At 37.3% G+C, this 72,089-nt stretch overlaps 3 protein-coding genes across 4 annotated transcripts; 2 read left to right on the top strand and 1 right to left on the bottom strand.

The window, feature by feature from the left end:
- Nucleotides 1-16,815: 16,815 nt before the first annotated feature.
- Nucleotides 16,816-28,785, top strand: LOC142637014 (protein RAE1). 2 transcript variants are annotated; one of them, XM_075811304.1, is made up of 12 exons: nt 16,816-17,013; nt 17,522-17,587; nt 18,189-18,275; nt 18,373-18,450; nt 18,551-18,741; nt 19,535-19,676; nt 22,109-22,189; nt 26,391-26,519; nt 26,714-26,791; nt 27,146-27,217; nt 28,265-28,345; nt 28,458-28,785. In XM_075811304.1, the coding sequence occupies exons 2-12, from the start codon at nt 17,531-17,533 to the stop codon at nt 28,503-28,505; spliced, it is 1,044 nt and encodes a 347-aa protein (XP_075667419.1). In that variant the 5' UTR covers nt 16,816-17,013; nt 17,522-17,530; the 3' UTR covers nt 28,506-28,785. The 2 variants fall into 2 exon arrangements, with proteins under 2 accessions (XP_075667419.1, XP_075667420.1); XM_075811305.1 differs by lacking the exon at nt 16,816-17,013 and adding an exon at nt 17,352-17,421.
- A 3,568-nt stretch (nt 28,786-32,353) lies between these two features.
- Nucleotides 32,354-33,116, top strand: LOC142635064 (uncharacterized). Its single transcript, XM_075809279.1, has 2 exons — nt 32,354-32,591; nt 32,688-33,116. The coding sequence occupies exons 1-2, from the start codon at nt 32,526-32,528 to the stop codon at nt 33,114-33,116; spliced, it is 495 nt and encodes a 164-aa protein (XP_075665394.1). The 5' UTR covers nt 32,354-32,525.
- Nucleotides 33,117-63,024: 29,908 nt separating this feature from the next.
- LOC142634118 (putative methyltransferase TCM_000331) lies at nt 63,025-65,896 on the bottom strand. Its single transcript, XM_075808396.1, is given in 4 exon segments — nt 63,025-63,366; nt 63,565-63,819; nt 65,234-65,645; nt 65,829-65,896. Coding segments are annotated over 4 exon segments (1,077 nt in total).
- Nucleotides 65,897-72,089: the final 6,193 nt, after the last annotated feature.

The following is a 72,089-nucleotide window of genomic DNA, read 5'->3' as shown; positions in this document are numbered from 1 at the left end:
TAATTTGAACCCGTCCACTATGGAGGGTCCATCTGTTTTCCTTTTTCTCCGTCAGGGGCATAAGCTGATCACTCACTTAATATTGTCGCCTACGGTTAGCCTTATTGAACGGATCTGTCTACCTCAATTTTTTCCTCTCCAAATTCTAAAAAAAAAAATACACCAAGTTTAAAATTTTGCTACAAAATTGGTTGTAACCTAAGACTACAACCTTACTCAATATCTTCTTATTGGAAGTGAATTTTGATAATTTCACTATTGGATTACATATTCTTCTTATATCTTTTATGCTTGCAAAATTTGTAGAAAATTAAAAATTAATAACTATGCTATCAATAAATTATTTAAATTGCTAGTTTTTGTAATTTAAAATTGAAAGTTCACCTAGTGTGTAAAATACTAGTGAATGTTTAGACCCTCAATTTCAAATTACCAACACAAGCTTATATTCAAACAATGTATGTGCAGAATAATAAATATAAGCTATACCTAAACTAGTAAACTACTCTAAGCCATAATTAAAGCACAACACAACAGTAATTAAAGGCAAAGAGTAAGAGTTAGAGAGATGCAAACACAAGATAACACTGACACGTGTTATCGAAGAGGAAACCGAAAAACTCGGCGAAAAACCTCTCCGCCGCCCTCCAAGCGATAAATGATCCACTAGAAAATCAGTTGGGATACATGAATAGCAATAGACCCTTCAAGCCTAATCTACCCGATGCACCTAAGCCCTCCAAGCTTCTTGCTCCAACAGGGTTAAGCCTAACCTTGTCTTCTCTAGTTTACTGGATCCTGCAATAAGCCTATATTGCATCCGCCATCCTTGGCATAGTCCAATGCTTCTCAAAGCTCCAAAACCACTCTCAATACTTTGAATGGGTGTGGGTAGTGTTTGGGTACAAATCTCCTCTCAATGAGTATAATAATGGGCGATGGAAGGAGAAGAGACTACAAAGATTTCTCTCTAAGATTGAGTAGCTCTCTCTCTAATAAGGTGGGTGTGTTGCAGAAACCTCTCTTAGGGTTTTTTCTCTCAATAGCCACACCTATATTTCGTGGGTATATAAGGGTATTTATAATAGAGTATGAGATGGAATGTGAAAAGTCATTTTTCTGCAAAACAGGGTGTCCTGGTAAGTCACTCGCGACTGGGATGAGTCGCAAGTTCCAGTCGCCAGAAAACAAAATGGCCAGATTGTATTTTTTGTCCTATAGTAATCCAGCTATCCTGACCCTTCAATTTCTTGCATGCTTCACATGTGTGCTTAATTTTGGTGGGTGGCCAGTTGCGAGTCAGTCTCGAGCTCCAGTGGTGAGTTGCCTCTTTCATGCACATTCTTGATCAATTCTTCACACTCTTTCAAACACAACTCTTACATAATTCCTACCTAAATGTTGAGTTACAAGCAAATTTGGCACGGAATAAAGCCAACACATGCTTGAATAAATTCAACCTTACAAAAATTATGCATAAAATATAAGCTTATAAATCATATAGTATATAATATCCAATTGACACAAAATTTGACATGTGTATTAAGAGCGTAAAAAACATGCAATTCAACAGTTAGATTTTCAAAATATGTAGTAATGATTATTTTATTAAGTAAGGTTATACCCTTAGGCTACAACCAATTTTGTAGCTAAACTTTGTCAAAAAACTAATCAACAATAAATAATCAATCGTTAATAACCATTAATAAGTTCCATGACTAACATCCTGCTTCATACAAATGGCCAACATTCACATCAAGGATGCTAAAAAATATAGTTTTTAGAAACTCAAAACACTCATTTATATATTTTAACACATCACTTTATAATACATTCAACATCAAATGTTTTATTTTAGTATTCAACACATTAAAATAATATAAACAACACAATAAAATAATATTCCCAACACAATATTTTAAAATAAAGAGGAGAGATAATGAAATATATAAATATATTTATATATAGGTTTGGAGCTACAGTAGAGTGTCAAAGATGACACTTTACTGTAGCTTGGTTGCTAAATTTTGTAGATTTAGCAACCTTGATGTAGTTTGTTTTTTTGTGTTTTAGTTGCTAAAATAAGTTTTAAGTCATTTTAGCATCTTTAATCTGAGTGATTAGGAAAACATGAGAAGGGAGGCTCTTGGTAAAAATATATGCAAGTTGGTCATTGGAAGAGATAGACTTGACTGACCAATCTTAGCAAATAATGCATTTGCAAATGAAGGTGAAAGTAAACTTTAATGTGCTTCGTGTGAGCATGAATAAAAAAAGGGTTTAAACGAATGGCTAGAGCAAAACCAATATCACACCAAAGTGTGGGAACGTCAAGAAAGATACCAATGTCCTTTAAAATAATTTGAAGCCAATATATTTCTACAACAAAAGAATCCGAAGATCGATACCTAGCCTTTATGGACAAGCAAGATACCATCGGTTGTTTCTTAGTAGATCAAGTAATATGGTTGTGACTAAGAAAAATCACAAAACCAAATGTGGAGAGGCCATTTGATGGATCCCCATGTCAATTTAGGCAAAGAGGAGGAATAACATTCCACAATCAAGAGTGCCCTATAAATAATGCAATTGTAAGGTTTAAAAGTTTATATAGCACAATATTATTAAGTCAACCAAAAGTCAAACTGATTCAATTTTATATATGTTATAGATTATAAATAAGATAAGATGTGAATGTGATAGGTCCTATTTGTGATTATTTCAAGATTTAATTTTTTTAATTTAAAATATTAATTGTTTTTATGGTGAATTCATATATATAGACTTTTGAAATTTCACTTTTTAATATATAGTTACCTCTTAAAATTTTGGATGTTTTAATCTATTCCGTTCCGTATATCCTCGGATTAGTATTTGGCTCAAACCTTATACATTGAAAGTTGTAGACATCTCTTCAAAAAAAAAAAAATTGTAGACATATATTTATATTTAAACAAATTATACTCTAAATAACTAATATATAAATCAAAGTAACAAATTAGGAAAGAAAATCATTTTAAACTAGGGCCGCCACAACATAAATCATGTAATTATAAAAGTAACAAATTAAACTTTAATGTTGTAAAAATAGTAAATTAAACCTTAGTCTATATTAAACTTTGTGGCTTTGGAGTTGAGACTACTGGACATGTCTTACGGGATTATGAGAAAGCACAGGAAGTTTGGATATTATCGGGTATTCCTTTTGACCAACCTAAGCACCTTTGCTCTAGATTTCATGGACTTCTTGTGGCATTTGAAATTTAGGCAGAAGATGGGGAACGAATGATTGGAACTATAGTGGTGGTGGTGGCATGGTGCATGTGGTTTAATTGCAATGAAGTGAGACAAGGTAAGGCTCGCTAATCTAGTTGTTCTATCCTAAGCAAAGTCCGTTACCTATTGGCTGAGTTCCAAACTACTAACCTGAAGTTATCCCGAGCTGTGTCAAACGATGAAGTTCATTGGACACCTATAGGTGATTTGCGGTACAAGGCTAATGTTGATGCCGCCATTTTTTCTAGCACAAAATCAATTGGAGTTGGAGCTCTCATCCATGACTAGGGGGAACGTGTTGAAGCTTTTATTATCAAGTCCCTCCCCTTCTTGTTGGGGTGCTTTGGAGGAAAGCATGATCTTTGCATGGGATGTGGTCTTTGAGTGTGACTCCAAGATTGTTTTTGGTGTAGTAAATGGCCCCAACGAGCCACCAATAGTTATAGGAAATATTATTGATGGAGTCAAGCAAAAGTTGCAGGACTTCCGTCTGACCAAGGGTTCTCATATTTGTCGACAGGGTAATTGCCCTGCCCATATTTTAGCCAGTTATACTTCTCATATTGTTGATGTGGGGAGTAAAAGGGCCCAAGTGGGCATATGGGCCTTTGGGCTGTAACATGGAGGGCCGACCTGCTCTAGGATTAAACTCTATAAGTTGGCCCATACGCCGAGAGTCCGAGGATACAGCCGAGGGAGAGTTTCACCTCGGACAGATCCTAGAGAATTCAAGATTTCATTATAAAGGTCAAGGCACAACTCTGGAAAGACTAATGGTTAAAAGGGGACATCCTGAATCTTCTAGATGCACTAGTATTAAAGAAAATATCAAGGGTAAAGGCTGCCACCTCCGCATTAAAGGCTCTGCACCTACCTCCCTGGCCGCATTAATGGGGAGGTGACCCCTGAACAGTGAGGTGGAAACTTCTAGTCACTGTTCAAAAAGTATCAGGGCAGGAAATATAAAATGGGGGTAAAGGCCAAAGAAAGAGGGGGCGGTAGCTAAGAAAGAAATTGAGAAAGTGTAATCTTTAAGGAAGAAGTAGAAATAATAAAGAAGTAGTCCTCGGCTCGAGTCCGAGGAGATCCATTGCAATTATTGTTCGTTGTTTACCTGTATTTGTTTATAAAAGCCTGTTATCGAGCTCCCAGTACTTCAAACCTAGGTTTCAAGCCCACACTCTACAAATTTTATTGTTTAAGCCTCATTGGGTCTGAGCCCGTGATTGTCTTTGGGTCCAGGTGCAATTGTACACTTACAATTGACGCCGTCTGTGGGAAATCTAGTCTAGAAGAGGTAGGGATACTATGGCAGGCTTAGGTGCTCACCATGCAGAGTCACAGGGATCACAACCGGAGGATCATTTCGAGCGTCTTGAACGTCAAGGGATCGTGAGGGAAGCGTCCACACAGTATCACCTGTGGGCTAGCCATGCTCATGGCGGGGGTAGCACTACCCACGAGGAGGGTTTCGAGTCCATGCGTAGGGAAATCAATCGTTTGAAGAGGAAGTCGCGCCGTGCTAAACGTAGGTTTTCACCGTCCTCGTCTAATTCTTCCCAGGAGGATAGGGGAGGTGGCTACGCTCAAGGTCGCGCTCCCCCACCAAGGCAACGTCCTCCGTGAGAGGACGACCACCAACCCAGACGTAAGAAGCTTCGTTCTAGGGGCTTAGGCAACGATGCTATGAGTAGGGCGTTGCACCAACTCTCCAAATCTCCGTTTACACGGAGGATTGAGAAAGGAAGGCTTCCCAGAAGGTTTACCCAGCCCACTTTTACCATCTACAATGGCCGGACTGATCCTGTGGAGCACGTGAGTTACTTTAACCAGAGGATGGCGGTGCACTCTCACAACGAGACCCTGATGTGTAAATTTTTCCCCTTTAGCTTGGGACCTGTTGCTATAAGGTGGTTCAACGGCCTTAAATCGGGGTCCATAGGTTCGTTTGGGGAGCTTACTAGAGCATTTGCTTCGCGGTTCATTACGTGTAGCAGAGTACCTCGGCCATTGGACTCGCTGTTATCCATGACCATAAGGGAAGGGGAGACGTTGAAAGCATACTCCGACCGTTACTGGGAGATGTTTAATGAAATAAATGGCAACTTTGATGAGGTGGCGCTTAATACCTTTAAGGTATGCCTTCCTACTAATCACGACCTGAGAAAGTCTTTGACTAAAAAGCCCGTCCGTAGTGTACGTCGCCTCATGGACCGTATTGACGAGTATAAGAGAGTGGAGGAAGACCAACAGCAAGGTAAGGGAAAGGAGAAGGTTATCCCGCAGGAGAGAAGGGATTTGTGTGCCTGGACAGTACCACAACAACAGCCGAGGAGAGATTACGTCGGGTAGTCCGGCTCGGCAAAGACTAAGCCGCGTGAGCACTATGTTCCGAGAACCAAGGCACCGCTGTTGGAGAAAGTTCGTAAGGAGCCCTTTTTCAAGTGGCCTATAAGATGTCGTGGGACCCCGCGAAGAGGAATCCGAACCTCTTTTGTCGCACCATCGGATGTGGGCCACACTACCGAGAACCGTTCGACCTTTGGAACCATTTGGAGAAACTTGTTAGTGAAGGAAAATTGAAGCAAGACTTGTGTCAACCTATCGGTCGGCAGGCAGCCATCCGACTCAAACAATCGAGGAACAATTCGTCTCGGCCGGCATTGGGAACAATCAATGTTATCTTCGCCGCACTCGGTAGGACCAACAGTCCCACTAGGGTGATGGCGGTTTCCCATTCTCAAAGCCGAGGATGGCACAGTGCCGAAGAGGATGAAGGGCACTTTGCCCGTCTTAGGATTCTCCGACGAGGATAAGGTAGGGACTATTCAGCCCCATGACGATGCCCTTGTAGTTACGCTTAGGATAGGGAATTATGATGTGAGGAGGGTGATGATAGATCAGGGCAGCGGTGCAGATATCATGTACCCTGATCTATTTAAGGGGTTAAGGTTGAAGTTGGAAGATCTCACTCCTTATGATTCGCCGCTTATAAGCTTTGAAGGGAGAGCCGTTGTACCGAAGGGACAGATCCGTTTGCCCGTTCAATCCGGCTCAGAAACGGTTGAGGTGGATTTCATTGTGGTTGACGCGTACTCTCCATATACAGCCATCCTCGCCAGTGCTCGTCGCACGCGCTTGGAGCCGTCTCCTCTACCTTGCATGTTAAAGTTCACTCGGGGAATGTGTCGAGGAAATCCTCGGCAGCCCAATCGGTGGCCACGCAGTGCATATCGGCAGCAGTACTGCATTAGACAGAAGCCGAGCCTTCGGCTTTAATCACCAAAGACTTATAGCAGTTAATAGCTCCTGATTCATCTGGAATGGTGACAGGAGAGGAGACACACTGTGAGGAGTTAGAAAAGTTTCCAGTAGCCGAAGACCCAGAGAGGTTCTTTCAAGTCGGTATACTTTTGCCGCACCAAGAGAAGATGAAATTGTTAGAATTTTTGAAGGACAATATTGATGTTTTTGCGTGGGATCCTTATGAAGCTCCAGGCGTTGATCCGAGCTTCATTTGTCATCATTTAAATGTCAACCCAGCTATTGTTCTAAGAAGGTAGCCACCTCGGCGATCTTCTAGAGAACATTCTGAGGTTGTGAAGGAAGAGGTTCTTAAACTCAAGAGGGCTGGGGCTATCAAAGAAGTTTTCTACCCCGAGTGGTTGGCCCATACTGTTGTTGTTAAAAAGAAGAATGGGACATGGAGGGTATGTGTGGACTTTACTGATCTGAACAAGGCCTGCCCCAAGGATTCGTTCCCAATGCCTCGTATTGATCAACTGGTGGATGCTACTGTCGGACATCCCAGGATGAGTTTTCTGGACGCCTTCCAGGGGTATCACCAGATTCCCTTGGCATTGGAGGATCAAGAGAAGACTGCTTTCATTACTCCAATGAGGAATTATCATTATAAGGTCATGCCATTTGGTTTGAAGAATGCTGGGGCTACCTACCAAAGGATGATGACTAGAATGTTTGAACAGCAACTGGGGAAGACCGTTGAAGTATATGTGGATGATATGGTGGTGAAGAGCAAAATAATACCCTCACACGTGAGAGACTCGCTCGACACCTTCGTGTGTTAAGAAAGTATAAAAGTTTCAGTGCGCCTTAACGCCTCAAAATGCTCTTTCGGCGTTGGGTCTGGAAAATTTTTGGGGTACATGATCACTTATAGAGGCATAGAGGTAAACCCAACACAGGTTAAGGCTATTCAGGACTTGCAGCCTCCTCGGAACCCAAAAGAAGTCCAGAGATTAACCGGAATGATTGCCGCCTTGAACAGATTTATATCTCGGTCGGCTGATCGATGTCATCCTTTCTTTCAGTTGTTGAACAAATGGAAAGGGTTCCAATGGACCGAGGACTGCGCGTTATCTTTCCAACGACTCAAGCAATATCTTTCTCGGCCGCCCATTTTGTCTCGTCCCGAGGCGGACGAGGTCTTATTTGCTTATCTGGCAGTGGCTGTCCATGCGGTCAGCCTGGTCCTTATAAGGAATGATGATGGGGTGCAAAGGCCGGTAAACTACGTTAGCAAATCTTTGAACGATGCCGAGGTGCGTTATCTACCCTTGGAGAAAGCACTTCTGGCCGTAGTTCATGCCACGCGAAAGCTTCCTCATTATTTCCAGTCCCACACCGTGGTTGTCCTGACCCAATTGCCCCTCAAGGTAGTGCTACGTAAAGGCCGACTACTCGTGTGATAGCAAAGTGGGGGACCATCCCGGGGGCTTTTGACGTTAAATACAAGCCTCGCACCTCGGTGAAGGGTCGTCCTCGCCGACTTGGTGGCAGAGTTTACCGAACCACCGCTAGAAGAAACTCTAAAAGAAGCACACATGGATGGAAAATCGGGGCTTGGAGTGATCACGGCCGCAAGGCTCCCTCGCTTGGAAAGTGTATGTGGATGGGGCTGCTAATCAGAGAGGGTTTGATGTTGGACTTGTTCTAATGTTCCCTGAAGGAATTGTCTTCGAAAAATCTTTAAGATTGGCCTTCTCGGCTACTAACAATGAGGCCGAGTATGAAGCAGTCTTGGTAGGCATGCAGATGGTACGTAGGATGGGTGGAAGGGAAATCCATGTGTTCTCAGACTCTCAGTTAGTGGTCGGCCAAGTCATGGGGACCATAGAGGCTAGAGACCCCAGGATGCAGGAATATTTGGCCCAGGTCAAACGTCAGCAAGCTGAATTTGACTCCTTTGCCTTAGCTCACATTCCTAGGAATGGAAACGCCCATGCAGACTCTTTAGCCACATTAGCAACATCTTCGGCTCAGGGTTTGCCCAGGATTATCCTCGTGGAGGATTTGCTAAAGCCAACTCTTACCCCCATCAATGTGGCTTGCATCCATCTAGTAAGGCTTGGACCTAGTTGGATTGACCCGGTCGTGTCTTTTCTTAAGAATGACATCCTTCCCGAGGACAAATTGGAAGCAGATAAGATACGTCGAAAGGCGCCACGCTTCTGGTTGTCCGAGGATCAGAAATTGTATAAAGATCCTTTTCAGGACCGTACTTGCTGTGTGTGCACCCTGACTCAACGGAAGCACTTCTGGAAGAACTGCATGAAGGGATTTGTGGCAGCCACACTGGGGGAAGGTCCTTGGCCCACAGAGCTCTGACTCAGGGTTATTGGTGGCCCAATATGCAAAGGGAGGCTCAAGACTACGCCAGGAAATATGATCAATGCCAGAGGTTCGCCCCTAACATCCATCAACCTGGAGGAGTTCTTAACCCCCTTTCCAGTCCTTGGCCCTTCGCACAGTGGGGATTGGACATAGTGGGGCCATTTCTGAGGGCAGCAGGTAACAAAAGATGGCTACTTGTAGGAACGGATTACTTTACTAAATGGGTCGAGGCGGAGCCCTTGGCAAACATTCGAGATGCTGATTCCAAGAAGTTTGTGTGGAAGAACATCGTCACTAGATTTGGAATATCACATACACTTATATCAGATAATGGTGTCCAATTTGACAGCAAAGCTTTCAGGAAGTATTGCGGTGACATGGGTATCATAAATAGGTACTCCACCCCAGCTTATCCTCAGGGAAATGGACAAGCCGAGGCCGTTAACAAGGTCATAGTCAACGGGCTCAAGAAGAGGTTGGACGATGCGAAAGGCAGGTAGGTAGAAGAGCTCCCTCATGTTCTGTGGACGTATCGGACCACACCGCGCAGGTCCACTGGAGAAACGCCATTCTCTATGACTTATGGAGCCGAGGCGGTGATACCTCTGGAATTTGGTTTTCCTACCCTAAAGTCGAGCTCTTTTAGCCTAGAGAATAACAAGGGACTCCTGGAGAAAGGTCTTGATTTACTTGAGGAACGGCGCGAGACAGCTATGGTCCAAATGGCTTATTATCAACAGAAGCTAAAACGAGGATATGATGCCCACGTGAAGCTAAGGCCACTTGCACCTAGTGATCTTGTGCTAAGAAAAGTTTGGCACCTCTAAGAACCCAGCTTGGGGTAAGCTAGGACCCAACTGGAAGGCCCCTATCGCATTGTTTCAGGCATAGGGTCATATCGGCTAGCTGACCTAGATGAAAGAATTGTACCACGCCCATGGAATGTAAATAATCTTAGAAGGTATTATTATTAATAAAATGTGCTTTTGTCAGTTAACATTTCAAAATTATGAGTACCTCTGACGCATGCAGTTACTACTTTTAAGAATCAAACAGAAACTTGGTTAAGTGTCGTCCTCGGACCACAAACCTTGTGGAAATTGATATCTTGTCACTTGTTAAACAGAACCTTAGTTATGTCGGGTCCTCGGACCTCCTACTTTGGAAAAATTAACATTTGAAGTTACAATCCTTAAGAATCAAACAGAAACTTGGTTAAGTGTAGTCCTCGGACCACAAACCTTGTGGAAATTGATGTCTTGTCATTTGTTAAACATAACCTTAGTTATGCCGGGTCCTCGGACCTCCTACTTTGGGAAAATTAACATTTGAAGTTACTATTCTTAAGAATCAAACAGAAACTTGGTAAAGTGTAGTCCTCGGATCACAAACCTTGTGGAAATTGATGTCTTGTCGTTTGTTAAACAGAACCTTAGTTATGCCGGGTCCTCGGACCTCCTACTTTGGGAAAATTAACATTTGAAGTTACTGATCTAAATAATCAAACAGCAACTTGGTTAAGTCTTGTTCTCGGACCGAAAACTTGATTAAAGTTAATTTCTTATTGCGTCTGGAAATTAGTGCCTTACTGTTTGTTAGATCGGATCTTAAAACTCTATATCTTTAAGTGTTAAGCAAATTTATGTAAGGAATGGTCCTTGGATCTTACATCCCACTAAAAGCAAAACCACACATTATAAGGGTTTAACCGTTATATGAGGTCTTTTTTTACCGAGGCATTGTTTAAAATATCTCAACCCTGTCATCTGCTGTTAAGTTTTTAATACTAAAACATGCGAATGACTGCGTGGAGGTTATGATTGTGTAATACTCGGAGTTAGATTTGTTTGTTTTGTCCCTTTTTGACTATGTACTAATGGCAATCTTTATGACAAATACAAAAAGAGTAAAGTAAAACGGATGCAACATAAGTGAGAGTCAAATGAAATTGTTCTTCATCAATCATTCAAATATACATTACATATTTAATTCAAATATGGAAAAAGAGAAGTCCTAAGCTAGGTCCTAAGCTTTTGGAGGGGGGTCTTGCTGAGAAGTGCTGGTGGCCTCCTGCCTTTTTCTCAACTCAGCCAAAGGGAGACAAGACTTGCTTTCCTTTGTCCGTCGCCTTCGTTGGAGGGACATTGGACTCCACATTCTCGTTCGGGGTCCTTCTCGCATCCCCGTCTCCTTCCTTTTCTTTATTGGAACCCGAAGGTTCTGTAGGATCCGGAATTAGCTTTGGGACCATGGAGGAAGAGCAGGAAGAGTTGTTTCAGGGGGTAGGAGTAGCAAGCAGAGCCTCTTCAATCTCCCCGTATCTCCGTGGGAAGCCGAACATTCTCGACTTCCTCGTATCCGAGGATAGAGGAACTCCTACTACGTTCGCAGCTTCCCCTAGACCTTTTGACAAGATTCCCAAGACAAGGCAAAGAAAGGCTTCTGCCGCCATTGCTCCTGGTGACCGCTACCCCTTCCTCATAACTCGCCTGCTTGGCGGCTTCTAGAGAACGATGGAATGCGCCGGCTTCCTCCTTCATTCGCGTAAGTTCCTTCTCCAAATCCGAGCGCTCCCTTTGGGCTTGGGAGAGCTCGTCATCTTTTTCACGAAGAAGCTTGCGCTGCCCTTCTATCTGGGTCTTCATGGTCTTCAGGTTCGCCTCGGCCCCATTTTTCTCTCTCTTTAGCTCAACCACCTCCGAGGTAAGCTTCTCATTTTCAGCAAGGGCTGTGCCCAAGGACTTCGTCTCCTGCACTCGATTTCAAGCTCAGTTCTGGCCTTCTTCCGAGTGTCTTCTATAAATTTCTAGGCTACGAAGACTTCTTGAATGGCCTGCAGTAAAGTGCAAGGAAGTCAGATATAGCAAGACACTTACGAATAATCTGATATTGTTAAAAGTGGAATCTTCCTAAAAGGGTTAAACTTACCAGCGCTAAATCCCTTTTTAAAGAGAGGAATAGTTGTGGCTGGCTCATTTTTTCCAAGGTTTCCATGTCCTTGGGCAGCAGAGGAGGGCGCTCCAACACTTCGGCCAAGTGGTGGGCATGGCTTTGTTGAACCGCCCTTATACTGGATTGGCAGGAGATGGGTGCACCGTCCAGCCTTAAGTCAGGGGACCAGGTGGCCGGTGCTCGGCGAACTTCGGCCACGTCCCTGATCTCCCCGCTTTCAACTGAGCGGGCCCTGCCTTTGCCTTTATCCAGCCTTCGCCGCTAAACGCCGCGTTGTTGTCGCGGTTTCTTTGGTTCCTTGCCGCCCCCGTCCCCTCGGCCTCCCTCTCTCTTCTTTTCTTTTGGGATCCGCCGGAAGTTTTGGCTCAGTTGGAGGAGGTGGAGGTGGCAAGGAAGAAAGAGATTGGGACCCCCCATCTTTCTCTCAACAACCTTCGCAGCTCTATTGGTTAGGAGACCCTTCATCCTGTCCATATCCTCTTCGGATTCTTCCTCTGGTTGGGCAACGACTAACCCCGCAATTCCTTAAGCCTCGTGGCTTCTTCTTCCTCGTCGAGAGTACGACGAATCGGTTCCCTCGAGGTCTTTCTGTCTTGAAGTTGGAACCGTTTTATCTCCTCGTCTAGCGTGTGTGAAGAAGACACCCGCTCTTCCGGAACAACGACCGCCCGAGAAAGTGCACGGCGAGGGGAATTGCCGCTATGGGGGTCGTGTGTACAAAATGGTGCGAGGGCGTCGTGAGATCGTGGTCGTCCAAAGTGGGGCCGGGCTACGTTTATCTTCCTTCGCCTTCTGGCCACCCGCGACTATGGCGTTTTCTATCTCCCGGAAGTCCGAAGAAATGTGAGTGTACCCCAATCCGACGAGCAGCCCCGAGTTGTAGGTCCTCGCCGACAAACACCTCGAGCGCAAGAGACTCGGTTGAGATCTGCAACGTTGCAGTGGCTTAAGCGTGGGCGCACGTGTTGCTTATCTATAAAAGAAGACACCAAATCAAACGAACATGGTCAGATTCACACAACATATAATAAACCTAAATAAACATGAATACATGTGAATACGCATTTTCATGAGTGTTAGAGGAGTTTGTGCGGGGGGGAGGTTAATCCTAAGGTGTCGCACCTGGATCTCCCCACTCAACTGGGCAGTGGAGGCCGTCGTGCTAGTTCCCAAAGACGATCAGGTAGTCATCCTTCATGCCTTTGTTGGATTTGGGCAGACAGGAGATTAGCTTAACGACGCTGGAGCGGGATTTAATGTAGTAACCTACTTTGGAGAGTTTATGGGCCTCGTATAGAAAGACGACGTCGTGCCAGGTGAGGTTTAGACCCATTTGCTCGTTTAGAGCATCGACGCTACCCAAAACTCTAAAAACGTTTAGGAGGCACTGATCGGGACACAACTGATGGTTGCGAAGGTACTCCCTAGTTACAGGCTTCATTGGGAGGGTCATCCCACCCTCTACAAAGGCTATCATTGGGATGATAACCTCTCCCTCCTTTCTAGAGCTGGCCACGGCTTCTGCCGGGCAATATTTTAAACCTACATCGCCGGGAATGTGATACTTGGTTCTGAAGCCTTCCATTCCAGCGGCGGTATCAACTAGACACTTGAATTTTCCCATCAAATATGAACGAAAGACTAAATTCTAAAAGGGGGAATGATTATAAGGAGAGCCGAGGACAGGGTCCGAGGAGAAAGGGTTAAGAGAGAAAAAGGAATAAGAACTTACATACTTGAAGTTGTGCGAGTTTCCACGGAGTTGTGTAGACAAAAGGTGATTACTGATGTTTTGATGGGATTAGTCTCTGGAGAAATAAATGAAGGCGCAGATTCCCAAAGCGTCACGACGTGCGAGAAGCGGCCTCGAAGTTATATTTGTCCCGCCCAAATTTTCATGGGATAATAAGGACCGTTGGATGCTCATCTCACCGTTGAACGTGGGGGACAAGGTATAACTTATGGTAATAAATGCGCGCATTTTTGAAAATAAAACTTCCAAGTGTCACCCTCCGGAACGCGAAACGGTTTTCACACGTGTGGTTATTTGCAAAAAGTGTGGAGGAAGTGTTCGTTGGATCAAAACCCTATTTTTCTCCTCGGATGATGAAAAAATAGAGTTTTGAGGGGCTATTGTGGGGAGTAAAAGGGCCCAAGTGGGCATATGGGCCTTTGGGCTGTAACATGGAGGGCCGACCTGCTCCAGGATTAAACTCTATGAGTTGGCCCATACGCCGAGGGTCCGAGGATACGCCGAGGAGAGTTTCACCTCGGACAGATCCTAGAGAATTCAAGATTTCATTATAAAGGTCAAGGCACAACTCTGGAAAGACTAGTGGTTAAAAGGGGACATCCTGAATCTTCTAGATGCACTAGTATTAAAGAAAATATCAAGGGTAAAGGCTGCCACCTCCGCATTAAAGGCTCTGCACCTATTTCCCTGGCCGCATTAATGGGGAGGTGACCCCTGAACAGTGAGGTGGAAACTTCTAGTCACTGTTCAAAAAGTATCAGGGCAGGAAGTATAAAATGGGGGTAAATGCCAAAGAAAGAGGGGGCGGTAGCTAAGAAAGAAATTGAGAAAGTGTAATCTTTAAGGAAGAAGTAGAAATAATAAAGAAGTAGTCCTCGGCTCGAGTCCGAGGAGATCCATTGCAATTATTGTTCGTTGTTTACCTGTATTTGTTTATAAAAGCTTGTTATCGAGCTCCCAGTACTTCAAACCTAGGTTTCAAGCCCACACTCTACAAATTTTATTGTTTAAGGCTCATTGGGCCTGAGCCCGTGATTGTCTTTGGGTCCAGGTGCAATTGTGCACTTACAGTTGATTATGTAACTTGGATAAAGGAAATACCTTATATGATTGAGTCTGTTATAACTCAAGATGTATTGTTTTTATCTTCTTCTTAATAAAAGTTACGGACTTTTTATCAAAAAAAAAAAAGGTTCATCCAATTGCTTTTGAAATCATAAGACTTAAATGGCTACTTTTAAAATTATAGGGTTTAATTTGTTACTTTTCTAAAATCTCAAGATTTAATATATTACTCCTAAAATTATAGGGTTTAATTTATTATTAATCCTATGATCTTTCTCATCTTCAAATTATTTAGTATGCTTAAATTACATTTTAAACCCGGTAATTAATACAACAAATTAAACCATATAGTTTTAAAAACAACAAATTAAACCTTAGAGCTTTATAAAGTAATGATTTTAAGCCATAAAATTCAAGAAGTAATAAATTAAATTTTAAAATTTTAAAAAATTAAAAATTAAACACTAAATCTATATTTAATGAGTTAAAATTTAATTTGTTATTTTTAAAAACTTAATGGTGTAATTTATTAATTTGTACTTTTTAAACTCTCACTATTTAATTTATTATTTTTGAGAAAGTATATAGAGACAAAAAAAGAAAAAAGAAAAAAAATTTAACACCAATTTTGAAAAAAATTTATGGACGATCTGACGATGGGTTTAGATGATAACCACTAAAAACTTGTTGATTTAATAGTGTGGAGCAAGAAATTAACCTGAACTTAATTACTTGCTTATAATCACAATTAATTTCTATTAAGGGTTCAATACAATCCGCAATGAGAAATTTGAATATGAACTAGATAACTCTCTACTCTCAAAATAGTGTCAAGGACTATATCCATATAACTTTACCGTTACATTCCTCACTATGTGTTTCACTCCTCTCTTTCTTTTCTTCTTACTCTAGGAAAGTTGTTCCAAAAACTCCCTTGTTTGTCTGTCTTCTTTCTTTTTATACTCTCCCTCCGTCTTCTTCTTTAGCTTTATTCTTTGATTGGTTCGTTTCATTTTCTTCTCCAGCAAGTGCCATAGCAATTGCTGTCCTGATATGGTTGGGCTGCCTTCTATCCCATCAAGCTCTTCTTTTCTCAAGGTTATAATGAATAAAGATTTTTGAGACCTTTTGTCTTATTTTAATAAGTTATTTGTTGCATTAAATGCAACTGTATCAAGTGGGTTGTTGTGGATTTACCAAGAAGATCTAAAGGGCATCCTCGGATAATTCGTACATACCTCGAAAAGATGCTTTGGTAGCTCGGAACACGGATTGGTGTGGGCAATATAGTCAATAAATTTATATCTCGAACAACTTTCGTAGTTTATTCATGCTTGAATTAAGGGTGATGAGTCCTGTTAGATCAGATTCCCGTGATTTGGGACATTTGGAGAGATCTCCAATGATTTTCTATTCGCCATTGGTCCTTACTTCCGGATATGTTTCCTTGTTAGGAGGATTCATATTTTGGAAGGACACGTTTTTGGGCCTGTTCTAATATGAGGCCCAATGCTTATTTGGATTATATGTGTCATCTCCTTACAAATTGATATAAAAAAAAATATGGTTAATTTTTTAAAAAAAATTTTATTTACGTGCAAGTACTACGTAGAGCATTAGTCGTTACTCCTCGAAGATTTAAGGTTATGTTTAATAACAGTTTTTGTTTTCTATTTTCAAAAACTTGTTTTTGGGAATATAAAGAAAAAAACAAATTCCTTGTATTTTTGAAATAAAAAACATGTTTGGTTAGTTGAAATTAAAAAAAAAGATAGTTTTTTGAAGAACAAAGTAGAAAATACTAAAATATATTGTTACTAGGATTTGAACTCTAATGCTAACTCATTAAATGAGACAAATTTATTAAATTAAATGCGTATTTTCATTGACTTTTGAAAATTAAAAACTGAAAACAACATTTTGTTGTTTTTAGTTTTCTTCACAAATTGAGTTTTGAGAATTGTTTTTATTTTTTGTCTATTTTGAGTTGCCAAACAAATTTTTTAGTCTAAAAAAAATAAAAAATAAGAAAAAAAAAAACAGTTACCAAACATATTACTAAGAAGAAGAATTTTACTTTGTTTTTTTAATTTTAAATTTTATATAAACAAAAATAAAAGGGAGAATTCAAACTCACTTAAACCCTGTATCAAATTAGGATTTAGTTTTTCTAGGGATAATCTCCCTAGGGTTTAGCCTTTTCTGGTTGAATAAAAAAAAAAAAAAAGCCTATATCGAATTAAACCCCGAACAAATTTGTCCACGGTCACTACTGGAAAGAGACAGAAAAGGAGAGATATCAAGGCCAAAGCCAAGGCCGCCGCCGCCCACCGGTAAGACTTGGGGTTGATTTAGGTTCTTTTTTTGCTCAGTTTTTAAAAGTAACAACTGTTGGTTTTGGTTTTGCCTTTGGCAAGTCATAGACATATTTCTGAAAGAAAGAGACTGACTATTAATTCCGAACTCGATCCCGCAAAAAAGAGACTGAGACTGAGAGGCCCCAACTCTATTGTAATTGAACTAACTAATGAATCTGTCTGTCACTTCAGTCCTTTGTTGCACAATTTGAAACTTTAGTGTTATTAAGGGTTTAATTTGTTAACACCCTTAAAATATAGGGATTAAACTGAAATTTTTCCTAAATATAAATACTCTCTCTCTCTCTGAGCCACCAGTCGTTTCAATTTTGTTTCCCTCTAATTTTGAAAGAGCTCTCTCTCTCTCTCTCTGAGTCTCTTGAGGTATCTCTCTGATACATTTTGATTTTTATCCATATTTTTCAAATTCTATTTTTCCTTTAACTAATAATTCTGATTCTAAATTTTGATTTTGATTTTGTAGTAATTTTAAATGGCTGCGTTTGGAGCCGCTGCGACCACGAATACAAATCCAAATAAATCCTTTGAGGTATGTATTTTTGATTATTCCAAGTATTAGTTTATTTATTTAGTTTTGCTCTTTTTATTTTTTAATGATTAAAATTTGAAATCATGTGCTTAATTGCTTGTTTGCTTAATGTTTCTTTAACTTTAATTGTGTATGAATTTATTTTCATAGACAAATTTGGAAGTTTACATTTTTTTTTTTTAATGATTCTTGTAGTGAAAAACATCAATATATATATATATATATATATATATATATATATATATATATATATAATATTAATCTGTGAATTAATTAATGCACTGAGTTAAATTAAATTTTTTATTATGCAAAGTTCAGTGACTTTTGGGACTATTACAGCGTTTTATTTAGCGTTCTGAGCCTTAGGTTTTGGACCTTTTTTTTTTTGTGTGAATATAAAGCCTTTATGTTATTATGAAGTGAAAAATTTGTAGTCAGATTAGTTTGTATGTGTTGGCTGAACATATAAAATATATCTGACTGGTTGAATTATACAAATATCACTCTTGCTGTGCTTCGTAAATTCTTAATTTAAACGTATTTGTTTCCAATTCTGTTAGGTTGGTAATATTCTTAACTGCTTCTGTATTTTCAAATTTAGGTGGCTCAACCTCCTAGTGATTCAGTTTCAAGCATTTGTTTTAGTCCCAAGGCCAATTACCTGGTTGCTACGTCCTGGGATAACCAGGTTTGTTCAGTTGGTTAATATGTTAACATCATTGTCATGTTGCTAATGTTTCGTCTCTTTAATCCTTTATTTGATTCTGATGGTTGTGATTTTGTAGGTAAGATGTTGGGAGATAATGCAAAATGGGGCTGCTTTAGGCAGTACACCCAAGGCCTCAATAGCTCACGACCAGCCGGTAAGACTAAAGTTCATAACATATACTATTAGCTTCTTGTTTTGTTTCTGAATCCAAAATGGCAATAATTATTTGCTTTGATTTTTTTTTTCTCCTTAAGGTGTTGTGCTCGGCTTGGAAGGATGATGGAACAACCGTCTTTTCTGGGGGCTGTGATAAGCAAGCGAAAATGTGGCCTTTGTCTGGTAATCAACCAGTGACGGTGGCCATGCATGATGAACCCATTAAGGAAATTGCATGGATTCCAGAGATGAACCTCTTAGTCACAGGAAGCTGGGACAAGACCCTCAAGTAAAATATCAATTCCTCTTTGCATTTACATTCCCGAGATTTCTTTATTAGGCAAGTTTGTTTAGTTTTTGGTCTAATGCTTACGTTTTTCTTTGATGAGTCTACTTTATATTATAAGCCATCATACTTTTACGCTAAGAGCCCCTTATTTATGTTGCTTTAGATAAAATTGTGCTGTCAACAATCATGGCCATTGACTAGAAGAATGATCATATCGTGGTTATGTAACTCATTTCCATGGTTGGCTTATATTTAAACCTAATGGTTGGTTCTGAGTAGGAACCTTGGATTGTGCTCCTTTTTTATTTAGTTTAGTATGAATAATCAATGGCTACTCAAAGGAAAGAAAATTTTTGAGGTTACGCATTTAATTTATGAGAAGATCTTTTGAGAAGTAACAACTAAGAATGATTTGATTCAGTATAGCGGGAAGATGGATGCCAGTTTCCTTTTCCTCTAGCTTTATTACATATCACTGTAGGGTAACATGTAAGAGATCATCTTTTCTTCATCAGTTTTCTGTTACATTGTGGACGAACACACAAAGTACAATGTTTTCTTTTGTTTTGGGTGATATAGGTGTGATTTTTACCGATTTTGTTGCTAATTGTGCAATTTTTTATTCTATATATTTGAACATATTTTGGAACTCACTAGTTATGACAATTATCCAGCATATGGTTTCTTTTGCACTATATATCGTTTTGCATGCTCTTGATCTATTATCTTTGCAACTTGATGCTTTTGTTCCCTTGACTGCTAATTGTTCTGTTGGTTTACTTCCAATTATTAGGTACTGGGATACAAGGCAATCAAATCCTGTTCATACTCAACAACTCCCTGATCGCTGTTATTCTTTTACAGTGCGGCATCCCCTAATGGTTGTTGGCACTGCAGATCGCAATCTGATAGTTTTCAACTTGCAGAACCCTCAGGTAACATTCTCATCTAATGAAATGAGCCAATAATGATTTTCTTGCATCTTTCTTTGACAATCAGATGCTTCATTATTACAAAAAAAACATTTTGTAAGTCTGGCAGTAATGTTTCGCACTTATAGTTTGATCAAGTTTGAGAACCTTTTTTGTCTACTTTTGATATGTAGATTTAGGCTTCTACAATGTGATCATGTAAGGGTATTTGCACAGTATTAGGGGATATCATTATATCAACTTCTAGCTTTTGCCGATTGGATAATCTTATTTTTGGTCTTTTTTGACCCTTAAAATTCAATTTGCTATTGCTTTTAAGTGTTCCAATGAATCATTGATTCTTCTCCACATCCCATTCCCCCAATGAATAATTGATTCTGTGTGCACGTGTTTGGATTTGATAGAAAACTTGATAGGGTGGAGGGTCCTGGCTTCAAATTTGTATTTCCAACTTGTTATTATTAAAAAATTATCAGCTGCTAATTGATTCACTGTATGTGACATTACATTTTGCTATTGTTAGCAAAAAGTTTTTATGTGATTAACTACTTCATTTATTTATTTTTCTGAATAGATTTAAGGCACTGATGATAGTCATTATTCAGTGCTTTCTTTAGCTTTTACTGCATTCCTTAGACTGCTGTGAAAGAAAATTTTGGGTTGAAAACACACGAAAAAACCTAGTGATCTGTAGCTACTAAGAGAGATGCTCACAAGTGCTAGAGCAAGAGAAATGGTTTCTATGTAATATAGAGCAGTGTAGTCGATACCGTACCAGTACCGGTATGTATACCGGTATCGAAACACCAACGTTTCGCACCGGTTTAAATACCGGCCGTACCGGTCATGTACTGGCTATACCGGCCGATTTCGGGCAATACCGGCCGATATAGAAAAAAACCTTTTTTTTTTTTTTTAGTTTTTAATTTTTGAATATTTGTAAAGACAGAATAATAACTTATTTACATTAATTTATTAGTATTATTTGTTTTCTTAGTATGCAATGAACAATTAAACTTTTTATTTTTTATATTGTGTTTTTTTTTCTTCTTCTAATTGATGCTAAAGTCCAAAACCATAAATAATTTGTTCTAAATTGAGGTAATGTTTTATGGTAAACTTTTATATTTATTATAATATATATATATATATATATATATCTATATACACACATGTGCGTATATATATATATATATATATTTATAAATATAAAAAATTACTGTAAACCCGAAACGGTATACCGGTATTGACCGGTACCGAAATATATCCTTCCACTGGTCAAACCGGTACAGCCTCCAGTACGAGATTGACTCCCTTGGTATAGAGACCTTTTTGTATCAACACCCTAAAAGGCTAGAGCATTTTTTTTCGTAACCCCGAGGAGTTGGATGCGGAATTATAATCTTATGACCAAGACTCCTTGCATATTATTTGCGGATGCTAGCAGCACGACTCACAAGTGCTTCCTCGTTTCTTGTTGCTAAGGATTCTTGTGAGTCCCACAGACAAAATATGATATATTATATTGGTTGGCATGTTTCTTTGTTTGCTTTTATGGTTCAACAAATGGGTGGCTTTATCGTCTAATCATTGCACAAGTGTGATTCTGGAAATATGTATATATTGTTGACATAAACATATATACCTGGTATTGGTTTACGTCTTTGATAAATATTTGGAAGCTTTGTGAACTGGGTATGACCAGTTTTTTTTCTTCTTCTTCTTCCCTTATGCGTGTACCTTTTAGGAATGGAATAGATTTCTTTGCCGTTTCTCGTTTCTATTAGTTTACTGTCTCTTTATACCAGAAACTAAACTACAAAGTATTTTGTGGTTTGCATAATGGTGATAGGAGTTGAGTAACTTCTTTGTTGTTTCAATAAGCACAAGTAGAACTCCGAGCTTCAGTATAAAAGGAGTTGAATTATACAATGGCCTTGTAATGCCTCTTCATGGGATTACAAATATCCTTGTTTTGTTCTTGTATTGTTATTAGAAAGTATATATGTCCATTGTTAAATTGCCGATTATCCCAAAAGCTTAAGTTATTGGGTTACGGTAAATTTAATCATTTAACCACACAATTCTAACACTCCCCTTCACATGTGGGCCGAAAATACCTTTTAATAGGTGAGGTCCAACACATGGGATTTTAAATGGGAGGTAAAGTGGAGGAGACAGGGATCGATCTCAGGACTTCTTGCTCTGATATCATGTTAAATTACCGATTGTTCCAAAAGTTTAAGCTATTGAGATATGGTAAACTTAATCATTTAACCACACAATTCTAACTACATAATAATGAGCAAATGGTTGAGATTCCGTGAAATTTCAAATGTAAATTGTGTTTGAGTCATTGAGAGTGCTCATTGTCTTATGTTCCCTTTATTTTGCTTTCAATTTTCAAGTCTAATCATGGGTCCAAATGCCAACAGACTGAGTTCAAGAGAATCACTTCACCTCTTAAGTACCAGACAAGATGTGTTGCTGCCTTTCCAGATCAGCAAGGTTTCTTGGTATGCAACTGCTTGTAATTACATTAAGTTAAATTGTCTATTTATGATTATTATTATTATTATTATTATTACCTTTTCTTAATGGTTGGCTTTTGACATTTCAGTCTTCTACTCCCTTATTTTGATAATTCTGTATTGTTGGATGTTCTCTACTATCCCAATATGGACAGTGTAATGTACTTGTTGAAAAATGAAAACTTTGTTCTTAGTATGCTCTATATAGATGCACAAATCATACTTTCTGAGTGGAGTTTGAATTTAGACATTGATAGGTTAGGGAACTGAGGCTGATTGTTTGTGGTTCAATTAGGGTCTTATCTAGGGTAGGAGCTTGAGAATTTTCTGGGATTGCCTATGTAGTCTTGTAATCTATTGAATACACAATCTTTTCTTCCTCATATGCAGTCTGTGATCTGGTATCTTTCTGTGCCAGGGGTATGTTTTTCCCATCAAGGTAGTGGATTTTATTCTAATTGTTCATTTGCATGAAAAGTGTGTTGGTGCTGTCTTCACCGTGTGCTTGATCGTGGCTTGTTTAACTGTTCCTTGATAGCCATGGAGACTTAAATATGCTACATGTTGTGATTATGCTTTAGTTGCTTGACTGTCCCTTGGTAACCTTGGATACTTAAATATGTCACATGTTGTGAAAGAGATTTTGCTACAAACTATACAAGAGTTATAAATAGATATGTGTCATGTCTTGTCTTTTTTTAGTGCAAAATTAATACCTGAGCATTTAGGGCATTTTTCATCTGGTTTATCTTATATTTAGTGTCACTTTGAAGGGTCTATTTGGGATTCGCTTATTTTGCTGAAACTAAAAACTTTTTGCTGAAAGTACTGTAGATAAAGGTAAAAGTTGGTTAAATAGTAATAAAAATAAGCTGAATAGTAAAATAAGTTAGCAAAAATAATTTTTGCCAAACGGACACGAAGTACTGCAAACATTGAAAAGGTTATCTTCCTGAAACTTGTCAGATCAGCTGACAGAATATCTTGGAATGAGGATCTAAAGATGTAGTGTCACAATACCTGAAAATTAGAAGTGAAAATGGAAATCCATTAGTTATGAAATTGTATATCAAATCAAGCAACAAAAAATCTTACGCAATATCAACGAGTTTTAAAGCTTTCAGCTGAAGAGGTGTCAGAACCACATACAAAGTCCTTGCCAAAATTAACCACCACAAACTGAGGCCATACCACTGGGTTTTAGTCTATTTTAGCTAAAGAGGTCGCACAACCATGTACAAGGTCCTAGCTAAAAAGTAACCACAAACTGAGGGCATTTAGATGGAAATTTTTAGTTGGAGGACTTTTCAATTGGAGTTCTTTAGATGTGTTGAACATCATGGAAATTCTAGCAAATTTAATAATGGAAGGGTGAAAATAAAAATTGCCAAGAGTTGTAGCTCTACTAGTTGGCATTTCCTGGTGTTACCAATGGAGACATAGAGCCTTAATCTAGGATCCAAACCTATATCCCAATCCTTGTGCACCCTCCATACCACAAATCAGGACATGCAACTTGACCCCGTACTTAAGTCATCCTTTTGTTTATCTTTTGTGGTTTCTTCCAGTTAAAGTTATGTGCTCTTTTTTATTTCAATTACCCTAAAGCAAAGAAAAATTATCTTTTTTATTTTCTAAAATTGAAAATTCTTCTCTTTCTCTCTCACAACCATTCCCTTTTGCCACCAAATCTAACTGCTCCAGTGGTGTAGAAGCTACACTGAAACCACAATTGAATATCCAGTGTTGGTAAAAGCGCACTTTTAAGTGTGAAACGGCCCTAGTTTGTTCCTAGGCATCAATATTTTAATTTCCATTTTGCATATATTAAAAAAAAAAAAAATGAAACGCCAAAGTCCCAGTGCTTTTCACCTCTAAAGTCGGGCACATTTGAAGAAGTGCGCCTAAAGCTTGCCTTTTGGTGCTTTATCAATAAGCTCAAAGCATGCTTTTTTGAACTTTTTAAAATGTTTATTTATTCATTATTATTATTATTATTATTATTATTATTATTATTATTATTATTATTATTATTATTATAAAAATTGAACCAAATATGAATTGCAGCCAGCTGATCACAATACTATTGAAATAAACCAGTGATTTATGGTAAACTATACACTTAAGCCCACTCCCCTCCACCTCTACATTTATTCTGTTGAATAATCTACTTGGTACCAACACTGCTATGCCTGGAAACTTTTATTTATTTATTCAGTATGTCTGGAAACTTCATGTTCATTCATTTAAAAAATGATCTAATTTATTTGTGATACTAATTGTTTAGTTATTTTAGTAGTTGATGTTAAACATATTATGAACTATGCACTTAGACTTACATTGACTAATACTCATTGAGTGAATAAGTGATTAAGAGAATGATGTAAAATGTTGTATGAATTATATAAAATGTTATATTTCAATCTATATGTTTATTTGATCACTTATTTTTGTATGCCCATTAGTAATTATTTTCAAATTTATTACATTATATTTTAAAGGGTAAACTACATATTGGTCTTTAACTTTTACACCATATTTCAATTTAGTCACTAATCTTTCAATTGTGTCAATTTGGTCCTTAACTTTTCAATGTTGTGTCAATTTAGTCCATGCTGTTATATCTTAGATAAAAATTGCTGACATGGTAAGTGGCCGAAATAAAATTTTAGTGTATTGTCACATCAATAAAAGCTAATTTTTTATTTTAGCCATTACACGCGTTATCAATTTTCATTTAAGATATAACGACAGGGACTAAATTAACACGGTACTGAAAGGTTAGGGATCTAATTGACACAATTGAAAGGTTAGGGACCAAATTGAAATGTGGTGCATAAATCGGGACCAAATATGTAATTTACCCAATTTTAAAAAATGCATGCTTCACTTCAATAAGGCAAATGCTTGCGCATTGCGCCTTGAGCCTAGGCTCTAGGAGGCCTTTCCCCTTATGTGCGCCTTGTGCTTTTTACTAACACTACTAATATCATGTCCCTTCAAGCCTCACCACTACCCTATTCAGCTCCTCCTCTCTCCATTACCCCGATGCGCTCAAATCCCCCGTGAGTACTGTTATGATCCTTACCTCTCCACTGATTCCAATGTCCAACTCCCCAATTTTGGTTCCAATTTTTTCTAGAAAGATTGTCTTGGTGTGGTTTGCTTGTCCAATCCAGATATTCACGCTTCTAGGCTTTTTATCGGTTGAGTGCATGAATACTAAGGGTGTGGTGGAAAGACTGAGGTGTCTAGAAATGAGTGTTTTGGTTTTGGGATTCTTTTGTCAGAGTTTTGGGCAACTAGAGCTGAAATTGAGGCGTGGACCGATTATCTGAGTGCATAACTGAATTGTGTTCAGAGTGCAGTTTCACGGACAAGGAGGATCATTAAAGTAAGTGTGTGGTCTGATGTTGTGATTGGTGTGGACAGGTCACCAAAACTGGGACACAGGATTTTGATAACTAACAGAAGAAAAGAAAAGTGGATTTGGGAGAAGGCAGTACTGCAGAATTTTTTAGGACTATTGGATCAATAATTAATACAGTGACTGATTTTGAGAGTTGTTAAAAACGGACAATATGATGATTTAGGTTTGAAACTTGACATTGATGGTCCTTCAAGCTACCCAGTAATAATTATAGAATGGTGTTAATTTAGAGTTTACGTAGTAGAAATTTCTTGCTTGATATAAACCTATTAGCTATTTTCCTGAGAAGTTAATGTTAAATTAAAGATCTGCTTTTGGTCAAAAGTATATCATTCTGAGCATTCAAAGTATTTTATGCACCTATAGTAACCTTTGAAAATTGTTATAACATCTAAATCACTCATTAAATGATTCAATTTTCTGGTTGACATGATCTTTTTGCTAGTACCATATCCCAGATTTCAAAAGTGCCCCTTTTTTGGCCAAGTTTGGCTTTTTCATCTTTCCACATTCACAAAAATGTCTTATTTATCTCTTGCTTTCTGTTGTCAAAAATTTTCTTTTATGTGTTCTGAATATGTGCAAATGTGCTTACTGGTATCATATTTCTTAATTTAATGTCTTGTTGCACCTCACATTTTTTTACCACATTTATTAGTATTGTTCAACTGCTTTGATTAGGTTTTCCCAGCATTATTCTGGTTTGGACTATAATGGATTCTCAGGATAATTGAATCTGTGTTGTTTTGTGTCTAGGTTGGCTCGATAGAGGGAAGGGTTGGTGTACACCACCTTGATGAGTCACAGCAAGCTAAAAACTTTACTTTCAAATGCCATAGAGACGGAAATGAGATATACTCTGTTAACTCTCTAAACTTTCATCCTGTAAGATTCTGTATTTCCATTTGATCTCCTTGCAAATTATTTATTTGATAGCTTGTACTTTTACTGACAACTTGAATCTTCACTAGATGTAGCTCTATTTCCTCAAGATTAGTGGACATATTAGTCTGTTTGGTGCTATCTCTATGTTGATCTGCTGCCTGCTTAAATTCTTATATGCCAACTCTCTGTTTCAGGTGCATCACACTTTTGCAACTGCAGGGTCTGATGGTGCTTTTAATTTCTGGGACAAAGACAGTAAACAGAGACTCAAGGTATCTTCAGATAAGCTCAATTCAAATTTGAACCTTTTTTCAAGGTTTTACTGCATTTCAATGAAGTTTAGGTTTTATCTTATTAATTCTAAACTGAATACAGATGCTTTTGTCAATGATTGTTTCACAAGCAAAATGTCTGTTTGTTGCGCACACAATATCACACAAACATTTTTTGCTAACCTATGTAATATTATCCTGAATCTATTGTACAATATCAGGCCAAAGAAAAAGGAATCAAATACAACTTTTTAACACAACTTTTTTTTTTCAGGCCATGGCTGTGGACTTAAAATAGCTGAAGTATATCTTTGTAACACAACTATTTATTTATTTATTTTTTAATTTTTTCAGGCCATGGCAAGGTGCAGTCAACCCATACCCTGCAGTACTTTCAACAATGATGGTTCAATATTTGCGTACGCAGTATGCCTCGTTTCATTGTTTCTTATAATCAATAATGATTCAGTTTCTAGACATTTGCTCTCTCCCTCTCTCATTAAGTGTCACCTGTTATCAACATAATGTGTGAATTTCATGAAGTTCTCTCTCTCTCTCTCTCGCGCGTGCATGCACATGCACATGCACATGCGCATGCGCACAGTGTACGTGTGCACACACACAAGAGACCTTTTCTTAGAAATGTGTAGAAGGGGTTATCCAATATTTACAGGATGTATAAGTAGCACTGCCATTATCATGTTGTAGATATCTTTGAAGCATTCTGTTTTGGAAACATTCACATACAAATGGAAAAAGTTTGGCTCAAACATGTTTGGATCTATATTTTTCCAATTTACTATGTGGCAATTGAAGTGACTAAGACCATGTGTAATTTTAGTCAAGTGACGTTTTTAATGAGTCATGTGACTTGTTTAAATAATATACATAAATATTATTATAAATCACCATGTAATGAGTTGGAAAAGAAAGCTCAAAACATGTTTGGAGCCAAACTTTGTTTCATACAAATATGATAAAAGGGTATATCCAATATTTACAAGATGTATAAGTTGGGCTTCCGTTATCATGCACATACGCACAGTGTACGCGTGCACACACATAGGCCTTTTCTTAGAAATGTGTAGAAGGGGTTATCCAATATTTACAGGATGTATAAGTAGCACTGCCATTATCATGTTGTAGATATCTTCGAAGCATTCTGTTTTGGAAACATTCACATACAAATGGAAAAAGTTTGAGAACACTTTCTAGTCCTGGGATAATGTTTGTGGTATGGAAGAGATCTGATTGAATCAGATCTAGCTGATAGGGTCAATATCTGGGCTCCAAACTTTCATAGAGATTATTATAGTTTTTACAACTGAATAATGGACACTTTTGGCCTGAAACCTGTTTGCCAAAAGCACATATTATTGTAAATTGGCTAAGGGAATACGATAGTTTTTGTTCCTTTTATTGTTTTATTTAAGCTGGAACTGAATTTCTTTATGATTATTATTTTATCTGAAGGTGTGCTATGACTGGAGTAAGGGTGCAGAAAATCACAATCCAGCAACAGCAAAGACCAACATTTTCCTGCATCTGCCACAGGTATATTCATCTGTAATTCTGTATGTTTTAAAGTGTATATAATTTGTTTTATACACTGCTTGTCTATCCTTCGGAACACCCTGGTGAAAAGTGGTATTTTTTTTGGATCCAGGAGTCTGAGGTTAAAAGCAAGCCACGAGGAGTTCAAACTAGAAAGTGAAGGTTGTGCTCATTACAAGACTTACAACAGCTCATTAAAAAATTGGACATTAGCTTTTTTTATTTATTTATTTATAAATTATTATTATTTTCGGCTTGGTATATTGATGAGACTTTTTATTTCCCTTCCTTGCCTTTCCCAATTACTGTTGAGTTAATTTTCTGCGTGGATACATAGGTTAGAAACTTAGAAATGAGGTTCCTCTGGGGGTTGTTTGTTTTGTTTTTGCTTTTCCCTGCATCATGACATGAAAGGATATGAAGATTTTCATTTGGTTTTTTGTTCCATGCCTTACAAGCTTCTGAGCTTTCTCACACCTGGTTGTGTGCAAATTTCTATGTTTCTAAATGGCATTTAAATGTTAGTCCGGTTACGCAGAATGTTTTTCCCGTTCAAGATATCCGTGTGAGTTAATTGTTTGATTATTGGAGTCTAACTTGATTATTTTTATCTTCAGCTTTTTGTTCCTTTAGAGTTCGTATGGATTCAATACTTTGGATGATATTTGCCAATAAATTCTACATCCCTTCGCATGCAGCCTTTTAAGGAAGAAGGCTTGTTTGGTTTGACGGAAATTGATTTTCGGAAAATATTTTCCGTATTTATGGGTGTTTGGGGAAATAAAAAATGTTGTTTGGTTTGACGAAAATTGATTTTTTGAAAATATTTTCCGTATTTATGGGTGTTTAGGACAATGAAAAATGTTGGTCAATCGGAAATTATTTTCCTGTCTTTTGGCAAAAATTAGTTTACGGTTGAAAAATATTTTACATCGAACTCAATTCAACCTAAATCACATAACAAAATAGCTAAATAATAAGGTTATGCTTGGTTTAGGTTAGATCACTCAGTTCTATTACTCATATCTTGTTTTTTGTGGGCCGGCCAAGTGTTGTTCGGCTTTATTTTTTTTTTCAGCCACATAACTAATCACTCAAAAAGGTAAAGAATGATGAGAAAAAATGAGCTTAGTGGCAAAACATTAATAAAACATACAAAAATGTAGACATGGCAAAATGGGCAGGTCGGGTTGGGTTCAGGTTGGGTCAATCGGGTTGTGGGTCAAATGGTTCACATGTTAAAAACGGGTCATTTTAAACAGGTTAAAAACGGGTTCGATAATTAGATTGCGGGTCAAGTTGGGTCGGGTTGACTTATATTTTTTGTAAGCGCACAATTGCACCTGGCCCTAAGAACAGTTACGGGCTCAGGCCCAATGAGCCTTAAACAATATGAATTTGTAGAGTGTGGGCTTGAAACCCAGGTTAGAAGTGACTAAGGATTAAATGACAAGTCAAAGATTGCTAACACTTGAAAACAACAAGGAATATTGTAAATCAACCTCCTCGGACGTAAGCCGAGAGTTGTTCTTATATTATCTCTTCCTCTTTTTTCTTTTCCTTTTGGATTACAAAAAAGTCAGTCCTTCTTTCTGTTCTAGGTTGCTCCTTAAATACTCCTCTTTTTGATACTTTGTACACGTGTTGCCCCAACTCCCCCTTAGCCTAGATATTTCTTTTCTCAGTGCCTTTGAATAGTAACCAGAAGTTTCCCTTCCACTGTTCAGGTGTCACTTCCCTATTAATGCGGCCAGGGTGGTAGGTGCAGGGTCTTTAATGTGGAGGTGGTAGCCTTTATCTTTGGTATTTCTCTGACATCGGTGCTTCTAGGACATTCAAGGGTTCCCCCTCTTTAACCATTGGTCTTGACCGTGTCATTCCCTAACCTTTACCATGAAGTCCCGGGTTCTCCGGTGTCCGTCCGAAGGGAAATTCACTCTCGGCTAGATCCTTGGATCCTCGGCGTATAGGCCGACCCGTAGTACTAACAAGTTCTAAACCCAAGAGCAGGTCGGCCTTCCTTAGCATGGCCCAAAGGCCCACATTCCCATCAGGGTCTTTTTACTCCCCACAATAGCTCCTCAAAACTCTAATTTTCAACGTCCGAGGAGAAAAATAGGGTTTTGATCCGACGAGAACTTACTCCACACACTTTGTGAATAATTGCACGTGTGGAAATCGTTTCGCGTCCCAGAAGATGCCACTTGGCGGTTTTATTTTCAAAAACGCGCGCATTTATTGCTGTAAGCTACACTTTGTTCCCCACGTTCAACGGCGAGATGGGTATCCAACGGTCCTCGTTACTCCACGAAAATTTGGGCGGGACGAATATAATTTCGAGGCTGCTTTTCCGCACATCGTGACGCTTCGGGAACGTGCGCCTCCATTTAATTCCCCAGGGACTAATCCCATCAAAACATCAGCAATCATACTTTACCTGCAGAAAACCGTGGAAATTTGCACACTTTCAACTTTGTAAATTCTTGCTCTCCCTACTCTTAACCTTTTCTCCTCGGACATAGTCCTCGGCTGTCCTCGTAGATATCCTCCCCTTTAGAGTTTAGCCTTTCGTTCTTTTCTGATGGGTAGGTTTAAGTGTCTAGTTGATACCGCCGCTGGAATGGAAGGATTCAGAGCCAAATATCATATTCCCGTGATGTAGGTTTTAAAATATTGCCCGGCAGAAGCCGTGGCCGGTTCTAGAAAAGAGGGAAAGGTTATCATCCCAATGATAGCCTTTATAGAGGGTGGGATGACCCTCCCAATGAGACCTGTAACTAAGGAGTACCTTCGCAACCACCGATTGTGTCCCGATCAGTGCCTTCCAAACGTTTTTAGAGTTTTGGGTAGTGTCGATGCTCTAAACGAGCAAATGGGTCTAAACCTCACTTGGCACGACGTCGTCTTTCTGTACGAGTCCCATAAACTTTCCAATGTAGGTTATTACATTAAATCTCGCTTCAGTGTTGTTAGGCTAATCTCCCCGTCCGCCCAAATCCAACAAAGGCATGAAGGACGACTACCCGATCGTCTCTCGGGAACCGGCACGACGGCCTCCATCGCCAGTTGAGTGGGGAGATCCAGGTGCGACACCTTAGGATTAACCTCCCCACCTCGCAACTTCCTTTAATACTCACAAACATGCACACTAACATGTATTTATATTTGTTTAACTTTATCACTTGCTATGCGAATCTGACCATGTTGTTCACCTTCACGTCTTTCTTTGCAGATAAACAACACGTGCGTCCACGCTTGAGCCACTGCAGTGTTGCCGATCTAAACCGAGTGCTTCGCTCCGAGGTGTTTGTTAGCGAGGACTTACAACTTAGAGCTGCTCACCTGATTCTGGGATACACTTCCATCTCCTCGGACTTCCAGGAGATAGAAAACGCCATAGTCGCGGGTGACCGAAGGCGAAGGAGAATAAACGTAGCCCGGCCCAACTTTTTGGACGACCGCGATCTCCCTGACGACCCTCACACCGTCTTGTACAACCAGCCCATAGCGGCAATTCCCCTCGCTGTGCACTCTCGAGCAACGGCGTTGTTCCGAGAAGAGCGGGTGTCTTCTTCTCATACACTAGACGAAGAGATAGATCAATTCCAATTTGAAGACACCGAAAGACCTCGAGGGAATCAGTTCGTAGTGCTTTCTGACGAGGAGGAAGAAGCCACCGCGGCCTCTGGAATTGTAGGGTTAGTCGTTGCCCAACCAGAGGACGAATCCGAGGAAGATATGGACAGAATGAAGGGTCTCCTAACCAATAGAGCTGCTAAGGTCGTGGAGAAAAAGACGGGGGGGTCCCAAGCTCTTCAAACTTTGCCACCTCCCCTCCTCCAAACTCGAGCCAAAAATTCCAGCCCGAGGATCCCAAAAAGAAGAGAAAAGGGGGAGGCCGAGGGGACTATACAGCAAAGACCCCAAGAAACCACGACAACAACTCCCACCGGTTCCGGCGGAAAGGCCAGGGACAAAGGCAAGGGTAGGGGCCCGCTCGCCTGAAAGCGGGGAAATCAGGGACGAGGCCGAAGTGAGCCGAGCACCGACCACCTGGTCCCCCGACTTAAGACTGGACGGCGCTCCCATCTCCTGCCAATCCAGTATAAGGGCGGTTCAACAAGGCCATGCTCACTACTTGGCCGAAGTGTTGGAGCGCCCTCTTTTGCTGCCCAAGGACATGGAAACCTTGGAAAAAATGAGCCAGCCACAACTATTCCCCTCTTTAAAAAGAGACTTAGCGCTGGTAAGTTTACCCCTTTTTAGGAAGTTTCCACTTTTAACAATATTCAATCATTCATAAGTGCCTTGCTATATCTGACTTCCTTGCACTTTACTGCAGGCCATTCAGGAAGTCTTTGTAGCCGAGAAGTTCATAGAAGACACTCGGAAGAAGGCCAGAACTGAGCAGGAGATTAGGATGGAGACTGAGAAGTCCTTGGGCACAGCCCTTGCTGAAAATGAGAAGCTTACTTCGGAGGTGGCTGAGCTGAGGAGAGAGAAAAATAGGGTCGAGTCAAACTTGAAGACTATGAAGACCCAGATAAAAGGGCAGTGCAAGCTCCTTCACGAAAAAGATGACGAGCTCTCCCGAGCCCAAAGGGAACGCTCGGATTTGGAGAAGGAACTTGCACTGATGAAGGAAGAAGCCAGCTCATTCCATCGCTCTCTACAGTCGCAAGCGTACGAGCTACGAGGAAGGGGTAGCAAACACCGAGGAGCACCTCGACGAAAGAGGCCTTCGCGGCTTTCAGGCCGGGAGTACCGTTAGAAGTCCGGGGGAAGCCCTAAACGTAGCTGAAGTTCCTCTATCCTCGGATCTGAGGAAGTCCGAGAACGTTTGGCTTCCCCTGGAGATACAGGAGATTGAAGAGGCTCCTACTGCTACTCCTACCCCTGAGTCAACTCTCCCTGCTCTGCCTCCGATGGTCCCACAGCTAATTCTAGATCCTACAGAACCTTTAGGTTCCAACAAAGAGAAGGAAGGAGGTGGGGATGCAGAGAAGGACTTGAGCCAGAAAGTGGAACCCAACGTCCTTCCGACGAAGACAGCAGACAAAGGAAAGCAAGTCCTGTCTTCTTTTGAGTTGGAGTTGAGAAAGACCGAGGCCACCAGTATTTCTCAGCAAGACCTCCCTCCAAAAGCTTAGGACTTAGCTTAGGACTTCTCTCTTTTCATATTCGAATTAAATTTGTAATGTATATTTGAATGATTAATGAAGAACAATTCCGTTTAATTCTCACCCATGTTGCATCCATTTTACTTTATTCTTTTTGTACTTGTCATAAAGATTGACATTAATACGTAGTCAAAAAGGGACAGAACAAACAAATCTAACTCCAAGTATTACACAATCATAACCTCCACCCAGTCATTCGCGTGTTATTAAAAACTTAATAAAAAGTGATGTGGCTAATATGTTTAAACAATGCCTTGGTTAAAAAAGAGAGACCTCATATAACGATTAAAACCTTATAATGTGTAGCATTGTTTTTAGTAGGATGTAAGATCCGAGGACCATTCCTTACATAAATTTGCTTAACACTTAAAGATATAGAACTTTAAAATCCGATCTAACAAACAGTAAGGTACTAATTCCCAGGCGCAATGAGGAATTAACTTTAATCAAGTTTGCGGTCCGAGAACAAGACTTATCCAAGTTGCTGTTTAATTATTTAGATCAGTAATTTCAAATGTTAATTTCTCCAAAGTAGGAGGTCTGAGGACCCGGCATAACTTAGGTTCTGTTTAACAAATGAGAAGACATCAATTTCCACAAGGTTTGTGGTCCGAGGACTACACTTAACCAAGTTTCTGTTTGATTCTTTAGAACAGTAGCTTCAATTGTTAATTTTCCCAAAGTAGGAGGTCCGAGGACCCGGCATAACTTAGGTTCTGTTTAACAAATGAGAAGACATCAATTTCCACAAGGTTTGTGGTCCGAGGACTACACTTAACCAAGTTTCTGTTTGATTCTTTAGAACAGTAGCTTCAATTGTTAATTTTTCCAAAGTAGGAGGTCCGAGGACCCGGCATAACTTATGTTCTGTTTAACAAATGAGAAGACATCAATTTCCACAAGGTTTGTGGTCCGAGGACTACACTTAACCAAGTTTCTGTTTGATTCTTTAGAACAATAGCTTCAATTGTTAATTTTCCCAAAGTAGGAGGTCCGAGGACCCGGCATAACTTAGGTTCTGTACAACAAATGAGAAGACATCAATTTCCACAAGGTTTGTGGTCCGAGGACTACACTTAACCAAGTTTCTGTTTGATTCTTTAGAACAGTAACTGCATGCGTCAGAGGTACTTATAACTTCGAAATGTTAACTGACAAAAGCACATTTTATTAATAATAATACCTTCTAAGATTATTTACATTCCATGGGCGTGGTACAATTCTTTCGTCTAGGTCAGCTAGCCGATATGACCCTATGCCTGCTACTGACACAATGCGATAGGGGCCTTCCCAGTTGGGTCCTAGCTTACCCCAGGCTGGGTTTTTAGAGGTGCCAACAACTTTTCTAAGCACAAGATCACCAGGTGCAAGTGGCCTTAGCCTCACGTGGGCATCATATCCTCGTTTTAGCTTCTGTTGATAGTAAGCCATTTGAACCATAGCTGCCTCGCGTCGTTCCTCAAGTAAATCAAGACCTTTCTCCAGGAGTCCATCGTTGTTCTCCGGCTAAAAGAACTTGTCTTTAGGGTAGGAAAACCGTATTCCAAAGGTATCACCGCCTTGGCCCCATAAGTCATAGAGAATGGCGTTTCTCCAAAGGTGGACCGCGCGGTGTGGTCCGATACGTCCACGTAACATGAGGGAGCTCTTCTACCCATCCGCCTTTCGCATCGTCCAACCTTTTCTTACCCCACCGACAATGACCTTGTTAACGGCCTCGGCTTGCCCATTTCCTTGAGGATAAAGCTGGAGTGGAATATCTATTTATGATACCCATGTCACCACAATACTTCCTAAAAGCCTTACGCCATCTAAGCGAACACCATTGTCTGAGATGAGTGTGTGTGGTATACCGAATCTAGTGACGATGTTTTTCCAGACAAACTTCTTGGAGTCAACATCTCTAATGTTTGCTAAGGGCTCGGCCTCAACCCATTTAGTGAAATAGTCCGTTCCCACGAGAAGCCATCTTTTGTTATACGTTGCCTCGGAATGGCCCAACTATGTCTAGTCCCCACCGTGCGAAGCGGCCAAGGACCGGAAAGGGGGTTAAGAACTCCTCCAGGTTGATGAATATTGGGGCGAACCTCCGACACCGATTGCATTTCCCCGGCATAGTCTCGAGCCTCCCTTTGCATATTGGGCCACCAATAACCCCGAGTTAGAGCTCGTGGGCTAAGGATCTTCCCCCGGTGTGGCTGCCACAAATCCCTTCATGCGGTTCTTCCGGAAGCCCTTCCGTTGAGTCGGGTGTACACACAACAAGTACGGTCTGAAAAGGATTGTTTGTAGCGCTCGGTCCTCGGACAACCAGAAACGCGGCGCCTTTCGGCGTATCTTATCTGCTTCAGATTTTTCCTCAGGAAGGACATCATTCCTAAGAAAAGATATGACCGGGTCAATCCAGCTAGGTCCAGGCCTTATCAAATGGATGCGAGGTGCGTTGGCAATGACAACAGAGGGTTCTAGTAAATCCTCAACGAGGATAACCCTAGGTAAACCTTGAGCCGAGGACGTTGCCAGCGTGGCTAAGGAGTCTGCATGTGTGTTTCCGCTCCGAGAGATATGAGTTAAGGCGAAGGAGTCAAATTTAGTTTGCTGACGCTTGATCTGGGCCAAATATTCCTGCATCCTTGGATCTCTAGCCTCCATGGTCCCTGTGACCTGGCCGACCACCAGTTGAGAGTCCGAGAAGACATGGATCTCCTTTCCACCCATTCTACGCACCATTTTCATGCCTACTAAGACTGCTTCGTATTCGGCCTCATTATTAGTGGCCGAGAATGCCAATCTCAAAGACTTTTCGAAAACAATTCCCTCGGGGGACGTCAGGACAAGTCCAACACCTGACCCTCTCTGATTGGCTGCCCTATCAACATACAGTTCCCAAATCGGAGATACCGCTGCTGTGATCAAACCAACTGATTTTTCACCCATGTGGGCCTCCTTTACAGTTTCTTCCAGTAATGGCTCGGCGAATTCCGCCACCAAGTCGGCGAGGACCTGACCCTTCACCGAGGTGCGAGGCTTGTATTTAACATCAAAAGCCCCCAGGATGGTCCCCCACTTTGCTATCCTTCCTGAGTAGTCGGCACTACGCAAGACCGCCTGAGGGGCAACGGGTCGGAATAACCACCGTGCGGGATTGAAAATAATGGGGAAGCTTTCGCGTGGCATGAACCCCCGCCAGGAGCGCATTCTCTAAGGGTTGATACCGCCCCTCGGCATCACCTAAAGATTTACTAACGTAATATACCGGTCTTTGCACCCCTTTATCATCTCTTATCAGACCAGCCGGCCGCGTGACGGCCGCCAGATAAGCAAACAAAATCTCATGTGCCTCCGGACGAGACAATGGGTGGCCGAGAAAGATATTGCTTGAGTCGTTGAAAAGCTAACTCGCAGTCCTCGGTCCATCGAAACCCTTTCCACTTATTCAACGTTGGAAGAAAGGCCGACACCGGCACCACCGAGATATGAACCTATTCAAGGCGGCAATCATTCCCGTTAACTTTTGAATCTCTTTTGGAGTTCCGAGGAGGCCGCAAGTCCCGAATAGCCTTGACACCGCACCGGATTTACCTCTATGCCTCTATGAGTAATCATGTATCCCAAAAATTTTTCAGACCCCACGCCGAAAGAGCACTTTGAGGCATTGAGGCGCAACTTGTACTTTCTCAGTATCTGAAAAGTGTCGGCCAAATCTTTCACGTGTGAGGGTATTGTTTTGCTTTTCACCACCATATCGTCGACATATACTTCAATGGTTTTCCCCATTTGCTGTTCAAACATTCTGGTCATCATCCTTTGATAGGTAGCCCCAGCATTCTTCAAGCCGAATGGCATGACCTTATAATGATAATTCACCGTCGGTGTAATGAAGGCAGTCTTTTCCTGATCATCTAATGCCAAGGGAATCTGGTGGTAACCCTGGAAGGCGTTCAAAAAACTCATCCGAGGATGTCCGACAGTGGCATCCACCAGTTGATCAATACGTGGCATTGGGAACGAATCTTTAGGACAGGCCTTGTTCAGATCAGTAAAGTCCACACATACCCTCCACGTTCCATTCTTCTTTTTGACAACAACCGTATGGGCCAACCACTCGGGGTAGAAAACCTCTTTGATAGCACCAGCCCTTTTAAGTTTAAGAACCTCTTCCTTCACAGCCTCGGAATGTTCCCTGGAAGATCGCCGAGGTGGCTGCCTTCTCGGAATGATAGCTGGGTTGACATTTAAGTGATGACAAATGAAGCTCGGATTAACGCCTGGAGCTTTATAAGGATCCCACGCAAAAACATCAACATTGTCCTTCAAGAATTCTAACAATTCCATCTTCTCTTGGTGTGGCAAAAGTACACGGACTTGGAAGAATCTCTCTGGGTCATCGGCTACTGGAAACTTCTCTAACTCCTCACAATATGTCTCCTCTCCTGTCGCCATCCCAGATGAATCAGGAGACGTTAACTGCTATAAGTCTTTGGTGATTAAAGCCGAAGACTTGGCTTCTGTCTGATGTAATACCGCAGCCGATATGCACTGCCTGGCTACCGATTGGCTGCCGAGGATTTCCTCACCACATTCCCCCGAGGGGAATTTAACTTTAACGTGCAAGGTAGAGGAGACAGCCCCAAGCGCGTGCAGCCAGGGCCGGGCGAGGATGGCTGTATATGGAGAGTACGCGTCAACCACGATGAAATCCACCTCAACCGTTTCTGAGCCGGATTGAACGGGCAACCGAATCTGTCCCTTCGGGAGGACGGCTCTCCATTCAAAGCTTATAAGCGGGGAGTCATAAGGGGTAAGATCTTCCAGCTTCAATCTCAATCCCTTAAATAGATCAGGGTACATGATATCTGTACCGCTGCCCTGGTCTATCATCACCCTCCTCACATCATAGTTCCCTATCCTGAGCGTAACCACAAGAGCATCGTCATGGGGTTGGATAGTCCCTACTTTATCTTCCTCAGAAAATCCCAAGACGGGAAAATTGAGCTTCAACCTCTTCGGCACACGCGCCCCGTGTCCTCGCCCGAGAATGAGAAACTGCCATCACCCTAGTGGGGGCCGAACCGGTCGCCAGGGTGCAGCAAAATAACATTAATTGTTCTCGATGCGGCCGAGATGAATTGTTCCTCCGGTTGTTCGAGCCAACTTGGTGACCGACCTCGCCACGGCCGACACAAGTGCCGCTTCAACTTTCCCTCACCGACGAGCCGCTCCAGATGGTTCCACAAGGTCCGACGAGTTCTCGGTGAGTGTGGCCCACATCTTGATGGTACTGACAAAATAGGTTTTGATTTCTTTTCGCGGGGTCCCCTCGCCATCTTCTTGGGGCCATCTCGAAGAAGGGCTCTTACGAACTTTCTCTAGTAACCGATGCACCGGTTCTCGAACACCGTATTTACGCCTCGAGGTGCCGCCGAGCCGATTGCCCGAAATAATCCCTCCTCGGCTTGTTGTGATATCCGTCCGACCCGAAATCCCTTCTCTCCTGGCGGGATAACCTTCTCCTTTCCTTCCCCGCTCGGTCTTCCTCTACCCTTTTATACTCATCAATACGATCCATAAGGCGGCGTACGCTGCGGACGGGCTTTTTCGTCAAAGACTTTCTTAGGTCGTGGTCAGTAGGAAGACCTACCTTAAAGGTATTAAGCGCCACCTCATCAAAATCACCATTTATTTCATTAAATATTTCCCAGTATCGGTCGGAGTATGCTTTCAGCGTCTCCCCTTCCTTCATGGCCATGGATAGCAGCGAGTCCAATGGTCGAGGGACTCTGCTACACGTGATAAACCGCGAAGCGAATGCCTTAGTTAACTCCCCGAATGAGCCTACAGACCCCGATTTGAGACCGTTAAACCACCTCATAGCCACAGGTCCCAAGCTGGAGGGGAAAACTTTACACATCAGAGTCTCGTTGTGAGAGTGCATTGCCATCCTCTGGTTGAAGTGACTCACGTGCTCCACCGGATCAGTCCGGCCATTGTAGATGGTAAAGGTGGGCTGGGTAAACCTCCTCGGAAGCCTTCCTTTTTCAATCCTCCGTGTGAATGGAGACTTGGAGAGTTGGTGCAACGCCCTACTCATAGCGTCGTTGCCTAAGCCCCTAGAATGAAGCCTCTTACGCCTGCGAGTTGGCTGGTCGTCCTTCTCACCGGAGGACGTTGCACTGGTGGGAGAGCGCGACCTTGTAGCCCCTTCCCCTATCCTCCTCTGAGGAAGGATTAGATGAGGACGGTGAAAACCTACGCTTAGCACGGCGTAACTTCCTCTTCAACCGATTAATCTCCTTCTGCATGGATTTAGAACCCTCCTCGTGAGTGGTGCTACCCCCACCATGAGTATGGCTGGCGCCTGGGTACTCTGTGTGGACGCTTCCCTCACGATCCCTTCGATGTTCAAGACGCTTGAAATGGTCCTCCGGTTGTGATCCCTGTGACTCTGCATGGTAAGAGCCTAAGCCTGCCATAATATCCCTACCCCTTCTAGACTAGATTTCCCACAGACGGCGCCAATTGTAAGCGCACAATTGCACCTGGTCCCAAGAACAGTTACGGGCTCAGGCCCAATGAGCCTTAAACAATATGAATTTGTAGAGTGTGGGCTTGAAACCCAGGTTAGAAGTGACTAAGGATTAAATGATAAGTCAAAGATTGCTAACACTTGAAAACAACAAGGAATATTGTAAATCAACCTCCTCGGACGTAAGCTGAGAGTTGTTCTTATATTATCTCTTCCTCTTTTTTCTTTTCCTTTTGGATTACAAAAAAGTCAGTCCCTCTTTCTGTTCTAGGTTGCTCCTTAAATACTCATCTTTTTGATACTTTGTACACGTGTTGCCCCAACTCCCCCTTAGCCTAGATATTTCTTTTCTCAGTGCCTTTGAATAGTAACCAGAAGTTTCTCTTCCACTGTTCAGGTGTCACTTCCCCATTAATGCGGCCAGGGTGGTAGGTGCAGGGTCTTTAATGTGGAGGTGGCAGCCTTTATCTTTGGTATTTCTCTGACATCGGTGCTTTTAGGACATTCAAGGGTTCCCCCTCTTTAACCATTGGTTTTGACCGTGTCATTCCCTAACCTTTACCATGAAGTTCCGGGTTCTCCGGTGTCCGTCCGAAGGGAAATTCACCCTCGGCTAGATCCTCGGATCCTCTGCGTATGTGCCGACCCGTAGTACTAACAAGTTCTAAACCCAAGAGCAGGTCGGCCTTCCTTAGCATGGCCCAAAGACCCACATTCCCATCAGGGTCTTTTTACTCCCCACATTTTTCACATGAATTTTTTTTTTAAAAAAAATTTTAATTTCTTATTTTTATAAAGAAAACATGTATTTGCCATTTGGAAAGTTATGTAAGAAATTACTTGATGTAAAATGCATTATTTTGAATTTACTACTTTGAATTTATTATTTATATCAAGAATGAACTCAGTTAAACTTACTAATATTTATTCAATAATTTTAAAATTATACAAATCCTAACATTGCTATCTAAAACAAAATAACTCAAAGATAACTAAAACAAATATACAAGTTTTATTTCTACACAATATCAACATTCCAAAATATAAAACAAAATTACAAATGACTTATTGGATAACTCATTTGATAAATAAATAAAAACATATAAGAAATTTACAATCTTGAAAATTAATTTTATAATCTATTATCAATTGTGGTTGACACTCTATTTCAATTTGAGATATACATTAAAGTTTGATTGCTTATTTATACATGGTCTCTTTTATGAATATGATATCATTGTTAAGCAATACACACTTTAGGAAATATCATAATTTATTTTGAAAAGTCGTTTATTTTGGACATAAATTGTTAAAAAATAGGTATAAGCATTCACAATTTATGCTAATTTGATACTTTGACTTCACTATTTTCACACTTGTGAATGTTTCTCACACGTCTACAATTTTAAAAACAGACTCTATTGTAACCAGATTTTCTTGGCATGTACTTTGCTATTTGATATTTAAAAATCTTTACTCATTACAGAATGCTCAACCATTTATTTCTTAATTAATTTGCATGCAGTTATGTAAATGTATCAATTGTTTCCTTAAAGCTCACAATAAACAATTAAACCAATATTGTCTTAATTTTACTATTTTTTTTACCCAAAAAAAAGTTTTGAAGAAATGATTCAGGTCGGGTCGCGGGTTGGGTCGGATTGACCCGCAACAACACGGGTCGGGTCACGGGTCAACTCGTTTTTACTTCGAGTAAAAAAAAAAAAGAGTTCGGGTGGGGTATTTTTTGGATCGGGTCGGGTACCCGTTTTGCCATGTCTACAAAAATGTATAAAAAAAAGAGGGTGACTTGTCTTACTCAAGTTAGAAAGCACTAGTTGCCCCCAATGACTCTTCGGCCCTTTGTCTGAACTCAACCGACCTAAAGCCCTAAAAAAAAAATCCTACCAAACTTCAGAGAGAGAGAGAGAGAGAGAGAGAGAGAGAGAGAGAGAGAGAGAGAGAGAGAGAATACACACTACAGGGGAGAGAGAAATAACCGTCAATTTGTGGGTTTGAGGAAAAAGAGTCATACGAGTGTTTGGGTTTCTATGGGTTTGGCTTCTTCGGTTCTTAGTTTAGTTTTTGTGGGGAGAGAAAAATGATAGTTTGACTTCTACAGGTGTTGAAGCGAAGGGGAAAGGAGATGTTTTGACTAGTGGATACCACTGAGTTAAAGTAGTTTTTTTTTTTTTTAGAAAGAAAACCAAGGGGATTTGGGTTGCCAAACACGATGAGAATGAGTTAGAAGGAAATAGGGAATTAGATATAAGTTATGAGAAATGTGATATGAGTTATTAGATATGGATTATGAGGGAACCAAACAAGATCATTAGCGTTTCATTATTCTTTACCACTAGTCGTAGACCCGCATGTTGCGCGTGATAATTTTTTTTAGAGTTATCTCATAAATATATATATTTATGATTATTATTATTGTTGTTGTTGTTGTTTTACTATTGTCTATGTAACTTATGTAAAATTCTTATATGATAAAATTATCCAAATCATGCTATGTAATAAAATAACATTATATTCTTTATAATGCAATAGGTTAACATTTAACAAGCAGAGAGAACAAAAAAGAAAAAAGAAAAAAAAAAGTTAAAACACAAAACTAAATTGCATCAACTCAAAGTAAAGTTATTAAAAATACAACAAAATTAATAACCTAAAGTAGGGATGCAAGAAAAATAAAAAAATCCACCAAAAAAATTGAGAGAGAGTAATAGCTTTTTTTAGTGAGGGAAAATTATGAATAGAAAAGATAATGAAAAAAATTATGATAAGAGGATAAGAATAAGAAGAAACAAAATAAATGAAGATAAAGAGAAAGATGAAGAGTGATATTAAGATAGAGGGTACTGGAGAGATGAAAATGTGAAAGGAATGAGAAATGTTGGAGAAAGTGTAAACGTTAAAAAAAATGAGTATGATTTTATAAGGAATTTATTTATTTATTTGTATTTAATTAAAAATTTATATATTTATTTTTAAAAATTAAAAAAATGAGAGAAAATATTAATAATTTAATGATATGGAGGATATGATTGAATTTAAATGGTCAATTCTTGTAGTGCTATTGATTTTAGCTTGAACATATATATATATATATATATTTTGCAACATGAAAAATGATAAACCCTATCCATATAACTAAATTAAAGTTGCTTTATGATGTCGAGTTAACAAAATGAATTGGTGGTTATTAGAAAGCTAAGCATTTTTTTTTTGAAAGAATAAACCTAAAACCTGAATATGAATTGTCTTGTTTTATTGCTTGTCATTTGGGTGAGATTGAAGCCTCGCATAAATTAATGGAGCGTCATTAGACCTATCAACCATTATAGCTTTAAAGAATACTAAAAACAAAAACTTAGCATAAATCAGTACTTACTTTTTGCAAGTCAAGAGGTTACACATACAATCTAACGTACATCATTACCCAACAATGTTTCAACTCACCACACAGCAAAGTAATCATGCAAATGAACTTTGAAATATCCATTTGGTGTTACGATCGATGGTATGTAGCTTTTACTAAAAAAAAAATGTAATAGTGGTAAATTAAACAACACTATTCAACTACTTAGATTTATCACAATATGAGGAGAACATGAATGCATCATGGACCCCTTTGTTCCTTATGGCCCATACCAAATTTAAACTATTGGAATTAAGAAGAGCAGATTTCTAAATATATAAATAGGATAATTTTTGATAGAAGTCAATCAATGTACATGAGGAGAGAAAAAAAAAAAATGAAAAGATAACGTATCAAGTCTAAAAGGAATTTCATAGAACAAATGTCATGTTGTACAAAAATGACATATATAGAACAACTAAATAGGTGAATTCAAAGCAATCAAACTAAGAATTTAAAGAAAAACACATGTAATAAAATTAACAATTAAGGAGAGAAAAAAAACTTAAATTACAAAACTAAATAGCATTAGCTCAATATAAAGTTCTAAAGAACACAACAATTTATCAACCTAAAGCAAAGATGAAAGAAAATAAAAAAAAATCCACCAAAAAATTGAGAGAGAGAGAGAGAGAGAGAGAGAGAGAGAGAGAACCTTTTTTTTGTGAGGGAAAAGTATGTAAATAATGGAAGAGAGAATGACAAATTTATAGTAAGAGGTTGTGACTAGGAAAAGACAAAAAAAAGGAAGATGAAGAGAAAGACGAAGAGTGATATTAAGGTAGAGGGTAGTGGAGAGATAAAAAGGTAAGGTAAAGGGTAGTGGAGAGATAAAAAGTGATATTAAGGTAGAGAGTAGTGGCCAGTGAGTAGTGGGGAAATGAAAATGTAAGGGATAGAGAAAGATTTGAGAAAATGTAAAGATTTAAAAAAAAAAAAGAGTAAATGTTAAAAAAAAATTATAGGGAAATTGGAAAGAAAAATGATAATGACGTGGATGCTGATGTGACTCAACTGAAGCGTAGCAATAATAAATGCTACACTTTAGTTTTTAGATATATATGGATTAGATTTTTAATATAACGGGAGCTCTGTAGCTTAATTGGCTTTCTAGTGTTTTCAAGATAGACATTTAGGGTTTAAATTTAATCTCCAACTATAGTATCATCAAAAAGATTTTTAAGGTAAAAATTCAATAAGTTTGTTTTTCGTTTCTAAATTTTGCAAAACGTCTACTTGATGTGTGTGTTTGGCAAAAATTATTTTTGCCAACTTATTTTACTATTCAGCTTATTTTTGCTATTATTCATGGGGCCCACTGCACAATATTTTTAGTAAAAAATTTTCAGTTTCAGCAAAATAAACAGATTCCAAATGGATACTGATAGGCCAAAAATGTGTTGACCCCTTGTGATGGATTAAGTTGATTAATTAGCCAAGTTGATTAATTAATTAAATTAAAATGCAAACACGTGGTAGCACAAACAAATCACCAATAAACTAAAGTATGCAGTGAAAATTAAATGACACGGTAATTTGTTTACAAATGGGGAAAACCTACACGGCAAAAACCCCATTGAGTGATTTTAAGGTCACCACTTTCAAAATTCCACTATTATCACAATAAGCGGTTACAAGTAAAGGTATCTCAAGTACCTTACCAACCTACAGTTGAACCCTTACCCAATATCCAATTTGACTTGTTCTGTAGTGAAAATTTCTCCTTTCAATGTATGGCTCCCAAGTACGTGACTAACCAATTTGATACGCGGATCCCAGTACGCGACTTACTCCTTTGCACGAATCCCAGTATGTGACTAACTCTACAGCAACCCTTTGATTGTTGTAGTTGATTTGCAGCAGCTTCACATAGAAACACCAATAAGATCTTCAATGTTGGTGCAAGAGACTTTGCTTGGTCACAAAACCCAAAGGCGTACAAGAAACGCAGTAAGAACTCTTTTTTCTGTAGGAGGAGGCTAGGGTTTCAAAAAGAAAACCTTATAAAGCTCTCTAGGGTTAGGTTTTTCTTTTTCCACTTCCTTTAAATAGGAGCTTAATGGGCTCTCTTATTTCAAATAGGTTTACACAAACCTTGGGCTTTCCTAGTCCAATAAGAATTATACAAACCCATAAACAAATAGCATTTTAGAGTAAAAACGTTGCTGGCTATAATCTGAAACCCGTAAGCTCAATCGATCGAGACATCTGTTGAGCTTTAATGAATCTCAACAGATCGAGCTTCTGTCGAGGAGGTATCGAGACCTACAGTTTGCACTTTTCTTGAGCAGTTCTTAAGTAATCTTCATGTCTTCAATTTAACCACTTGTAATGATCATCTTGAACCTACTTAGATATACCCAAATACAAGTAAAATGCGTTTTGTCAAAGGATATATCAACTACATAAAAATATGTCTCCAACAGATACTACGTCAATTTGTATATGTCCATTAGTTTATATCCTCCGTGGTTTAAAGGATTGTTGATGTGGTATATGACTTGGACTGAACTATTTCATTTTAAAATGTTTTGGACACATGGCACACATTTATTAGTACACATGGAAACAATAATACAATCAATCAAGTGAAAGTAGCATATGCAACTTAGAGACGAGAACCTTAAAATCACAAAATTTTCATTTGATGATTGATTCTGGTCATCTTCCTAGCTGGCCAGAACATTCTGGTCATCTGTAGCATAACCTACAGATACCGCCCTTACACCTCACATTTTCAAATCTCAGGACATCCCCAAATTCCATACCAAAACTCTGTTGGTTTCATCTCAAACTTGGTTCTCTCTCTTCAATAAAGTGGTAGGGTCGAACCTTTGAAAGTTTGGCTATGTTTCCTGGTTATTCATCATTAGAAAACTAGTCTATTATTCTTGAGCTCCAACTATCACGATCCATCTATCAGTTCCATTCCTATTATTATTGTTTTGAAGTTAATGATCTTTTGATTCGATTTATACTAGATACATTCACACATTTTTATTCCTATTAATACACACAATTATGGTAGTTGATTTAACCAAAGGTTCAGATCATAAAAGTTACTTCGGTTGTAGATGGAAAGAAGCATGAATCTTCTCAATGATACATATTCTGCACCGTATAGTTCTTTCTTCTTTATATTTAACATGCTCTATTTTGTGTATTTTGATGATAACATGTCAGTCACATGCTTGTTTGTTTGATTTTCTTTGAAGTATGTAAGTTCAGGCTTTCTTCCTAAAGCATATGGTGGGCGTATGCCACTTTAACACCAGTGTACGCTGGTGTGACCCGAACCACTTCCTAGTTTTCTTCTCGGTTGTTCTTGTATTAATTATTTTTTTAGGGCTTTGCTCAAAGCTCAGTGGAGTACACCAACCATATGTAGCTTACGCCACCTTATAGGAAAACCCTACTTTGCCTTTCAATTCGTGCTATATTTGCAATTTTGTATATATATATATATATATATATTATTTTATTTTTAAATTTTGTATCATTCTTTTGATTTTTTTTTTAATTTAATGTCATAAAACTTAAAATACAAAAAATAAATACAATTTTCCTTTTAGATTAGAGTGGAATTTCTTTGATTTTAAGTTAAACTAGTCGCTAACTTGTGCAATGCACGGGATAAAATATTATGAAAGTATAGTTTATACATATATTAGTTAAAAATGAATAATTATTATATGAAAAAAATAACCGAATTATATATATATATATATATATATATATATATATATATATAATATTTAAAGATGAAACAAAGGTGCATTATTTATATTTATATCATATATAACCTTTTATAAAATATGGAACAACAAAATACAACAACAATATTGACAAAAAGAAATTTCTAAGTTTCACTGAGGCTTTTAGGGAAAAAAACTCAAATAAAGTAATATAAAAACAACATTCTATAACACGAAGTATTCATCCAACAAAACAAAGATGTACACGAGAATAAAAAATCAAGATATTTTAGTGACAACCATTACCTCTTAGCTTCTTTTTAACATTTACACCATAAAAACTCTAGTGTCTTCATAAGAAGAAGGGTTTGTAAAAACAGAAGGATAGAAATGGTAGAGAGAGTAAAATTGTGGGACAACCAAAACTTACGCGACAAATTATTAGAAGGTCAACTAATAGTCAAACTTCTTTAGTTTGGTTTAAAATTCTCCATGTTGTTGAGTAATAGTTGGTTTAAAACTTTCCATGTTACTAAGTAGTAGTTAGCTTGAAACTCTATGTCGTTGAGTAATAGTTGATTTAAAACTCTTTAGTTTGAAGAGTAGTAATCGATTTAATAAATAAAACAATAAAAAAAAAATAATGTGTAAGACTACCAAAACTTATGTTTTTTGAAACCTAATCCCAACGTGAGTATCTTTAGATTCTACTATTGTAGTCTAATTAAAGAAATTAAAAAATAAAATAAAATAATGAAAGCCGTCAAGTGTTCTCTTCGTATATATGGAGATGTGCTTAATCAATTTATACTATTTGTTCTCAATTCTTCAATGTATCTTATGCTCTATTATTATCATATTTTGTAAAAGAAGATTGGAGATATACTACCTATTTGCCCTAACTTCAATAGGTTTATGATTACCCTTGCATCAACACTATCTAAGCGTTTTATCTGCTGTGGGATATCAATGGTAGTCTAGGACTTGGGAAGTCATCTGATATGAGATTGTAAAATTGTATCGGGTACAAATATATAATAATAATAATAATAGAGTTCCACTCATTGTTAATTTTGGATTAAATAAAAATAATTTTCTTTAAAAAAATGATGAGTTTGACTTTAAATTGGATTTGTTAAAGAGATAGAGTTTCACTCCTTGTTAAGTTTGGACTAAAAAAAAAATAATTTTATTTAAATAAAATGATATTTTTATTTAAATATTGTGCTGACGTGGAAAATTGTGAAAGTTTCAGAAGTTTTAGTTATATATATATATTGATTAACACACACACACACACACACATATATATATATATATATATATATATATATATATATATATATAGATTAACTAGGAGCTTAATTTTATGGTAGGTTAATTTGAAATGAAAATCAGAAACTCTATAATTAAAAAAAAAGTATTAAATGTATTGAAGGTCAAATACTTTTACCATACAAGGTGATAGTCAATTAAGTTTAAATTTCAAAACTTGATTAGTTAGCTATTATTTTTGGAAGATTTTACTTTATGTGTTTATCTTATTCTTTGTTTTAATTTTATGATTCACTTTCCTAGTTTAAATTTTACGGTTAGGGTGCAAGTGTATGATTAGTGATACCTACTTAGTATTGTTCATTAAGTATAATCCAGTAATACGAGTGAAGGCCAATTATAGTTCGGTAATAATGGGTGCCTAAGAGCATTAGTATTGGTGGTGCTAAAAAGCTAAATTGATATTTTTAGCACCACCACATACAAAAAAGTATGCAACATTAGTTGTGGTATAGGTAAAATTTTTACCTACTCAGCTACACTGCACAACTATCTAGGGGTGCACTGTAGCAGGAAACTAAACTAAAAAAATATTATTTTATTCCCACCTCACATTAAAATAATACTTCTTTATTTTTTTCCTCGTATGCTCATTTCACTCGTTCCCTCAAACTCTCACCTCTCTCTCATCAAGCTCTCACCTCTACTAATTCATCATCCTCCTTACCGCCGCCACCGAAGCTCACGTACCATCGCCGACCCACACACCGTTCATCCATCATCCTCACCAATTCATCATCCTCCTCACCACTGACCTAATTTGGTTGGGGTCATGTAACTCGTTTGGTTATTGAGAAAGCAGTGATATATTGATAATTTGATTGTTAATTGAAATTGGGTTTTGCTTGGTCAAATGGCATTTTTCTTGCATTTTCTAATTAGCTTGAGACTAAATGGAGGAAAATATTGTAAAGAGATAGATTGTTGTGCTTATTGTATAACATGTTTTGTGAGTTTTGGAATCAAGAATGATAGTTTCGTGATGTTAGAAGTTATGCAGTTGAATTTCTACATGGTTGATTGAAATTATGTTTTGATGAAAACTGAAATTGATGTTATGATGTTGTTTAAGTTATTAAGTATGTTAATTTGAAATTTAAGGCTTTAACATCAATGGAAATCAGTTTAGATATCATTCTCTGTCTATTATGTTCATATGATGGTTGTTTGTTCATGAAAAACTGTTGAAAATGTTTCAAGAATAATTCTGCAAAATTCTATTTTCACGTGTTTCGATCAATCGAAAATTACCTTTGATCGATCGAGTGAAACAGGGGTCAATCTGCATAGTTCGATTGATAATTGATTGTTAGTCGATCGATCGAATTTTATTTTTCGATCGATCGAGCAACGAATGACTACCAATCAAGCCAGGTAGATTGTCAAGTATGAATTTGTTAATTTTTTCGACCGATCGAGATATACATTTGATTGATCTAAAATTGGGAATTTTGAATTTTTCTAAGTGTTTTCACATGTATAAAGAGCAAGGCTATGTGTAATTAGATTACACATGTTTTATAATTAAAAACCTTTCTTTTAAAACATCTAGTGGGAGAGATACATGGGTTGCATCTCATGGCCTTCATTCTCGGTTTATAGTAGTATGATTAAGCACCTCGCCTTGGTGTATATGCCTTGCTCCCTTCGAATGGTGTTTAATTCATGGTACTATAGAATAAACTTCTTTATGATGGATTATATTTGTTTTTACATTAAGGATGACCACGCTACCGTGGAGTTACTTAATGACTCATATAGAATTCAGTCAATGGTGTACACTAGACTAAGTTTAATGTTAACCTCCCTTTGGAGCTATGTCATTATTACTTAGAGGCTAAAGCAAATACGACATGTTATTAGTGTTTGATAAGAGTTATCATGATAGCACTAATAATGAGAATAGTTCTCAATCAATCATAGTGTTTATAATTTACTTGCTTCCAAGGAATTTTAAATATGGGATTGGGATGTCGTTGCATTTTTTATATTATGGTTTTATTAAGGTTCCATACTGTATGTTTGTATGCTAAATTGATAATGTCTAGTTTGCTTATTATGTTCATGTTATTATTTTTAGATTTATTCATGGCATCATTTAGCCCACTTGTTGCTATTCTTAATCAAAACAATCTGACTAGATCCAACTATGTTGACTGGAATAGAAATTTGGATATTGTTCTTACTGCTAAAGAGCACAAGTATGTGCTTATTCAACCATGTCCTAACTTTCCATTATTAGATGCTCCTCTTGAGGAAAAACATTGATATGATCGTTGGTAGAAATCTAATGAGATGGCCAAGTGCTATATCCTAGCATCTATTTTGAATGTTCTACAACATCAAATGCAGGATGTAGAACTGACTTCAGGCATTATGCTAAGTCTGAAGGAGATGTTTGGTGAGCAAGGCCGTTCTGCAAGGCAAGAAACTATGAGGCAGATTTATAATACCAAAATGGCTGAAGGTATTTCAGTTAGAGAGCATTGTCTTAAAATGATCTCTAATCTGAATACATTGGAAGTTTTATGTGCCGATATTCATGGAAAATCCCAAGTGGATATGATACTTCAGTCACTACTAGAATCATTCAAGGAATTTAGACTTAATAATAATATGAACAAGAAGATTTATTCTTTGTCTGAATTGATGAATGAATTGGTAGCAGTAGAAGACATTCTTGGTACTTCTAGTATTGAAGCCAATGTTGGTGAAGCTTCTACTTCTCAACCTAAGTCGAAAGGCAAGGGTAAGAAGAAGAAGAAGAAGGATTTTACCAAACAAAATGGTAAACAAATTGCCTTAGGAGTTGCCAATAAGGGAAAAACCAAAGGAAAGTGTTTCCATTATGGTGAGAAAGGACATTGGAAGAGGAATTGCCCAATTTTCAAAGTTGCCAAGAATAAAGGTATGAAAAGTTTATTTCTTCTTGAAATATGTTTAGTACAGAATCCCATGGATTACTGGTGTGTAGATTCAGGTTGTACTAATCATATATGCAATTCCTTGCAAGAGTTTCAGGAGACCAAAAAATTGAATGAGGGAGAACTATTTCTTACTTTGGCTGATGGGAGCAGGATTTCGGTTGTAGCTATTAGAGTGTTTAATTTATGCTTTAATTATAGACTTTTAATATTGGAACACTGTTTGTATGTACCTAACGTTCGTAGGAATTTAATTTCTACAACTTATTTAGGTAAGCATGGATATTATGTTATTCTGAAAGACAATATTCTAATTAAGAAGGATAAAATGTTTATCTGTTCTGGCAATATTGTGGACGATCTTTATATTTTAACTCCTGACAAGTATGAATTATACAATTCTGAATTAGATGATAACTTTTATATGAAATCATTAAAGAGAAATTTTCCTTCTTCTAATGATGCATATCTTTGGCACTTGTGTTTGGGTTATATTAATTCAAATAGGATTCAAAGACTAATCAAAGATGTACTCTTAGAGCTATTGGACTTTGATGATTTTCCAGTTTGTGAATCTTGTTTGAAGGGTAAAATGACAAAACGACATTTTAATGTAAAAGGTAGAAGAGTCCAAGAGTTGCTTGAATTAGTTCATACAAATGTATGTGGTCTTATCTCAACCCAAGTAAAAGGAGGTTATGAGTACTTGATCACTTTTACGGATGATTACTCAAGATATGGTTATGTGTACCTAATGAGATGGAAGTCCGAAGCCTTTGAAAAGTTCAAAGAGTTTAGGGCTGAAGTTGAGAATCAATTAGGTAAACGCATAAAGGCCATTCAATCTGATCGAGGTGGCGAATACCTTCTTGGGGATTTCAAGGATTACCTGATTCAGAATGGGATAGTATCCCAATTGACTGCACCTGGAACTCCTCAACAAAATGGTGTAGCAGAGAGAAGGAATATGACTCTTTTGAAAATGGTTAGGTCCATGATGAGTTACTCAACTTTACCAATTTCTTTTTGGGGGTATGCCTTAGATACAATAATACATCTTTTAAATTTAGTTCCATCAAAATCTGTTCCCAAAACACCCATGGAATTATGGAGTGGACGTAAGCCTAGTATAAGATATCTCCACATTTGGGGTTGTCCAGCACATGTGCTAAAGGGGAAGCCTGATAAGTTGGAAACAAAATCAAAAGTATGTTTCTATAGTCGAAATGATAACAAAGTTTTTATTAGTACAAATGCTTTGTGTTAGGGAAATATTTTTATGTAATTGGCATATCCTTTGACAAAACGCACTTTACTTGTATTTGGGTAAATCTAAGTAGGTTCAAGATGATCATTACAAGTGGTTAGATTGAAGACATGAAGATTACTCAAGAAATGCTCAAGAAAAGTGCAATCTGCAGGTCTCGATACCTTCTTGACAGAAGCTCAATCTGTCGAGATTCATTAAAGCTCGATAGATGTCTCAATCTATCGAGCTTACAAGATTCAGACTATAGCCAGCAACGTTTTACTCTAAAAGGCTATTTTTTTATGGGTTTGTATAATTCTTATTGGACTAGGAAAGCCCAAGGTTTGTGTAAACCTATTTGGAATAGGAGAGCCCATTAAGCTCTTATTTAAACGAGGTGAAAAAAGAAAAACCTAACCCTAGAGAGCTTCATAAGATTTTTTTTTGAAACCCCAGCCCCTCCTACAGAAGAAAGAGTTCTTGCTGCGTTTCTTGTACGCCTTTGGGTTTTGTGACCAAGCAAAGTCTCTTGCACCAACATTGAAGATCTTATTGGTGTTTCTAAGTGAAGCTGCTGTAAATCAACTACAACAATCAAAGGGTTGCTGTGGAGTTCGTAACGTATGAGATTCGTGCAAAGGAGTAAGCCGCGTACTAAGATCCGCACATCAAATTGGTTAGTCACGTACTGGGACCCGTGCATCAAAAGGAGAGATTGTTACTACAGAACAAGTTCAATTGGGTATTGGGGTAAGGGTTCAACTGTAAGTTGGTAGAAAGTACTGAGATTCCTTTACTTGTAACCGCTTGTTTTGATAATAGTGGATTCTCGAGAGTAGTGACCTTAAATCACCCGGTGGGGTTTTTGCCTTGGAGGTTTTCCCCATTCGTAAACAAATCACCGTGTCAATTTATTTTCCGCTGCACTTTAGTTTATTGATGATTTGTTTGTGCTACCACGCGTTTGCATGTTAAATTGGTTAATTAATTGAACTTGGCTAATTAATCAATTAATCCATCACAAGGGGTCAATACGTTTTTGGTCTATCAAGTGGTATCAGAGCGGGCACACTCTGATTAGAGTTTAATCTTTGCTGTGAGATCCATTGACCCCTGTTGTCATGGAAAATCTTGATTGTTTTGATTTGCATGATTTTGTGTTGAATGATGATGATGATATTCAAGATGCCTATTGCAAACTTTATAATTTTTGTATGAAATCTCTTGAATGTTCTACAAAATTAAAAGCTAAATTTAAAAGGGTCAAGCTTGAAAAAGATGATTTGATTGAAAAATTGGATGAAGCCAATAATTTGAATGAGAATTTTGAAAATCAAATTTCATTTCAGGTGGACAAAATTAAGAGTTTGGAAGAGCAACTAGTTGAATTTAAAACTGAAGTTGAAAATTTAACTAGTACCAAACTTGTTGTTGAGCCTAACTCAAAAGAAAAAGATTTTTATATTCCTCAATTTAAAAGGAATAATGAAGAGTTGAAGGCTAAAATTGCTAGGATAGACAAAGGTAAACAATCTGATGTTAACGCTGAAATTTTTAAACCTATGTCTAAAACTCCTCCTAGGTTGAATAAAAATTTTGAATTTGTCCGCACTTGTTATCATTGTCATATTGTTGGTCATATTAGGCCGAATTGTCCTAAGTTAAAGTCTTTGTCAACCTCTAAGGTTAGACCTCCTTCTAGGAAACTGAGTAGTTCTAAAACTACTCATGTTTGTCATCATTGTGGTCATTCTGGATACACTCGTCCTAATTGTTTCCTCATAAGTGAGTGTCCAATAGGTCTCATCCTTTGTCTAAAGGCTCTGTACCTATTCTTGGTGAGTTATTAAAAGTTTTGAGCTTTTTGACTTAATTTAAGGGGAATTCTAATTCCTTTATGTTCTTTAGTAGTCATACTAGGACACGTGCCTTTTCATCTTTACGACTAAAGACTCGTGCTGTGTGGGTGTTAAGGATCCTAAGACTTAATTTTCTTTTCAATTTGTCATCTGCTTTAATTCTTTCTATCTAAAGTAGGACTCTCTTTGCTTGATTTCTTATTTGTTTTTGGAATCATGCTTTCATGCATCTGCACCTTTCTATCATGCTTTCATGCATATGCATCTTTCTTTCATGCTTTCATGATTGTTTGTTTGTTTTTGTTTTTGTTTGGTTGTTTAGTTTTTATTTTGTTTTGTTTTCAAAATAAAAATAGAAATAAAAAATAAAAAAATTACAAAAACAGTGTGTGTATGTGTACATTAGTTCTTGTGAACCTTAAAATGGCCATTGAAACAGAGTTTTCTAAACTTTGTATCTTTTGTAGCTTCAAGCATCTCTATGCACAACTAAACAAGTAAGCTTTGTGGCTCTTTGTTTGTGATGAGTAAGGTTAAGTGATCTCTTGTACTTAACACTCGTATCACTCCAAGAAAGGATTACTTCCTTTTAGACATGGAGTTCCTCTGTCTGATGAACAATGGCCTACGACTCTTGAGGAAGAAAACATGATGAGACAAGTTCCCTATACTTCTGCAGTGGGAAGTCTTATGTATGTTATGCTTTGTACTAGGCCGGATATTTGTTATTCAGTTGGCATGGTCAGCCGATATCAATCAAATCCAAGACTTAAACATTGGCAAGCTGTAAAGCATATTCTTAAGTATCTAAGGAGAATGAGAAATTATATGCTTGTTTACCATAGTGAGGATTTGATTCCTATTGGTTATAGAGATTCAGATTTTTAGTTAGATCTTGATTTTAGAAAGTCTACTTCAGGTTGTGTTTTCACCTTGGGAGGTGGACCCATAAGTTGGAGGAGTGTTAAGCAATCTTGTATTATCGACTCCACCATGGAAGCTGAATATGTTGCTGCTTGTGAAGTGGCAAAGGAAGCTGATTGGCTCAAGAAATTCCTTTATGATCTTAGTGTTGTGAGAATTGAGCAAGTTCCTATCACATTGTTCTACGACAATAGTGGAGTGGTTGCACAATCCAAAGATCCAAGGAATCACAAGAAAGGAAAGCACATAAAGAGAAAGTACCACATCATTCGAGACATTGTTGCTCGTGAAGATGTAGTAGTAGCAAAGATTGATAGTGCAAAGAATCTAGCGGATCCTTTTACCAAAGCCTTGTCCCAAAGGACTTTTGAGTCACATTTGGAAGAGATGGGAATTAAATTAGTGCACAATAATCTTTAGGACAAGTGGAAGATTGTTACGATGTGTATCCTTAAATCCTATTGTATGATACTATGTATGACATTATGTATGACTTAATGTTGTGATTAATAAAGTTGTTTTATTATTATCTAAAAATAATGGTAACATGAATATTGAGACATTATCATATAGTCCATGAGATGCATAGTATGTGATCTATGTGATATAGTCATAGAAGATATAGATAACAAGTACTTTTTAAACTCATAATTTTAGTTCGTAGTCGGTGATGAAATTGGACATTTCATCTGCGAAGACTATAACATATCAACTAAGATGATTTGTCTTGATCATGGAAATTGAGATTTCTAGTTGGTATGTTGATATATTTTAAGAGTTAAGACATATTGAATTGGACCACTGTGAGATTTATTATTCTCCTAACGACTGTCAAATGAATAATAAATCTCAAGACTTCTATTTACATGAACTCTCAATCCTGAGAGAATAATGGACCTAATCATGAGGTGTAGGTTGCTTTGATATATCAAGAGTGAGATCTAAAGTCACGATCAAAACCTCAGTATGTTGGACAACCACATTTAGTGTTGATGGAACATATATTCTCAAGAAGAATTCATAGTCTTTTAATGGAGATACAAAATATTCCCTGGAGATACAAAATATTCCCTCGAGATAAGTTTAATGGGTTTGTTATTCAGAGTGTTAGGCCTAACCACTTTAGTCAAGAATTACTAAAGTATATATTTATGGAATTGGATTTCATAAATATATGATGAATAACATTAAATGATTAAACTGGGTACTCAAGGAATTAAGATGTAGTAATTTACAAAGTGGCAGTCTACATTCATGACTTTGTGTTATTACGAATATTTTATGAAGGGGTTGCATGTATAATAAAGTTTTAGGATATAATTTATAAATAAGGCCTAGAGTACAATTATATTTATATAGTGATATTAAATATAGTTAATGGTAACTTTGAACTTGTCAAGAGTTGACAAAAAAGCCTAAGGCCCATTAGAGCTAGCGTCTTATTGTTCCTTTTGGTTCCACTCTAAACCACACAATTAAGCCCAATTGGAAAGGCCCAAAAGGCCAGCTCAATTAGATAATTAGTTAGATACAAAGAGAAGAAACATACAGAATTTTATAATAGCAATATCATTGTAAAAATGTTATGTGTGTGAGTGTGAGATATTTTCTTATTCTCCCTGATGGAAATATATATGTTTGTATCGCATACAAAACATACGCAGTGGAAAAATAACGGATCTACTTCATTCATGAAAGTTAACACGTACTATATAAGTTTTAGAATTTGAGAACAAGAGAGTGTACCTTGGAGCGGTGAATTTCAAAAACCGAAGATCAAAAGCACTTGAGAACACTTTCAATCTTCACTCCAATTCCACTAATGCCCAAGATGTGTGGTCTCTCAATCAGTTCCAAAGGGAGAATGTCAAAAAGTATCTAACACTTCTTACACTACTTCGTAATAGTGTTCTTATAAAATTTTCTACAGAAAATTCTGTATGTTTCTCTCTTTGTATCTAACTGATTATCTAATTGGGCTGGTCTTTTGGGCCTTTCCAATTGGGCTTAAGTGTGTGGCTTGGAGTGGGACCAAAAGGGACCAATAAGACACTAGCTCCAATGGGCCTTGGACTTTTCTGTCAACTCTTGACAAGTCTAAAGTTACCATTAACTATATTTAATACCACTATATAAATATAGTTGCACTCTAGGCCTTATTTATAAATTATATCCCAAGACTTTATTGTACATGCAACCCCTTCATAAAATATTCGTAGTAACACAAACTCATGAATGTAGACTGTCACTTTGTAAATTACTACATCTTATCCTTGAGTACCCGGTTTAATCCTTTAAGTTATTCATCATATATTTATGAAATCGAATTCCATAAACATATACTTTAGTAACTCCTTACTAAAATGGTTAGGCCTAATTCTCTGAATAACAAACCCATTAAACTTATCTCAAGGGAATATTTTATATCTCCGTTAAGAGATTATGAATTCCATCTAGAGAATATATGTTCCATCAACACTAAATGTGATTGCCCAATATACTGAGGTTTTGACCGTTACTTTAGATCTCACTCCTGATATATCAAAGCAACCTACACCTCATGATCAAGTCCATTATTCTTTCAGGATTAAGAGTTTATGCAAATATAAGTCGTGAGTTTATTATTCATTTGACAGTCGTTAGGAGAATAATAAATCTCACAGCGGTCCAGTTCAATATGTTTTAACTCTTAAAATTTATCAACATACCAAGTAAAACTCTCCATTTCCATGATTAAGACAAATTATCTTAGTTAATATGTATAGTCTTCGCAGATGAAATGCCCAATTTCATCACCGACTACGAACTACATTTTGAGTTTACGAGGAAATTGTGATTTACATCTTCTATGACTAAATCACATAAATCACATACAATGCATCTCATGGACTATATGATAATGTCCTAATATTCATGTCAGCATTATTTTAGATAATAATAAATCAACTTTATTAAACACAACATTAAGTCATACATAATGTCATACATAATAACATACATAGCATTATATAATAGGATTTAAGGGCACTAATCCTAACACTCCTTTGGAAACTGATTGAGAGACCACACTTCTTGGGCGTTAGTGGAATTGGAGTGAAGATTAAAAGTGATCCCAAGTGCTTCTGATCTTTGTTTTGAAATTCACCACACCAAGGTATGCTCTCTTGTTCTTAATTTCTGAAACTTACATGGTACATTTTATCAATTGCGAATGAAGTAGATCCGTTAATTTTCTGTTGTGTATATTTTGTATGAGATACAAAACATGTATTTTTCCAACAGTCCTCGACTCTAACAAATTAATGGAGTCCTTGACTCTACTAAATCAATAGAGTTCTTGACTCTACCCCATCAATGGAGTCTTTGACTCTACTAAATCAATAGAGTTCTTGACTCTACCCCATCAATGGAGTCCTTGACTCTAACAAATTATTGGAGTCCTTGATTCTACAAAAATAATGAAGTCCTTGACTCTACCCCATCAATGGAGTCCTCGACTCTAACAAATTAATGGAGTCCTTGACTCTACTAAATCAATAGATTCCTTGACTCTACCCCATCAATGGAGTCCTCGACTCTAACAAATTAATGGAGTCTTGACTCTACTAAATCAATAGATTCCTTGACTCTACTAAATAAATTATTAGGTGTAGCCCCAAATAAATAAAAACACATATCCCCTTAAAACACAAAAATAAATAAACTTATGTACAAAGACGACATGGTTTGAATCAAAGGGTCTTCCCTTGAAATAAGGGATTGTAATAAATAGATACATTATCTTGAATGGACACTACTCACATCAATAAAATTCATACGCCAAAAGGGCTATGGGTGAAATTATGTTTGACGAATTTGACAATTCTTGTTAAACATAATTTGATGACGTTTGTTAAATATAATTTGACAACGTTTGCTAAACATAATTTGACAATTTTTGTTAAACATAATCCAACAATTATTGTTAAACATTGGTTAACAATTTTCGTCAACAAAGGCAGTAGGAGTAGAGGCATGCATCAATAGATCACATTTTTCCTCCCTCTTGATATACCCACTCTCTGAAGATTGAAAATCAAAACTCAAACCACCTAGGCCCCTTCTCTAGAGCGAGTAACTTCTGTGGCAAGAGATTTTTGTTGAGGTTATCCGCATTAGAGATTGGTTCCCTTCTTGGATTTGCTTCTGCTGAAAAACTTAGCCCATAATCCAATAGACAAGTTGTTACATTGGTTATGCTTATTGGATGATTTTCTTACTTTTTGGCTAGAAGTTACTAAGTTATTTGTCCTTTTCTATTGTAGTACTACTTCTACTTGGTCTGCTTTAACTCTGTTAATTCTAGTTATGGTGTTAGATTTATGTAGTATGTTTTATTATCATAGTTATCGTTTTGTAGTGTATTCCTACCATAATACTTGTAATAGTCACTCCTGCCGTAACCATGCCCTGCGTCTAGCCCACAACACTCCTATTAGGATGCATCTACGATGGGTAAGCCCAACTTGTGCACAAGCTAGCTTGAAGCACGGTTCTAGCAAGGCCAGTCCCATCTCTCTTACCTTAGACTAACGGGTCATAGCACAACAAAAGTGGTTGAGGCCCGACAGTACAAAAAGGGTCCCCACACATATTATATACATTATACAATAATCTAAAATAGTATTCTAAATATAATTTAGTGTAGATATCAGTAAGACAACAACCATTGAATGCATAAACAAATATAATTAAACTAATCACACACGTGGTTAGTCTCTTAGAGTTGGACTTAAGAAAAAAATATAGTAAATGATATAAGTTTTTACTTTTAAAGTGTATGACTTCCTAACTATACACGCGATCAGTCTCTTGGAATTGGAGCAAGTACTAAAAGATTTCCTGGATTTGGAAATCTATAGAGCATTTATCGAACTACTTGATTAAAAAGAGAGAAACACTAAAAAAACATAGAAGGAAAAAAGATTGATAGGGAGAACAAGGAAATAATCACAGATATAGATACAAATTTGTTGGTTGTAACAGTGGTGTATTTTTTTGTTGATGAATAAAAAAAAGTACTGGAAAAAACAACTTTATTTTGTTGTCAATGGAAAAGTAAGCCAAAGTCTTGGAAAAAAAAGGGGTTTTATTTTTTTTTATTTTTTTAACAAATGAGCAAAAATTTGAAACATTTTTTTCTTCTTATAAAATTAAATATTTTAGGAGTAGTGCTATTGACACAATACTTTCACAATAAAACCAAGGTGACAAGTTTTTTAAGGTTGGAAAAAAGTGATGTTAGTTGTGGGTTCTGATTAAAACTAGTTACAACTTGCCACTTTACCTTTATTATAAAATTATTGTGAAAGTAGCATTAAAATGATCATATTCAAACTTATTTCAGCTGGGTTTAAACAAAATTTAGGGTCAGGAGATTCAAAATTTTATTTTAGGGGCTCAAAAAAACGATTAAAAATTTATATATATATGAGATGGGTTCAAGTTACATCTGCTGTAACTCTTCTAGAGTTACACATTTTTCTAACCATTGATTTCAATTAGATCTAATAGCTAAAAAAACATTATTGTCCACATTAGCTTGTCTAATTAAGAATATATTTTATCTCTCTTCGTCATTAAATTCCAAACCATTTTTAACTTAGTAAGAGAAAATTCATTTTCTTAGTCTCACTTTTTCAGTTTTTCTCTCACTCGCTCTCTCTCCCCCCACATAATTTCTTTTGCCAATCTCCATAGATTTACCTCCAGCCAATGTCCATAGATGTTTTTTGTTTGTTCTTTTGCTTATTTTCCAATGGCTTTTAACATAAGAACTATTTCTAATGGTTTTCAAAGCTATTTAATATTGACCTTTTAATCTTTGTGATTACATGAGATTTTATTGGACTTAGTCCTTTTCTTTTAATACTCTGGGTGTCAAATATTATCTAGATGAAAAAAAAAAAGTTCCAGATGAAACTACAGAGAGATTAAAAAAAAAAGTAGGTTGTAAATCTTAGAAAGATGAATATATGTAAAGTCATTCGGACAAAGAGAGAGTATTGCAAATATATTTGTAAAGTCATTCGGACAAAAAAAAAAAGAATATATGTAAAAGGTTTTAAATAATAAATAAGGAAAGAGAAACAAAATTGCTATTAATTAAGTGAATAAGGTGTAAATCAATTAGCATTTAATGCTATTTTTTAACCATTAGATCAATTAGAAATTTATGGTCTAAAAATGGTGTAACTTAAACCCATCTCTCTCTCTCTCTCTCTCTCTCTCTCTCTCTCTATATATATATATATATATATATAAATATATAAATTGGCTAGGTCAGGGGGTTCATTTGAACCCCTGGCCTTGAGGTAATGCCGCCTCTACAAATAACATTGTGGGCATTCTATTCAAGTAGTTTATGTGCTTGTAAATGGTTTGACTAATCCCGCTCTTGCCATGACATTTGCAAATTTAACCAGATCGAGTGGTCAAGATCTTAACCCACTGCCGACTGGAGTGGTTGATCAGATCGGGTGAATCCGACCTTTAATGGATGGTGGTTGGTTCGGTTGGAGTTAGGGAACTGAAAATTAGCAAAATTCAGCGAGTTAACGACAAAAATTAGCAAAATTTTTGTGATATTTTCACTAGATTTGGCAAAATCTCACTAGATCCGGTGAGATTTCACCGAATTTGGTGGAGATTTTATAGATCTAGCTGAGTTCTCGCTGGAAATGGTTGAGGTCTAGTTGGATCTAAAAAATCTCGCTGGGAAAAAATGCTCTGTATCTCAATTGGTTATGGTTTCTTCAGTTTTGGGTAAAAGATTTGAGACCAAATTGATGGTTTTGAATTTTGGAGAAATAGACCCGCCACTGACTGTCAGAGTAGTTGGGTCGGCTGACGGTTGGCCCAGGTCCAGTCGGATTTACCGAGAGGATTGGGCCACCGATTGAGTTGGACAACCCTAGCTATTAGTTACAGATTATCCATGGTATTGAACTTGGGTAGTAGGAACAACTTCTAAGAATCTGATTCAACCCTAATTATATTGTTACTGATTGCCTTGAATATTCCATTTGTGGGTCTCTATTCTCTTTTGAATGATTGAAAGGTGCTTTTGGGCAGGCCATGAATGGATGGTTCTTTCACGTCAAGTATTAAAATTTGTAATATTTTTAACATCATTCAACTTTTAGGGTCTTCTTAAACTTGAAGGAAAAAGAAAACATACAACTCATTTTTTTTAAAATCTTTTTTTCAATAAAAAAAATTATTATCCCCCACATTAGTGGACTGTCTCAGTTTCTCTAGAGGGGGGAAGGGCCTGATGGCAAGGCCCAAAATCGTACTATTAATGTGAAGGTAGCTTGCATTTGATAGAACGTGAATAATGCCAAACCTTGTAATAAATTTTTTTTAGCAAATCAACCTTCATGAATACAAATGATAGAGATAGTTATAATTATAAGCATTGTTCATGGAGAGTTCACACTAGAGAGAGGCAACTTTATCAACGATGTAATCATAGAAATTTATCAGCAATTACTAAATTTCCATACATATCTTCATAATAATTTACTTCTTAGTCATGCAAGTGACTATATTGATGTACCTTGTCATCTCCTGGCAAAATTCCTCCGCCATATGCTTTGCAAACTTGGCAAATAAATTGTCAATTATGGTCTCTCCAAAATGACTAGCCAGCATTGCTTCTGTTACAGCTCTTAAACCATTTGCCATACTTTGTGCACTCCGATACTTGTTATCAATGTCACCATTATGGTCATTGAATTCAAACATTTGAAGCCTATCTACATTGAAAGACCCCTCGTCTTCAATGATTGCCTTTACTTCTTCCATGCAAGGTTCATAATATGGCAAATTGAACGAATCTACATCCTTCTCCTTAACAAGGCCCTAAAATTGAATCATTTGGTATTAAAAAAAAAACGTTAGATATAAGGAAAAAACAAAATTGAATCGTTTGGTGCTATCTTGTTTCAACCTACTATGTGATGATTGAAAGACCATTAGAATGAGTTGGAAAAGATAACTCCAAATACATTTGGAGCCAAACTTTGTTAAGTATGAAATTCATTATTAAAAACAAACAACCTCAGGGACCATGTCAAGAAGCGATTATGCCAGAAGCTCTCAAAGGTCGTAACAACAATTTGTGTTGGGATCTACATTGCTCCTTCCAATGAAGGTAAGAATCATACGTCCTCCAGGCAATATTTCCTTAGAGCGTGAACGTAGAAACATTGAGAAATCTGTATGAAATTGGTCCATGTAGGCTTTGAATACGTTAGGAGGGCTCGATTTTGCGATGTATATGTTACCTTTGTTATTCACAACCCCTCTTGGCACCTGTCCATTAGTGGAGTTAGGATTTTTACTAAGTGGGTGAAAACTATAAATACATGAATAAAGACTTAGTATTTACTGGAACCCAATTTAAAATTTTAGGATTTGAATATTTTTCTATTTACCTATGCAATGAAAGAAATATAGTTTATGCAAAGATTATGTAGAGAAAGCAAATGAGATAAATCAATAAACCGAGTTACTTAATAATTTAAATTGATTTCAATGTATTAGACTAATTGAAGTCTGAAGTACATTGCTATTTATAAGATATAATTTGGAATTAAGGAATTGAAGTCACATGAGGAAGCCAAGTGAGAAATAAACATAATTGGATCTTGAAGCTAAATAAAATAAATATAACTAATCATCAACAGCAAACCAGTTGTTAACAAACATTGAGATGGGAGGCTCTTGGTGAAAATATTTGCAAGTTCGTAATTGGTAAAGACAAAATTGATTGCCAAATCTTTGCAATGAATTATGCCCTCACAGATAAAGTAGAATTCAACCTTGATATGCTTTGTGCTGGCATGTAAATAACTGAAGATGGGTTTGATTGCAATCAAATGGATAGCAATAGGACAATGCCTGAATTTGCAGACTAGATTAATTGCCAAAGAGAGATCAAGATTCATGAATGTGAGGTGCATGCTGTAAAGCACCCGTGATGCTTCTATAAGAACTTCGATCAGACAAAGGTGTGCATTTGTGTGAAGCACATCAAGGTATCTTGCAAAAAAAAAAAAAAAAAACAATGAAACATATTTGGCAATAAAGCAAATCGGTGTCACACATGACTTGATTGAAAAACAAACTAATGAACCTGTCAATCCATGAAGTAATGAAGGGTCCCAAGGTCCTTGAGTTAACAAACGAGACCAAATTGATGAATAAAATTGGTAATAATGTTGGAATGTTCCATGTGATGATAATGTCGCCGTTGTAAAGGAGGTTGAAGACAATGGAATAGCCACTAATGCGATAAAAGAATATGGATTAGTTTGCAGAAGAGGCTACAAAACCAAAATGACGGAATTGATTGGTGAAATGTTCAAACTATGATTGAGAAGCCTATTTGAGACCATAAATGGACGTGTTACCAGACTCAAAATTTTTAAAAACATCACATAATTTATCATTTCTTATGCAATCCTTAAAAAAAAAAAAAAACCAAAGTCTGACATTTCTTTTACAAATTTTAGTTAAGCAATTGCCCCCGTGGCCCCATAGAAGGTGGCTCTGCCACTGAACATATCATTCATTAACCTTGCTAGTGGGCGAATTTTATTTTATTTTTTTAATAGGGGAAAAGTTATTTTTAACACTAAACATATATGAATTTCTTAATCCTAAGGTTTATTATTCATGAAATTGGAATAGGTTTATGAATAATATGCTCTGAGAGAATGCTAACCTGTGAAAGCCAATGAAGACTATAAGAAGAATGTACAAGATGTAGACACTGGCTTGGAAAGAGCCTCCCATAGAAGGAACCAGGTGTTCCAGAAATAAAACAAGGCCCCAACTTGTCTCCCTTGCCTTTCTTAAGCCTCTCATGGAAAGCTGGTACAGATTTGAAAATTGCATTGAAGTCATTTTCTGGGAGATCATTTAGTAACACTAGAAACTCAGGTGATTCGGTATTTGTTTGCTGGCACACTTCATGGATGGTGTCAATAATTTCAGAGATCACCAAGAGGGTGTTGGGTCCTGAAGAGCAACCCAAGTCAGCCACTTTGAAACAAGTGGGAATTCTGATGTTTAACATGTCTTTAATGGTGTCCACTAGGAAGGACCTCGACTCCAATATTACTTTTTTTCTGAAAGATATGGACATAATAATTAAATCTTTTAGTCAGCTTAATTTAAAGATAAACAAGACAATAAAGAAAAATTTTGTATGTATTTTCAAAAAAACATGTGTATTTTGTATGTCATCTCTGTGCCTCTGTAAGCAGATTAATGTTCATGTATATGTGTGTCTGAGAAAGAGAGAGAGAACCTGAAGGAGCGACTTATTGGCGTAGCTAGATTCTCCATCTCCCCCATTCATGCAAAGAGCATTTTCTACTGCCATGGCTACTCACACTGCCTTCCTGTTCCTGATCTATAATCTATTCCTCTATCTATGAATAGGCCTACCGAAGGAAAGTACTCTGGAATGTGCTCCACTTTTCTGAAGTTTCTTTGCTTGGCATGTGATTGTAGTTCCTGAGTGAGTAAAAGCCAGTTCACACAAACGTTATATATTCCTTTAACTATGATTCTTTTAAAAATTTCACGAAAATAGACATCAAACATCTAAACTAAATAATATATTATATGTAGTGATTCAATCAAGGAAAAAAAAAGTACGTCAAGAAGAGAGAAAGAGGCAGGTACACAAGACATTATTTGTTTTGAAAGATTAAATTACTTTCTGTCTTTGGAGTTTGGAATGATGTTAGCATTCAGAATAAACTAACATTTAAAAAAAAAAAAATTATGTTACTTTTATATATATATAAGTGAACTTGGCTGCATCACCTGCATGATTACAAAATGCAGTTGCGAGAATTATTTGACTGAAAAGTGAAAAAGACATTTCAAAAATACTTTCCAGTTGTATGGCAATGATAGTTGTTGGGTTGAACTTGTTCTTGTATGTTATACTCGTCCTACGTAATTTCTATAAGGCTGCGTATCTTCATCACCTTCTTTATTATTTTGTGTTTGTTTCTTTTACCGTCGCGTATTTATCTTATCATAATTTCATTGTCTGTATTTTTCAATTTGCCAATATGAAAAAGACTAAAGTGAATGAAGGGAGATCATAAAATGCATATTGTCGGAGATAATTCGCGAAAGGGCCAAAAAAAGAAGAAGGAAAGTTAGTCCAAACATTCATCAGGTTCTTTAAAATGTGATAAAATGAGAGAGTCAAATCTAAAAGTTCAATATTCAAAGAATAGAGGTTGGCGCATCACAAAAACAAACCCAAATTGCCAAACAACTAAAATGAATAATACATTATATATTTGAAATATTTTACACAGAGAAGGAATGAAAATATGAGAGAGGTGGCTAGGGGGAGAGATAAAGAGAGCTCTGTTGTGCTGTCACGTTCACATTAAGCCCTTAGAATGTTGTTGCTCTTAAGTTGCTGAGAGAACTTTTGTGTAGTGTGTAAAGTCCATATTTTTAGGTTGGCAACCATGAACAAATTGTAATCTTAAAACTTAGTTTGTCCAATTATTTAGTTTAGAAATATTTAGAAATAAGACAAATGAAGTTATGTACAATTGAAGACTCAAGAATGTAGGAAAAGATAATTATGTGCAGAAAAAAGTCTCACTTATCTCGACCGCTCGAGATTTGTGCAAATTTGAATTCTTACTTTCTTTCTGAGTCATTGGATCTAGGGTTCTGATGGATCTTAAGTATATAAATACAAACCCTAGAGTATGTTTTTACACATTCAAGAGGGCAGTGTTTGTACATAGACTTGGAGTTTTCCAAACCCTTTTGAAGTTATAGCTAGAGACCTTATGCAAACAACAGTTTTGGCTATAAAGTAAAGTTGTTGCAATCAAATCAACTATAGTTGATAATCTAAACCTTTGAGTGGAGTCTCAAAATTCTATCTCTTCTCTCTCTCTCTCTAGGAAACCCACCACAAAAAGCCTCATTCTTTCTTTTTAAATTTAATTTACTTTTTTGTAATCTTTGTGGGTAAGACTATAGGGATGGGTTACTTCTCTAATAACTACACCCATATCACCCATTTTATCTTGTAAACATCATTTCCATATATATAAAATCATTCTTTTATCTTGCTTGTTGTTAATAGTCGCTTTATTTTCCTATGCTCCTGTACATATTTGATAGGCCAAAAACGTATTGACCCCTTGTGATTGATTAAGTTGATTAATTAGCCAAGTTATTAATTAATTAAATTAACATGCAAATTGCGTGGTAGCACAAACAAATCACCAATTAAACTAAGTATGCAGCGGAAAGTGAATGACACTGTGATTTGTTTACGAATGGGGAAAACCTACACGGTAAAAACCCTACCGGGTGATTTTAAGGTCACCACTCCCGAAATTCCATTATTATCACAACAAGCGGTTACAAGTAAAGGAATCCCAAGTACCTTATCAACCTACAGTTGAACCCTTACCCCAATACCTAATTGGATTTGTTCTGTAGTGACAATTTCTCTTTTCAATGCACGGCTCCCAAGTACGTGACTAACCAACTGCGCGGATCCTAGTACACGACTTCAATCACCAACTAGAGAAGATTGTTGGCTGCAAAGTTCTTCAATTCATCCATACGATGAAGATCAAGAAGATGCTTGGTTACAAAACCCTACGGTGCATACTACACAACAACTTCTTCACAAGAGAGATGAACTAGGGCAAGAACTTTGTCTTTGATCATAACTTGATTGAACAAGGATTTCTCAATGCTTGTGCAACTTGTATACTCTTTTACGGCCCTTAGAATAATCCTTTTATATGGCTAGGGTTAGGAGAAAAGAAGGCCCAAAGACACATCCACGGATTTGAATCAAAGCAGAACTCAAAATCTGTTTTTCTTAAACCTCGACAGATAGAGGTATCGAGATGCTGTTGAGCAACTGTCGAGCCACGGGGCTGGAACAACTCTTTAAACCTCGACACATGCTAGCTGTCGAGCTTTAATGGACTTGCACTTTTCAGCTTGTTTCTTGGACAGACTTGATGACTTCAACACTTGATTTTGAAACACAGTTTCTTGAAGTATAAAACTCATCCTAAATCTACCCAATTATAAGTAAAGTGCGTTTTGTCAAAGAATTAGCCAATTACATAAATGAATGGCATATGTTCTTAACAAGTGAAACACATATGTCCTAACAATATTGTGTATATATCTCTTTCTTTATTTCTATATTTATATTGTTGTTGTTGGGATTTGCTATTGGATTTGTTTTCCCTAGATGGGTATTGGACAATCTCCTAGGCCATGTATGGGAAGTACCCTTAGGGGGAAGAAATTCCATTCTACCTAGGCATCTAGGGATTTTAATTTATGTCATCCCATTTACTTTCAAAGCAATCTCAATCCCCTTTTAATTTATGTTATCCCATTTACTTTCAAGAAATCCTCATCTCCTATTATTTTATGTCATTCCATTTACTTTCAAGCAATCCCAATCCCCTTTTAATTTATGTCATCCCATTTACTTTCAAGCAATCTACATCCCCTTTTATTTTATGTCATCCCATTTACTTTCAAACAATCCTCATTCTCTTTTATTTTATTTCATCCCTTTAATTTCTTGCACATTCCCACTCCCCTCTTTACTTTATTACTCTTATACACACGTACACACACACACACACACACATAAATGAAAAAAGATTTTCTATTATCTCTCAAATAGAGCACAATATGGGTATGTCTCATAAGAATGGCGATGCTTAATGGCTTAGAACTCCTATTTCTTTATGATGAAGAATCCATAAGACTTGAAAGAGATTAAAACCTATTTAAGGGAGAAACAAAATAAATAAAGAAACATTTTTTAATGAACCTTTACAATATTTCAACTCTTTACATTCTTCTCATTTTAAATTTATTTGTATATTTGCTTGTCATTTAAATTTCAGCTCTTTATTTACTTGCAATTTAAATTTCAGCACTTATTTTTCTTGCTACTTAAACTTCCGCACTTTATTTTCCTTGCAATTTATTTTTTGCACTTTATTATTGTTGTCTCTTTACATTTCTCTTTAATAATGTGCCATAAAATAAATATGCTTGGGTAAAAAATTTCCCTTACACACTATTTTAATAAAATGTTTTATTTTTCTTTTGCACCCCTTTCTTTCTAAAAAAAAAAAAAATGAAAATTTTCAAATAGAAAGTCTTTTTAAAAGAAGTGTTTTTCCCTGTCTTCTTAAAAGTTTTCGAAACAAAAATCTTTTCTTAAAAGCTTTTCCTTTCTAAGAGTTTTTTCACAACAAAAACTTTTTTCAAAATGCTTTTCCTCTTCTAAGAAAAAAAGTTTTCACAATAAAAAAATCTTTTTTTTTAAGGGAAACCCGAAACTCTTTTTGTTCTTTCAAAAAAATAAAACTGTTTTCAAAATATAAATTTGTTTTCAAAAACTTTGTTCAAAATAAAAAAAAATCTGTTTTCAAAATAAAAAAAAAATCTGTTTTCATCAACTGTTTTTCAAAACCAAAAAAATCTGTTTTCAAAAACTGTTTTTAAAATAAAAAATCTGTTTTCAAAAAAGGGGGAAACCTGAAACTTTAAAAAATGACATAAATTTTTTCAAAAGAAAACGTTTTAAAAATAATTTTTTTTCAAAACATGTTCTTCTATATACAAAAGATTGTTTCAAAAATGTTTTTCTACATACAAAAATGTCTTCAAAAAAAAAAATTATATGTTTTACCATGTCGGTTTTTTCCCACAAAAAATATTTTTTTTCCTTCTTTAAAAAAAAAAACTAAAGAAAATATTTCAAAGAAAAAGAGTCTTTACTGCATTATAAAAAAAAAAGAGGTCTCTTTTACCACGTTGTTTTTCCTTTATTAAAAAATAAAAAACAAGAGTTAAATTTTTTTTTTCAAGACTTTTCAATAAAATATCTTCTAAAAAAAATGTGATTTTTCAAAATAATAAAAGTTAAGGCTGTAACTTTTTATTCACTTTAATTTCAAGCATCTTCTTAGCATAGTTGTAGTTTGAGGATTTTTGTTCAAGACTCATTCTCTTAAGTCTTTGAACACCCTATAAGTTTACATTGTCCATAATATTTTTTGGCACTAATGAGTTTCCTTTGTCATCTTTTTGCATGATTAAAATGAGAAAATGGTGGATGACAACAAGGTGCTACTCTTCCAACCCTCTCTTCTTCTTATGTTGTGATTTGTTTTTGTATAATATTTAGTATTCACATGCTAGCTATATAGTAAATAAATACTCCCATACTATTGTATTGTATACTTGTAAGCTTTTTTCACATGTTACTTATGTATGTACCTCACATGTATACTTGCGAGCTTTCCTGGGTCATCATATCGTGGTGTTATTTACATTCCGCTGCTTTGCATGATATGATTTATTTGTATTTAACCTAGATTTGAATAATTAGTCTAAGTAATCACTTGGTTAATATATTAGGTTAAAAAACCTGCTTTAAGAGGTCTAAACGATCAAACAATTGTAAATATTCTTTGGAGTTAATATTCACATGTTAGCTATACGTAAATATTTACTCACATGTGTGTGTGTGTGTTGTTTGCAAAAATCTTTTCAAAAAAATCAAAATGTCAAGTATTCTATTTCTTTATAAAAAGTTAATGTGTGAAATCAATTAAAATGAGGTACTTTATTTGAATAGGCGTTGTGGGGTGTTGAGGTCTAAAAAGTTATAACATCAAGGCCCAAAATAGCACAGTGAGTGCACTCCATGGAAAATAATAATAAAATGATTGAGCTCACCACAAGAAAAAAAGAAAAAGGATGGTAGGCCCAAGTCCATTAAAAAGATTTAAAGCCCAAGATCGATGAAGGGATAGGCCTTAGGGCCCATGAAACGAAGGGAAGAAAGGAAAAAGCCCAGCCTGTCAAGATTAGAAAATCAAAAGGGAGTCTAGTGGTAAGAACTGGGCCGGGATACCCAGAGTCTACCAAGGGCTTGAGATCCTCGAGACGTGCAGCACAACTAGGATGAGATTGAGACAGCTTAAAAAAAGTGCCAAGAAACACAAGGAATGAAGAACAAAAACGTCCTTCTCAATCACCTAATGATGTAGAAAGGAACCAGAAGGCTTGGAGAGTAACAATTCATGAACAAGGGGCTGGTACCTCGGGGAACCTAGGAAGAAGAACCATGAAAGGAAGTAGCTAGGAAAACTTTCAACCTGGCAGGGATGGAATCGACTCACTTGGGAAAAATGACAAAAGGAAAAACAGCCAAAAAGCTGAGTCTGAAAAGGTAAGGTTTAGAAGCCTTGAAGGAAGAGAGATTAGAGGTCAGCGCTCTAAGGACACCCTAGAATGGAAAGTCAGTAAGAGGCTTTTGGGGAAAAAACACCAAAAGAAGAAAACTATAAGAAATAAGGAAGGGACCAGCCACTAAAACTGCTGGCATAACATGGGCTCTGGTACCCAAGGGAGTAAATGAAGGGAACTAATGGTACCCCGAAACCCTAGAATGACACTATAAAAGGGGAAGTAGCCAACAGTGAAAAGGCATTCAACAACAGTGAATCAGAATAGAATCA

The sequence above is a fragment of the Castanea sativa genome, chromosome 5 (genome assembly GCF_040712315.1).
Source record: "Castanea sativa cultivar Marrone di Chiusa Pesio chromosome 5, ASM4071231v1".
Lineage (NCBI taxonomy): Eukaryota > Viridiplantae > Streptophyta > Magnoliopsida > Fagales > Fagaceae > Castanea > Castanea sativa.
This window is presented reverse-complemented; position numbering and strand designations above follow the sequence as displayed.

Coding starts and splice junctions, on each gene's coding strand:
- LOC142637014 (XM_075811304.1), top strand. CDS start 17,531: ATGGCTGCGTTTGGAGCCGCTGCGACCACGAATACAAATCCAAATAAA. Junction 26,792..27,145: donor ACAGTAAACAGAGACTCAAG/GTATCTTCAGAT, acceptor TAATTTTTTCAG/GCCATGGCAAGGTGCAGTCA. Junction 28,346..28,457: donor TTTTCCTGCATCTGCCACAG/GTATATTCATCT, acceptor TTTTGGATCCAG/GAGTCTGAGGTTAAAAGCAA.
- LOC142635064 (XM_075809279.1), top strand. CDS start 32,526: ATGGAAACCTTGGAAAAAATGAGCCAGCCACAACTATTCCCCTCTTTA. Junction 32,592..32,687: donor TAAAAAGAGACTTAGCGCTG/GTAAGTTTACCC, acceptor ACTTTACTGCAG/GCCATTCAGGAAGTCTTTGT.